We start from the raw sequence: 72,089 nt of genomic DNA on the forward strand, positions 1-72,089 counted from the left end.
TATATGCTACAAAATATTTACTCCCACTAGGGTGTCAAGTTTCTTAGTGTCAACTCAAATTTACAAGTATTGGTATAAAAACAGAATTTATTTTCTTTATTGATTTAAGGTTATCTTGTTTGCAGTGTACAATTATATCAATTGCTTATAGAATCAACTGCAAAGACATATCTCTCTACTGTATCCATCTTCAAAGGTTGGAAGATTGAACCCAATGCTTCCAAATTTTTCAGTGAATAGCCAAATGGCATTATGAATCTTCCAGCCTTCAAATCCCAGAGCAAGGGCCAAACTTAACAGGAGACACTGACACTGAAAAAACTTTTTAGAATCCAACTTAGCACATAAGCCCTTTTTGTCTCTTGGACTCCGTTTTTCAATTACTACTTGGTAAGTTAATAACTCTCTTAAAGTTTTAGCATCAATAAAGCTGGTGTGTAAATCATGGCGTGGTGTCTTGTGAGCCTGCCGTTAAAGTTGATCTGTATTCTTTTCGATCATGAAAAAAACGGAAACCAATCAAATGGGCCTAATTGTGAGAAAGTTAGAAACTTAAATAAACATACTTTATATTGAAATGATAATAAATTGGATAGAAGTAGTTCCCATTGCTGTGGAATGTTCCATCCCACCTCTTGCATGACATAAATTGATGGAGGTTTCACCATTCAAACTGGATTAGATTCATTGCATCGGTTAATCAAAGCAAAAAATTCCCAAAATCTCTAATATCTAGTAAAATAAGATCAAGTTGGGAAAGTTATATGTTCAATAGATAATATTTCAGCCATAACTGCAAAGTCTGTGCCTGTTCAAAAATCTCAAAATACAAAAGAAGGCGTTTCGCCGTTAATTTTTCAAAAAACTCGAAATCAACGCAACAAGACCCTCCGATCTTTCGTAGCAGGCAACATTTAGAAAAACTATCGGCCTTATCCATTTGATTTTTCTCTTTGAATTTTCTTCAAATGTTAAAATCCAGGCAACATAAGACATAAATGAAAACTCTGAAACATATACAAATCAAACACCTAAATTTTAGTATCTACCAATGCCTGTCATGTCATGAAGACAATAACAACCCGAAAACATAACAAAATATGATGGAAACTAATCGAGAGTGTTATGTGGGTACCTGCGATTCCGGCTGCAAAATGCCAAGTCCCTTCAGAAGCCATCAAAAGAAAGAAAAAATTCCTCTCTTCACCCTACCCAAAAGCAGAGCAATCAACGCTTATATATTCAGCATAGAATACTGCCTCGTTTTGCTCATGTAAAATTGGCATACTACTCTGATCTCTACCGATCGAGAAATGTTGCATTTAACTATATCATCATGTGCATTCCGACAATTTGATAAAGGTATGGTCGTGGGCCGCATTGCATACCCAAACCCTCCTTTGTTTTTGTCGACTGGTTTATCGTGAGCGCTACCGACATGGATAGATGTGCGCAGTTAGATTCGGATCGCCAGTTGTAGTTTATGCAACGAACTTTGACTTCAACTGATGGTAAAAGGAAACGTATCAATATAGGTATTTAACAAAATTGCAGTCGAAATTCTTCCCTACTTAAATGATGGGTATATGGCGCAAGTTGTTAATTATATCATTAAAAAATTCGGAATGTTTCATGAAGTCTTCTCTGACAGAGCATAAGCTTAGAAAATGGTTAGATGTTAAGATGAGGAAATTAAAAAAAAAATTAAGCAAACTTAATATTAAATCGATTATTATGGAATCAGATGGAGGGATGACGATCTAACATTTCAAATTTAAAATGTAATTCATTAGGTGATTGATTTGGTTTTTAGTTGATCATAATGCAAAGAAAAGATTCTTAGAAGATCAAGAAAAATCATAACAACATAATTTTAGATCTTATAATCATATTTAAAATTACTAAAGATATATTAATAAAATCAATCAAAATGCAAAGAAAAGATTCTTAGAAAATCAAGAAAAATCATAACAATAGAATTTTAGATCTTATAATCATATTTAAAATTATTTAAGATATATTAATAAAATCATTAAAGTCATTAAATACACAATTTAAAATAAGATATTGCAACTAACTCAAGCTCTAAAACAAGAAGTAGTGAAAAGAAAGTGTGAGTTAAAAAGAGAAACGAATTACAAAGATTTCTAGACATGCATGACAATTTCTATAAAGAAGAAGAAGAAATTGTGAAAATTTTGATAAGATTTTATTTTCCTTCTTACTGCTATCAATCTTTATGCTTGTTGTGAGTTCTTACTCTTGTTACATTTATTTGTTCAAATTATTACAAAGGTTTTCACCCTTTAATCAAAAACAAAAATGCAATTTACAGAATATATATATATAACATATTTTTTTTTAAGTAACATATGAATAAATAAAATAATTCTAAAAGTTATTTAAATAAAATAAAATAATTATAATAGCTTTTCAAATAAAATGAAATAATTTTTCAACAAGTTTAAAGTAGAATAAAATAAGTCTTGATAAAATAATTCAAGGTTCATATATCTGGACATGTTTATTAAAAAATAAATAACAAAAAATTAAAAAATAATTATAGTTTTTCAAAAATAAAATAATGTAACTCTTAAAGAATATAAATAAAGTAAGCAATTTTCATTCATGGGAAGAAATGGGATAATCCGATTAAAAAAGGTAGGGCAATGGCAATTCGAAAACCATGGGATAATGGTTGGGAAAAAGTAAATTTTGATGGGGCTTTTAGGGGGAACCCGTGCCTTTTTGGTGTTAAGTGCATATTTAAAAATCATGTCGATTTTGTGATTGTGCTACATTGAAAAAGGAATTAGTTGGCACTAACAATGAGGTAGAATTTCAAACAATTTTACTGAGCTTAAAAACGGGTTTCAGAGTAGAAGTGAAGAAATTAATAATTGAAGGGGATTGTTGGCCAACAATCAATGCCTTGCATAGAGGAAGTTGCCCAAATTGGAAACTCAATAACATTATCTATTGATGTCTGATTTGTTGTTAAAGTTTGAATCCTTCCAAATAAAATATGTGTATAGGGAAGTGAATGTTGTGGCTAACAAACTTGCCAATTTGGCAGTTGATGAAGAAACCATGTTACAAGTTGGTGCGGAGGAGAACATGTGGAAGTTATGCCAAGTGATATTTGTGGTCGTGAAATTATGAAGCACTTGAAATTCATTTTATGAGTTTGTTACAATTCTCTTATTTCGTCTAGATTCGATTGTGTATGCAATTTTTTTATCATCCTACAATTCATTTTATGAGTTTGTTAAATCCTAAACTCTCTTCAAACTGCCACATCATTTTATGAATGTGTACATCGTTTAGTTGAAATAATGTTTTGGACAATGATATTTCTTATTGTCTTTGAAGTTATGGATTCTATAGTGTGCCCATCAACTAAGGTGAGACAAATTATATTTAGAGGTGAGATCATGGAGTTGTTTATGAAGAAAGTCTTCAAAAACAAAACATGGTATGGTATTGCATGTAGTGAGAATGGTACTAGGGGACACATTCAAACTATAGCTCACAAAATCCACGTAAACTCGAATATCACTTCAATGTTCATAATAGTATTGTTGGATCATGGTGAAGAGAAGGAATGTATTAGGCAAGTTATAGAAGTGTTAATTAAGCCAAAATGACGTGGTGGTTTGAAGAAAATTAGGATGATCTGTTGTGTTGGGTTTGGGATTCCATCCAAGCCTAGGCCCTTAGTTGGTCATTCTCTCTAATTGCAATGGGCCATGGGTTGTACATTTATCATCAAATCAATTGATGATAAAGACAAAGACACAAGCAAAAGGTGAAATGGGGGTTGGAGTTCTTGGAAGCTCTTGTTAAAATTATTGATGGAATGGATTGGTCCTTTGCCATGGGTTTAGAGGACTCTATTCTAGTGGAGGAAGATGAGGTAATGGTTGAAGAAAATGGTAAATAGTTATTATTGAAACTCCATACAATTAGATAATAAGATAACTTATCAAAACATGTAAAATATTATATGTTTCAAAGAAATTTCAAGCACTCCTATGGAGTCATCATCTTTATCTCTCTACTTTTCTCCTTTTTAGTTAATATATGGGATACAGCTCCCTAATGTTGATTTCACCAATAAAAAATAAAGTAAATCATCTAAAAAATATTATATTTTTAAAAAATTAAATAAAATAATAAGAATATATTTATAAAAATTATTAATTTAAAATGGTGAAACTGTCGAATACTTGTGACACTAGGGTTTTGGAGAGCATAGCTCTAGGCTTGGTTAATGTTGATTCTAGCCTTATGAATATTCAAAATGGTGTTCCTTGTTAATGTTATTGAAAATCCTAATTTAGGGCATATATAGGAGGTATAGGCTAGTTATTAGGATCCTGTTGAGTATTGTTGAGTATTGAGGCCTTCTTGAAGACTATTGGAGGTATCCCCCTCAAAGTGGATTAGGAGGTTGCCCCGTCAAATTGGCATATTATTATTAAGTATTTTTAGCATAATTCCTATTATATCCATATTGTGCAAATTATTTAATTACACGCAACATGGTGGTAAGGGCCTTGTTATTGACATCCTTCAATAAGGCTTTTGAGAACTCATTAAATAAAATGGAGAATATTAGTTTGACTAGGCTATAGTTAAAAATAGTGTCATAAAGAAAATATTAAATTGGGATTGTCCAATTTTATGTCAATGTGTCCTCCCCAAGCTTATTAAATAGTTAGAGGTAGTTTATTCCCCTTTATCTCAATAAGATAAGTTACTATTTCCAAATGAATACAAAAGAATTCTTCTTCCAATAATAGCATGCATCAAGTGTTGAGACCAAACATTATAAGAAGTTTGTGGAGATTCTCACAATATGAATTGCCTACAAAATTATTTAATGAAGAGGAATGAGGTGTATAAACAAATCTTCAAAATCCTTATTAATAGTTATTAATCAATTGTATTATAAAATGTCTTTCAACATCAATTAAGAAGCTTACTCATCCTAATGATGGATCATATATTATGATCTGAAATGCTCGTCGATTAAGAAGTTTTATTTTCGCATATAATTACTATTTAAATATATCATATATAGTAATAGATATAATCAATGTTTATTTTTCGTATATAATTACTATTTAAATATATCATATATAGCAATAGATATAATTTCCGCAACAAATAAACAAATAGTTTATTTTAGAAAGGACATCCTCTCATTATTTAATTTCAACTTCAACTATCCATCATTACCTATGGAACCCCAATAACATACATTTGACCATATTTATTAATTAATTTGAACATCAAAATCTATTTTCAATTAATGCTACATAGACTCGACTATCCTGCCAAATTCTAAATATAAACGTGTTGAAAGCGATTTAAGTATTCATGCAAGGTCATGTGCTCAAATAGCCGCTGAACGGGATAATAACGGCGTAATCAAAACACGTTCCATAAAGTTGTAAAGTATCTCCCACCAAATATCAAAATTCCTTTTCCCGTTATCAGGATAGTTATCCCGTTTAGTTAACCCACCCCTCACGTGTTTAACGTGTCTCTTTCATGTGGTTACAAGGCACTTGCTCAAACTTATCCACTGACTTATTAAAAAAAATAATCCATAAAATGACGTGTCTTATGGGCAATCATATCAATCTTCATGTGTTAAAAATGATAAAAGTCGTGTAGGTATCTAGTCATTAGTTTTTGTTTTTATTATATATTTAAAAGTATAATATAGATAATAATTTGAGTGATTGATTTTTCTTTTTCTTTTTTAAAGTATATATTTTACTATAATATTTGTATTATTGAAAAGAATAAATGTTTGTATGTTTAATATTACTTCTGCGAAACAATTAACTTTTTAGATTCAAAAGAATTTGTATTTTCTATTGATAATTAAAAAAAATTAAAAATCGATTAATTAATTATTATATGATAAAAGTTTTTCTAATTAAATATCAATAATTAATTTTAGAAAGTACAATTATTAGTTGTTATTATTGATTAATACATTATCTTAGTAAAACAAGATCTAATAAAAATATAATATTAAAAATCTAAGATAAATGAATTATTCTGTATAGATATTTTAAAGACAATTATCTACAAGATGATAAGAGATGAAAAATATAAGATAATACATTAACTAATATAATTATTTTAAAATACATTTATCTTAAAATCATTAAGAGAAAAAGAATGGTTTGAGGACAAATTGTGAATGAATGAATGAATATGAACATTCCAAAAAATCTAACAACTAAAATAAGATAGAATATGTATTTGCTACAAGGGTTAATTAAATGTGGTTGAGAAGAACAACTAGGTAGAATGATGGTGATAATAGAGTTGAAGTAGCTTTGAATGAAGCCTACAAGTTTGTTAATAAGTCAATCATAATGAACTCGTACTAGATTTGGATGACAAGGAAAGGAACCTAGGGAAAAAAGAAAGGATGAGTATGTACACTAAAAAGTTGTAATATCTAAAGATGTTGATCATGGCATGGGATATATTTAGCAAAGAGCAAGAAAGTCACTAAGGGGCCTCCAATGAATAAACAAGTAAAACCCTATAATTTTACCTCCTTGATAATGTTATCAAAGTCATTGTAGGATGCCAAACTCGAGCTACTATTCTATTTTTTAAAGAGGAAATGAAATTTTATAAATGAGCCAAACTGAATTAGGAAAAAGGTTTTGGAATTGAAACCATAAGGGGATTAGAGAAAGGCTATGTCTATTGTATGCTTAAGAACATTAATCATGCTCAAGTAGTTCTATAATATGGAACATGGGTTATTTGAGGACATATATGTCATCTTCAAGCTTGGAACTTTCATTTTCACCTTGAAGTCTCTTCTCACTCATACTACCCTATGTTATAGATTGCCCTAATTAATTCTAGTCTTTCAACCATCTTTGAGAGGTATCATTGCTTAGCTTGGTACGCTAATTTGGTAGACTAGCTTGGCATCATGGCTACCATGAAATGGAAACCTTATGCTTCATTCCTTTAAGAAGCTAAACTCAACCATAGTTGCCTTCATTGGTCTCTTTACAATATATGGAAAGATTACTTTTCTCTTCATACATCTCATAGGGATGGCAAGAGAGGAGTTATAAGAATGTATCCATGGATTGATACTTATTATATTATGATACATCTACACACTTAGTAATACCACATAACATATTTTTGGGGGATTGGATGTCCATACATCTTCCCAATGTGATTGGATTTAAGGTGGATCTTTTAATATGGTAGAGCACCATAAGGATCAAAACTTGTTCAATCACTTTAAACTTAGTAACAAGGAATTCACAATTGGCTATACTGTCACAATTCCTCAAGTGTTGTTGATCCCATTTATGACAACTATAAACAATAAAAATCAAAGACTAAGAAAACCACTAAAGAACGTCAACACATATTTATATAGTATTGTCTTATTAAATAGAATTATACTAATATATAATAATTTTATTATATTATAAAGATTTTCAATACCTATAATAGTATTAATATAATATAAATATATAATACTAAATTATAAAATTCACAATCCTGGTCTTATAAAATTCATTATGAACCTCAATCAAAGACCGATGTTTCTAGAATGAAGAAGAAGAGTAATTTATGGATAGAGAAAAATTATAGTTAGGGCTCATATAGGGTTCAATTATGGTTATGGTTATGGTTATGATTATGGTTATGGTTATGGTAATGATTTGGCATATTTTATATATATTATTTTATTGGGCTATGGTTAAGTTTAAATTATGCTAAGATTGGGTTTGGGGTTAAAGTTAGGCTACAATTAGGGTTATTATTCTAGGATAATGTTTGGGGGTAAGGGTTGAGGTTCAATTTGAATTAGTATTAGGATTAGGGATAGGATTCAATTAGGATTAGGGTTAGTGTAACAATTAAATTATAATTTAATTAGAGAGTTAGTGTTAGGATTCAAAATGGATTAGGGTTTAATAATAAAGCATGGTGTTAAGGTCCTATAACAAATCTTGGTTTCAAGGTTTGGTTTAAGGTTTAATTAGGGTTATAGGTTACATTGGCATAAATATTCAATTATGTTTGGGTTCAATTAGGTTTGTGTTAGGGATAGGGTTAAGGTTAGGTTGGATTCAGGTTTAACATTACTTTAGGGTTAGGGTTCAAGTTCAAGGGTTTAATTATTATAAGGGATAATTTTACATTTAGGTTAGATTCGTAAGGGTTCAATTATAGTTAAGGATAGAGTTCAATTAGGGTTAGAATTAAGGTTATGATTAAATTACACTAGGGTTAGAGTTAAATTGATTTCAATTAGGATTAGGGTTTGGGTTAAATTAGGGTTAGGACTAGACAAGGCTTAGAGTTCAATTAAAATTAGATTTCAATTAGGGTTAGAATTAAGTTTAGGCATAGGGTTCAATTATTGCTAGATTAGGATTTAATTTCTAGGATTAGAGTTAAATTTAAGGTTAGGTTATGGTTTTAAGTTTAGGTTTAAGGTTACGCTACAATTAGGGTTACCATTCTAGAATAATGCTTGGGGTAAGGGTTGGGATTCAATTAGAATCAATGATAGGGTTAGGGCTAGTGTTTAATGAGGAACAAGGCTAGTATTACAATTCATTTAGGGTTTAATTAGTGCTAGAGTTAGTGTTAGGATTCTTTTAGCATTAGGGTTTAAGGATAAAGAAAGTTGTGAGGGTTAAGTTTATACAATAAAGCTTGATTTTAAGGTTAGGGTTAAGATTTAAGTAGGGTTATGATTCAATTACTTTAGGGTTAGGGTTGAATTGTGATTGAAATTTAGTTAGAGTTACAATTCATATTAGGGTTAGGGTTCAATTAGGGTTAGATTAAGGTTCATGTTCTAGAGTTAAGTTTATGGTTCATTAAGGATGGAATTCAATTAGAGGTATTAGGGTTAAGGGTTAAGGTTATAGTTAATTAGATCTAGGGTCTTATTATGATTAGGGTTTGATTATGGTAACACGTTAATTTGTAATTAAAGACCCAAAATTTTAGTGGAGAATAAAGCTGAATCATTCAACATCAACTTCAAACCCATCCAGGTAAGCAAGACTAAATATTAGATTGTAATTATATAAACAATGTATTCATCTTCTTTCTATTGCAGTGTAAGAAATCTTCAAGGGCTAATTGCAGATGATTATGAGCATGATTTCTTTGGATTAAAATAGATTTTGCATGCAATGAATCCAATTCTTCTATTCTTTAAGTGATAGTTGTTGGTAATGTGTTTATCACTCCTTGCAAGGGAAAAAGATATACACTATAGAAATAAAAAATATCGACTAGTTTTACTATCAAAATTTGGTTTCATTGTTGGGGTGAGCTTCATTTAAAATAAAGTAGAAACTTACTCTTCTTTTCTAGGATAACATGAACCTTATATGAGCCCTAACTATAATTTTAATGTATCCAAAGATTACTTTAGGGGCGAATATTCATCGATGGTGAATTTTTCACGTCGGCAACTTGGGAAATGGCGAATATTTTATACCGACTGGGGATGGCCATGTCGCCAGAACATTATCAATTTCCGTCAAATTCACGGCCCGATCGCCATATGTTTTGTGTAATTAAATGTTTCTATGTGAGGATTTTGCCAATACAATATACGGTGGACACATGGTAAATTTAATTTTTTCACCTACACTCTCTGAGGTTGCCTTAATAGATGACCATAATTCACCTATAGGTATGTGAATATTTGTTAGCTAGGAGGACCCAATTCGCCCGACATTTTGTCGACGTGTGTCTCCATTCACCCCAACTTTCACCAACTATATTATATTTGCCAATTATTTGGACGACCCATAATCGCCTCAAAAATTACATAAGTCGTGTTATAGTTACGCGGGATTCACGAAATATTTGTATATCATATAAAATTCCTGTGGAATTCGCCATATAAGGATTGGTATAAATACATGCAAATATCAGATCTATCTCTACACAATCTGGTGGATTCTAGGTTATGAATTCTGATCAATAGCGAAGTTATAGACTAAGGAAAATCATTGCTATTGATTGCATTGGCGACTACTAGTGACCTAAAGGTGAGCAATCATATATTTGAATTATTATAATGTTATTTTGAATTTATCTATATTTGTTTGCACTTTTGAGTTCATTTTTATTCAGTGGTGACCCGTTAGTGCCAAGTGGTCAGCCAAGACATTCAGACCTCAGACATCTAGATTGTAGGTCATAGGGCCAATGAAACATATATTATACTTTATAGTCTATTATTGCTTCTTCAACAAATTGATATTTTTTTGGCAGCCTTTATTTTGTTGGAGATGTCGAATAGGAAGAAGGGTAGGAAACCTGAATGTGGGGAAGGCCATGAGAGGCCAACAAAAAGAAGAACGTTGTCTTCGTACTTTGGCTTTGGAAAAGAGTGTGGTGAAAATCAGGAAGGTACATCATCACAAGTACAAGTACAAAATTCGCAACCTACACCATATGTTGAAGACGACGGCGAACCTGATATCTCAGATCAGGATGATCTTGAAAAAGATTATCTGGTAGATGCCCAAGTTAGTCGGAATCATATAATCGACTTGGGTGATAATGCCATTGATGATAATGCATTGAAGGGGAAAAGAAAAGCCAGATCAAAAAAGGATGAACCACAATCAAAAAAGGATCGGGAGTGGGATATGTCAATGAGGAATTTTCAAATTAATTGGGCATCAAAGTATCCATTCATTGAAATAATGGAGAATCCAATTGAAGGCGAGCCTCCAATAGAGTGCAGGTGTAAGATTTGCACTTGGAAACATAACAAGGAAATTAGGTTGCAGCTAAAACTTAACACCATAGAAAAGCATATGGGTAAAGTTTATGAAAAACAAATGATAGACGAGGTTGAAAAATCAGTGATAAGATGGAAAACAAAGGAGGAATGTAAGCATGTGAGGAATGCTGAAGAGTATTATTTTCATGAGAAAATACAGACGAAGCCTGTTGAAGTTAAAGGTTCTATTGAAGCTAGTTTTGGAAAAGCAATGCAAATAGAACAACTGGGAAAAGTTGTTCAATTAAGAGTTGTTTTTTATATTTTGAGCAGAGGGCGTGCTATGACAGATTTCCCATCAATTAGTGGTTTATTGCACTTTTTGAAAGTTCCTAACTATCCTAATAGATACTGGTCAGTAAACAGTGGATGGGAATGGGCAAGTTGTCTTGCTGAGGTTGAAAAAGAAGATGTAAAGGAAAAAAGAAGAGAGTAAAACTTTATTGCATTTTCTTTAGACGAAGTTATGGCAGTACATAATACTTTATGGGTATGCATGTATGTTTATACTGTAGAGAATCATACCCACCAACCTCATCTACTATCTGTTGCTAAAATGAAGGAGAGTGCAACAGCGGAAAATTTATTTCAAGAATATGGAGGTATGGATGACATGACGGTAGCCAAAAAATTGGTTTGTGTTGGATTAGATGGAGCTTCAGTAATGCAAGGTCACAGGAACTGTCTTTGTACAAAGATTGAAACTTCATTTGCACCATACATTACTGCAATTCACTGCATGGCTCACAGAATGAATCTAGCTTTTGGAATTGTGAGCAAGTTTGCTTCGGTAAAAAAAATTGAAATTTTAATCAGAGAGCTCTACTCACACTTCTGTCGAAGTCCCAAGCGATTTATGGAATTTCAACACTTTGCTGATGGAATAATTGATGGGAACAAGCTTCTCAAGGATAATGATACCAGATGGATCTCTTTGGATGGTCCAGCGCATCGAGTTTTTTCAGAATATCCATCCTTGATTGGACTATTTCACACAACTCGCGATGGATCAGATCAACCAAAATTTCCTAACCTTCTTCGGAGGTTAAGTAATCTAGAGACACTCTTAACTTTGGCAGCTCTTCTGCCCATGCTAGAGGAAATGAGGAATATTATGAAGGCTACCCAAAAAAGAGCTTTGTATATTGCAGAATATGCTACGCTGTGTAAGATGACATGCATGACCCTCAACAATCTCTATCGAAATCAACCAACACTATCTGATGAAAAATTTGTTAAGTGGTCGACACTCGCATATTTGAACAATCCTGATAGCTTTTTACAAATCAGTGCAAATGGGTAGGTATGTGCCAATTTATGGGGAGTTGAGATACCAATGCACTTCTATGCCATGGTCGACCCCGAGGAACCAGGAAAGCGCCCCAGGAAGCAACTAGCAAGAGTTACAAGGGAATATTTTGACAAGATTATTGAGACTGCAACTACTTCTGTGAAGAAAATTGCGTATGATCTTTCCTCACAAATTAGAAGTAGATTCCCTCCTAACAACCTACTTGAAGCCATGTCTATTGTGTTTCCTCATTATTGAAGCCTCAACAGTGTAGCTAATTTTCGAAGTAAGCTACTGACTTTGATAAAACAATTTTGCATATCCAAAGAATTGAATGGAGTAACTATAAATGGAATATTAGATGAAACTCGTCTTCGAGAGAAATCATCTCGTTTTGCATACACTATGAGAGAACAATATGGCAAAATGGAGAACCCCCGTGAAGAGGGATCAGTAACAAGGCTTTGGAAATATATAGTTGAGAACGCAGCATTGCATGATTCAATGCAAGAATATTTGAAGCTTGCTGATTTATGTCTTACCATGATATTGGGTTCGGTGGAAGATGAGAGAGTTTTCAGTGCTTTGGGGTTCCTGAAATCAAAGCTAAGAAACAAACTAGACAAAAATTTGGAAACTTGTTTGAGGCTCTATACATCTAGGTATGATGTCCACACTTTTCCTTACGATAGGGCACTGCAAATCTGGAGGTCCAAATGTGAAAGAAGAGGTTTGGGCAACACTTCAAACCAAAGTGCCAATGGGACTATTGACTCTTGTACTGGACCTACTGGTAGCATTGAGATGCAGTTCAACGAAGGTATGTAGACTCAGAGTGAAGAAACCACAGACAAGAATCAAGAAAGCTCTGAATTTAATGAGGATGAATGGCAACTATAAGAGATTGGTATTTATTAATCTTATTACTGTATCTCATCATTCATATTACAAAAGCATATTACTTTTTTCAATTAGAATTTAATATTGATTTGTAATTGTATTTTTCAACTTTCTATTTCCAGATTTAAAATAGCATAATAAAAAACCATAATGTGTATATTGATACAGAGATGTTTATTGTTTATTTTAACATGTTTGAATTTCAAATCTATGTGATACATTTCAGAACCATATGATACAATTCATTCAATAGTAATACACACATCGAGAACTTAGATTTTCATTAATTATTTCAAAATATAGCCATATGACACAATTCATTCAATAGTAATACATTTCAGAACCATGTCTGGTAATAAAATATAGCCATATGATACAATTCATTCAATAGTAATACATTTCAGAACCATGTCTGGTAATGTAACATGTCAAGAACTTAGATTTTCATTAATTCTTTCAAAATATAGCCATATGATACAATTCATTCAATAGTAATACACCAATCTGTGTGATTCTCCATGCAAAAGTCAATACAAAGTTTCAGAACCCTTTGCAAATGACCCTGAATTCCCTTTTATAGAAACAAGGGAGCAACAACAGCTTCAGGTCGAATTGCAACATGTGAAGACTCAACATCAAAATCACAAACTCAGCACAAATTTACATGGCCATCACAGGCTGGATTAGCAATTTAACAACTGCTACATGTCTGATGTCTCATGTTCAAAAAACAAAGTTCAAAATTAAATATTAATTCACGCCATGAGAAATTAAATATAGATAATAGCAGTGCCCAAAACCTAGTAATCGGAAATAGAGAAATGTAGAAATGTTAAAGCTTAGGAGAATTTGAGAATACAAATTTACAGGCTGAAGTTTTGCATTGTGCATCATAGATTCATAGGCTGGATTAGCAATTTAGCAATAGCAAGTGCTGGTTTTTTCCTATTCATAAAATAGAGTTATTTCAAGTGATGCCAAATTCCAAACAGAAAAAACATAAAACCTTGAAATTAAGAGTAAAAGAAGAAAATTGTGCAATACATACTATGATTCTTAAGATTTATGTGCCAGTTTTTGTAGTGTGCTCCACTCTTCGTTTGATGGAAGGTCAACATTCTGTAAACTTTGGAAAGTCAACTGCAACTTCGTCAACAATCCATATTAGAAGATTGACTTGACATCACTGTTTCATCCAATACCGAATTTAGAGTTGTAAATGGTTGGATGAATTCTATGAAGCAAGTCTAAATCAGACTTTATTTTTATCTCCATGCTTTTTTTGTAAGCTTCTTTTCCAATGAATTTATTTGATGGGTCAACGGTCTTAGGCAAACCAAGTTTAATCATATTAGTTTTATTTTCTTGCAACTTCAATATCTTTTTGCCACATTTTTCCATAACTTCTGATGTTTTCCTTAGTTTCTGGCATTTTTGAATGATAGATGATGTCTTAACTGTGGCATCAATGTGGCTCTTAATTCCCTTGGATGCCAAGTAGTTTTCACTAGTACTGTAGACTACATGCAGAATCTATTTTGTCATATCCTCTTTTGAATAAACATGTATGCTCTTCTCAAAGTGCCCTTTGATTTTCATATAAATTACTCTCAGACTTTCATTCAGTTCAAACCATTCACACAACTTGTCACTCCTCTGCATTATTTGCCGCCAAATGTTTTCTTGTATATACTTTATTGTATTTTTCATATTACCTTTCAATCTATCCTCCAAAGTTTTAATTTTATCATTTGCATTGTGCAGGTCTTCTTTCATTTGTGTACATTTTTTTCTCTCTTCCTCTACTTCCTCTTGCAAATGTTTTTATTTTTCCTTCTCACGATCCAATAGGTCCTGTGTTTTTCTTATTTTGGCAGCAATAGACTCATAACTTTTGTATAATTTTTGAAAACTGGCCCTTTCCTCATCAATTTTTTTACTGCTTTTAGCCAATTTTTCTCTCAAGTCCTTCAATTCTGCATCCATCTTATCCCGCTCTGCAATTTCTACTGTAGACCCCGAATTTTTTATCCTTTTCTGTAATTCATTGCACTTGTTATCTACTGCTTTCCTCTTTGATTTTTTCGTTTGTCAGGTCTGCCTGTAACTTTTCTATTTGTTTCTCCACTTTATTTTTTTCGCTCTCTACCTTTAGCAGTGAAGTGTAGACCACTTCATTAGTCCTTTTTGACACACTAATTTTGTCCACATTATGTACTTTGGAAAAATCCATTTGGAGGGTACTAACTTGAAATTCAAAGGGATCTATTTGACTATGTGGTGGATTTTTATCTTTAGTTGGGGGCATAACAACCATGAACTCCATCATATCTTTGTGTGGGTCATATGTTGGAAATACCCTGTTCCTTGTAGGTTGTTCATCTAAAACTTCAGTCAGGGCAACCCTATGAAATGCTCTCTTTTTTTCTTTATTTGCATTTGTTGTGCGTTCAAATTTTTCATAGTAATCATGAAATTGAAAATATGGGCTTGCTGAAGCAATTGAATGTTTGAAAGGTGACATAGGAATAACAGAGCCTCCAGTTCCACTTATGCATGTGGTTTTAACTAATGCATTACTAGGATTACCAACAACCTTTCCTGATCCTGTCCCACTGACACTTTCATGTGTAGTTTTCATAATCTTTTGAGGTGTGTGATCTGAAGCTGCAAATGATTGATTTGTAGTGTCAGGGGCACTTGATATAGGATTCTAAATAGTATGAGATTGAGTATCTACCACTAGTGGCCTCTTGCGAGAGATATTTTGTTGTAGCCCTTGTCCAACACCAAGACAACTAGTATCAGTAGTAGTACCCATGCCAACCCCACCAATCACAATGACACTTGACTGAACAATAATAGGAATACTATTCCCAGATTCCCCACCAGTGGCAGTGACACTTGATTCACCACCAATGGGAATACCATGATGTGGTGGTGGTTGTGGATTTGAACCTGAAACAAATGTAGGTGGACCCTGAGGGTAATGAGTAGTACCTTTCCGTGATGAATCTGAAGAATCAAGTCCAATGACTGGTTTAACAGAAGCTTTTGGTTTTGAATTTGATGGAAGTTGTACCTCAAGTGGATACCAAATGCCTTCTCCTTTGGGACCTAGACCACCACCTTCAAAACCCATTTTTTCCACAATGTTTGCCCCTTTTCTATATTTTTCTCTCATGGACTCATTGACTCCACCTAATATTTTAGGGATTGTAGTAGTTGTTGGAGTGGGTTCAACCTCATACTCATCATCATCTTCACTCCCGTCATATGTTGTTGTGGGATGCTCCATATTTCACAATTTGCTAAACTCTTCATCCTCGTCGATGGTCTCAAATTCTACACTGGTCTTTGGTTCACCAAGATTCTTCCTCATAGTCCAAAAATCATTTATTTTGGTTTGAGTCCAATAACTCTCTTTACATTCTTGCAGAATTGATTTGGGAATAGATTTGTCAGATGGACTAGTAGATTTTTGGTAGAAATTATAGGACCTCCTATTTTGGATGCCCTGGCCATCCTTTGGTGTCCTTTGTGTGTGCAATGCCATAATTTGTGATGACATTTCTACTGTTGAAATGTTATCGTCAGCGACAATTTTCTCCATCTCTTTTTTTACCTCATCCCAGGAGTCCATGTTTCTAAGTTTTTCTAGCAATAGTTTACTTTCATGTTGACATAACGCTGAAGAGTTCCCATTTTTCTTAAGCCTTGCTTGAACTACACCGATTGGATCATACTACCAGAGACCCTCATCACCAAAGCTAAAAACTGTCAAAAAATCATGTGTCACATTGAATGCTTTTCTCTCAAATGTGAACCCTCTACATGAGAAAGGCAAGGAAGGAAATATGCTCTTCTTTTGCTGACCATGGAAGTGCCTATCTGTGCTCTCCAACTGTCGTACATATTACAATGCAAATACCCTCTCTGTCACATGTATTGGAAGTCTGTATGGTTTTACTGTTGATCCGTAAAACCTTAACACGGTGTATTCTTCCATGAAGAACCAGTCAGCCAATTGTATTTGACTTCCGAGTTGAATGGAATCTCTACAAGACACAGACAATCTAGGCATTGGAGTGCTGGTAACTTCATATACATTGGTGCCAAAAAGAAGTCTACAAAATGGTTGCAGTTCTTTCTGTTATCATGCATCCTTATCTTTGGTGTCCATTCATATGTTGGACACTCTGTTTTGTTTCGAGTTTTCTCATCAATCTTATAGTTCACAATTTGAAGATTGTTGGTCTCGAATATTGCACGATACTTGGATAGAAGGAGATAACACAAGTAGGATGAGAACCTAAATGTCTTACAGGAACCTTTTTTTATCATTAGTAATTGTTTTTGCATGGATTGAACAATGTGCTCAATAAAATTATATCTTACTGGCTAACCTACACAATGGATCCTAAAAATCATTTCAAGAAGGCTTGCACCCACTTCCCTATCATTTTCCAATCCCAAGCAAAACGACAGCAAGAAAATAGTATCCCCAACCCATGGAACAAAAATATTAGAATCATAAGGAGGCTTATGATTCTAATCCAACTGAGTACCACGCTTTATTAGAGCTTTGATAAATGAATCTCTACAACTTGAATCGAGACTCTCATAATTCTCTGCCAGCTTTCCTAGGTCAATTTGGACGTTTGAGTTTTGTGCTTCAAACCCTAGGTTCAACAAACGAGCAAATTCTCCCACGTTTATGGATATACTTTCCTCTTTTGTATTTTTATTGACAATTTCTTTTTTATCTTCATCATAATTTTTGGCGTAGAGCATGACAAAATCAGGGCAAGGGAATACTTTAGGTAACTCCATGCTTCCCAATCCAGCATCCCACAATGCAATTTTATTTGTTCTTAGTTTTAACATTGCATTGAAAACAGTAAATTTTGTCCTGGATGGATCTACCGCCTTATTAGACAATGCATATCTAATATCTATGATACACTTTTCACCATGGATAGCAGGGTCATAAATATCATGGTATTCATCAGTGAAACTTGGTGTTTTAACTAGTTCGGTTAGGTACATTTTTTTTTCACTTGGCTTCCTGTTGAACTACTGCTTCTCGTTTTCCCCATCGCTGTTATTGTTAATAATTCAAAGTAATGCTAGATACAAACCTGAAAATGCTAACCCTCAAATTGGACCACGAGATTAAAAAAAAATTAAAAAGGCGAGATGTGTTCTAGATTTTACCCGAAATTTCTATTTCACTAGATTGGCGCAGACAATCTCTGTTGCAACTTGTATTCCTCAATCTAGTAGTTGTTTCAGAATCTCCCTCGATTTACTAGTTTGTCCATGAAATGAAATACGATTATGATTTATGAGTCACTTATTTTGAAAACTCTGAAAAGTACAAAAGTAATACTTAGGGCAAAATATCTAGAATCATGTTGTAATTTTATTAATTATTATTAATATCTATTCGCCGCCAAAGGAAAAAACATTTATTACTTCACTTTCAGTCTAAATTCTGAGGACATTAAATGTAAAACGTTCAATTCCGGGCAAAGTTCTCACAAATGTGTTCACTTCCCACATTTGGGCCGAAATCCACCCTAAGTCGTTGATCTTTACTCATCCAACGGACGATGGTACATGTTGTCAGATGTCGTGGGTCCCACGACATCTATCATTTTTCGGGCATGTCACCACACTCGAGTCACTTTTTGGGACTATTTTTTAAGTCTGTTTAATCATTTTAAACTTTCGCTCGAAAAAGAGCTTTATAGACTAAATTGTATTTCATTAAATTTAAAACGTTCATGGTGCAGGGGTACAAGCCTCAATTTCATAATTTATTGTTTGAACACTTCATTTTTTTGATAGAAAGGTGTTGGGAAGGATCAAAGAATCCTTTGTTTATGTTTTGTTTTATAATAAGGTCCAAATTGTCCATTTTGTAAGGCCTAGTGGCCTAGGGTGCATTATAAACCCTATGGTCAACTGTGGCCAAAGGGACTTAGGATAAGTAGAATTCAAGATTCAAGGTTTTTTTGGTCTATTTAGATCCATTTCAATGTGTTTAGGTCCCTAGGTTGATAATAAAATTAGTTTGAATGGCAAAATGCAAAAATTGTCAAAAAATGACAAAAGTTGTCAATTTGTAAAGCAACTTTTCAAAAAGTTGTTGTAATTGGTTGCCCAATGTTCATAACCAACTCCAATTGGTTTGAACATGTTGGGAAAACTATAAAATTCCTCAACAAACTCGTGTGGGGGTTGTTGTGGGTGGAATTTGTAAACTTGATATTTGAAATCAATAAAATTCTGCATTTTTTCCAGAAAATTTGTTGTTCTTTTGTTTGGTACGGAATTTAATGACCTCCAAAATGAAAAATTATTTCATGTGGAGTTAGAGGGGTGAAATACCTTTCTTTTGAATCCAACCTGAGGTCTGGAGGTGGAGTATTGAGGGATAAAAGTTGTAACATATCCAAACAGCTCGTGAAAGTGCCCTTTCCTAGGGTTTCAATTTCAGTTTCCCATTTCTTCCAAATTCACCATGGGAAAATTCTAAAACTTGGTGAAATGGATGATTTGGGAGTTTATTTTAATATCCAAAAGGTTTCAGACCAAAAGGATGCAGTTTGGGTGAGATTTTGTTAAATTTGGCCAGACATCTCTATGTGACTGGTTGTGGGAATTGAATAAAATTCATGAACAGTCCCCATAACTTTAGTTTTAATGCAAACCAGAAGCTATAACTTTGTATTTGGTGATGATTTGGATACCCAAAGTTGATCCAATAGTTAATTTGGTTTATTTTCAGGTTTGGAGGGTAGTTCCTTTGTTAAGTGCCTAAATTAGCCCTTATTAGCCTAGATGAGGGTTTAATAGAAATGGTACTTGCAAGAGGTTTCATAACTTTTCCTTTGGTTGAAAGTGCTGCCCCAGGTTGGTGTTCAATAAAATCAAACAATATTTTCCTGTCCTTTGGATTTTTTGGGTGGGAAGCCAAAAAGTGAGTTTTGAAGGCTAATAGGTCCAAGGAGCCAATTTGCACTTTGTGACTTTTGGGACTTGAACAACAAAATCAGAGGGTTGTTTGGAATCATTTGAGTTTGTAGGAACCTATCAAACATGTCTTGAGCCTTTTTTGGCCTATTAAACCATTTGGAGGGGTTGTGAGCAATTTGAGTCATTTTGAGCACTTTTGCTTGTGGGGTTTGAAACCAAATATTGATAACCTTGCACACTGTCCCATTGTGGGGTTATGGGGATGGAAATAGGTGATATTGGATGTTGAATTGATACTCTTAAAGGTGTGAGGCTTGGTTGGAGTGAATCCTTAAAAGGAGGGTTTGTTGTCTGATTGAGCAAGTGAGTAACTTGGAGCATTTTCAAGTTGTTTGAACCATACCTTTACATCAATTGGTATCAGAGCAAGTGTGATCCTTAGGAGAAGGATTGTTTCAATTTATCCATGTCAGGGAAAGAAGAAGAGGGTGAGTTGTCCTCAAGGATGACTAATGCACAAATAGTGAAGTTTTTGAAGGATCAAAACTTGGTTCACAAGATCGATTCCTTGCAGAAGGAGGTTGATAGACTTAATGGGGAACTTCATAAGAAAAGTGGTGGAAACTCTGATGTTGTTGAAGAGGGGAGTGATGAGGAACCCCTTGAGCAGAGTGATGAAGAAGAAGTGTCTGCTGATCAGAGACTACTTGTGAAGACCCTGAAGGCCATGGAGAGAAGGACCATGGATGTTAGGTTGGACCTACCTTCCTATGATGGAAACTTGAATCCAGATATTGCTATGGATTGGATTGATGCCCTCAAAAGCTTCTTTGAATGTGAAGACATACCTAAAAATTAGAGAGTTAAGATTGCTAAGTCCAAGTTGAAAGGACCAGCCCTTACGTGGTGGAATTTCACTCAAGATGATAGGGTGAAGGAGAAGAAGAATCCAATGACCACTTGGAAGAAGATGGTTGCATTGATTAGGGTTGCATATGTTCCTGAGGATAATGAAGTCCAACTTCATAAGAGGAGAATGAGTTTGAGACAAAAGGAGATTAGTTTCTCAGATTATACTCAAGAGTTCCACAAATTGGTGATGAAGTCCAAGGTAGTGGAGCCTGGATGTGTGAAGCTTGCAAGATACTTGCAAGGGTTGAGAGTTACCATTCAAGATGAACTTAGTCTAAGCAGCCCTCCCATAGTCCAAAAATGTTTTCAACTTGCTTTGAAGGTTGAAGAAAAACTCAAGAGGAAGAGTGATCAAGGTGGAAGAGGGAGAGGGCAAAAAGACTTTGGAAATAGGGGCAAAAATATGTCTCAAGGAAGAGGACAAGGTTCCAAAAACCTTGGTGAATCAAGTCAAGGGAATGAACAAGGGGAAGGCAGTTCTAGAGGATCTTTCAGAGGAAAGAGAGGAAACTTTAGTGGAAGAGGTGGAGGAAGAGGCCTAGAAGGCATAAAGTGCTATAGATGTCATCAAATGGGGCATGCTCCATCCAAATGTCCAGAGAAGGCAAACATACAAGGTGAAAGGAGAGAAAATTTGGTGAGAGATGAGGACACACATAGTGTTCATTCTCATGGATCCTTTGTGCAACCTAAATAAGGAGAGATCATGGTGATGAGAAGGACATTGATCAAAGCACCTAGTCCACCGGAGCCACCCCAAAGGAAGGAACTTTTTAGAACTACTTGTAGAAATGGTGACAAAGTATGTAGTGTGGTGATTGATTCAGGTTCTACTGATAATTTTTTGTCCATTGAGGCAGTAGAGAAACTGAAATTGAAGAGGATTAAGCATCCAAGACCCTACAAGGTATCATGGCTTACAAAGGGGCAACAAACAGTCATTGAAGAGCAAGCATGGGTGGAGTTTTTTATTGGCAAGTACAAGGACAAGGTACTTTGTGAAATTGTACCCATGGATGCATGCCATTTTCTGCTTGGAAGGCCATGGTAATATGACATGAAGTCAAAACATGATGGTGAGAAGAACACATACACCATCCGGTACAAAGGTGAGAAGGTAACATTACTACCCCTACCTGATAATGGTGAGGAACCAAAAGACTCTAAGTTTTTGTTTGTAGGAGAGAAAGAGTTTTTTAGAATGTTTGAAGGAGGAGGATACTCCTTGTTATGCTTTGGTTGTATTGCCAAAACAGGAAGAAAGAAAGGTGCACAAGAAAAAGGAAGAACCTAGGAGGATAGGACCAAAAGAGGTGGCAGATTTGCTTGAGACCTATAAGGACATTGTAACCAAAGAGCTGCTTGATACCCTACCTCCAATCAAAGAGATTAGCCATAATATTTATCTAATCCTAGGGGCTACACTCCCAAATAAGGCTGCCTATAAGTTAACACCCCAACAGAATGAAGAGATGGCAAGACAAATCCAAGAACTCTTAGATAAGGGTTTGATTTCTAAAAGTTTGAGTCCATGTGTTGTTCTAGTTGTGCTAGCACCTATGAAAGAAGGTACATGGAGGTTATGTATAGACTCAAGGGCCATTAACAAGATCAATATCAGGTATAGGTTCCCGATGCCTAGGATTGAGGACTTGTTGGATCATCTAGGGGGTGCAAGGTGGTATTCAAAGATGGATTTGAAGAGTGGGTACCATCAAATTAGAATAAGGGCTAGAGATGAATGGAAGACAACCTTTAAGACCAATGAAGGCCTTTATGAGTGGAGAGTGATGCCATTTGGCTTGTCCAATGCACCTAGTACATTCATGAGACTCATGAATGAAGTTCTCAAACCTTTCCTTGGTAAATTTATTATTGTTTACTTGGATGATATTCTTATTTTCAGTAAGAATAGAGATGAACATATGCATCATTTGAATTTGGTTCTTAAGAGATTGCAGGAAGAAAAGCTCCTAATCAATGTGGACAAGTGTCTTTTTATGTAGGAAGAATTGGTGTATCTTGGTTTCATAGTTTTAGGTGGAAGCATAAAAATGGATCCTGAGAAGGTGGAGAGCACCTTGAATTGGCCTTCTCCAAGATCAATGACTAAAGTTAGAAGCTTCCATGGCTTGGCTTCCTTTTACAAGAAGTTTATAAGAGGTTTTAGCCAAGTTTGTGCACCTATCCTGGAAACAATCAAAGGGGGGCAGAGAAGTTCAAGTTTGTGTGGACCAAGGAGGCTAAGGAGGCTTTTCAAAGTCTCAAACAAAAGGTAGAAAAGCAACCTGTACTTGCTTTTCCATATTTCCAAAAGGTTTTTACAATTGAGTGTGATACATCTAATGTTGCTATAGGGGTTGTTTTGAGCCAAGAGGGTAGGCCCATTGCATTTTTTAGTGAGAAAATCAATAAGGAAAAGAGTAAGTATTCCTCATATGATTTGGAAATGTATGCCTTAGTTCAAGCCTTGAAAAAGTGGAGGCATTATCTCCTTCCAAAAGAATTTGTTGTTTTTACTGACAATTAGGCACTTAGCTTCTTGAATAGCCAGCAGAAGTTGAGTCACAAGCATATGAAATGGGTAGAATCTATCCAAGCATATACCTTTACAATTAAACACAAAAAGGGAGTTGCAAACAAGGTGGCAAATTCCTTGAGTAGAAGATCCTTGACAGTGCAAGAGGTGAAGTTGCAAAGTGTGGGGATTGACTCCTTGAAAGGTATGTATGAAGGTGATGAAGACTTTCATGAAATTTATAAAGTTTGTTATGATTTTTCTGAAGCATACCATGTTGAATATGCTGATTACTTGATCCAAGATGGTTTATTGTTCAAATAACATCAACTATGCATTCCTACCTGTGTTCAATGAGGGAGAATATTGTGAAATAAAAGCATTGTGGAAGCATGAGTGGACATTTTGGGTTGGATAAAACCCTTGAGCAGGTAAGAAGACACTACTATTGGCCTAAGATGCAAAGTGATGTGAGAAGATTTGTTGAAACATGCTCTATTTGTCAAAAGGCCAAAGGTGCTTCCACCAATGCAAGTTTGTATCAACCATTACCCATACCTACAAGGCCTTGGGAAAGTTGTAGTATGGATTTTGTAATGGGATTGCCTAGGACTCAAAAAGGCTTTGATAGAATCTTTGTTGTTGTAGATAGGTTCAGTAAGATGGCACATTTCTTGCCATGTAAGAGTACAAGTGACGCAACCTATGTAGCAAATTTATTTTTCAAAGAGATTGTAAGGATACATGGACTTCCTCTAACAATTGTCTGATAGGGATGTGAAATTCATTGGCCATTCTTGGAGAACCTTATGGAAGAGGTTGGGAACAAACTTGAACTTTAGTTCAGCCTACCATCCACAAACAGATGGGAAAACTGAAGTTGTGAATAGGTCTTTGGGAAACCTATTGAGATGCTTGACAAAACAATATGGAGAGAAGTGGGATGTTGTACTTCCACAAGTTGAATTTGCATTCAATGATTATGTGAATAGGAGTACAAGAAGGAGTCCATTTCAGATTGTGTATGGGCAAAATCCAAGAGGCATCTTGGAGTTGAGAGACCTTCCACATGATGGGTAAACAAGTGCTCATGGTGAACAATTTGCTAATAGCATGAAAGAAGTGTATGATCAAGTAAGGCTAGCCCTCCAAAGGAGTTCACAAAAGTAAAAAGAACTTGCTGATAAGAAAAGGAGGGATGTACAATTTCAGATTGGTGATATGGTGTGGGTTTACTTGAGAAAAGAAAGATTGCCAAAGGGGAAGCATACAAAGTTACTCATGAAGAAAGTGGGTCCTTGCAAGGTTTTGAAGAAACATGGGTTGAATGCCTATGAGATATCCCTTCCCTCTAACCTTGGTATTTCTCCTATCTTTAATGTTTGTGATCTAACACCCTATAAAGGGCATATTGCTGCAGGTACAGACTTTCATGTAGAGGAGATTCAAGAGGACATTGCTGATATACCTCCTCATGTACCAAAGAAGCCTGCAAAGATCATTGATGAAAGGGTCATTAAGAAGACCATAAATAAAGAGTACAAAAAACACCTTGTGAAATGGGTAGGACAACCTTATGAAGAAATAAAATGGATGGATGAGGCAAAATTTCTGAAGCATGGCACTTCATTGGACCAACTTATCTCATGTGGAAATGAGATCAACCCACCCCGGGAGTATGGCGCAGGGGAACAAGTCTCAATTTCATAATTTATTGTTTGAAAACTTCATGTTTTTGATATAAAGGTGTTGGGAAGGATCAAAGAATCCTTTGTTTATGTTTTTTTTTGTAATAAGGTCCAAATTGTCCATTTTGTAAGGCCTAGTGGCCTAGGGTGCATTATAAACCCTATGGTCAACTGTGGTCAAAGGGACTTAGGATGAGTAGAATTAGGGAGTAAAGGTTGTTTTGGTCTATTTAGATCCATTTCAATGTGTTTAGGTCCCTAGGTTGATAATAAAATTAGTTTGAATGACAAAATGCAAAAATTGTCAAAAATTGACAAAAGTTGTCAATTTGTAAAGCAACTTTTCAAAAAGTTGTTGTAATTGGTTTCCCAATGTTCATAACCACCTCCAATTGGTTTTAACATGTTGGTAAAACTATAAAATGACTCAAAAAACTCATGTGGGGGTTGTTGTGGGTGGAATTTGTAAACTTGATATTTGAAATCAATAAAATTCTGCATTTTTTCCAGAAAATTTGTTGTTCTTTCGGTTGGTACGAAATTTCATGACTTTCAAACTGAAAAATTATTTCATGGGGAGTTAGAGGGGTGAAATAAATTTCTTTTGAATCCAACCAAAGGTCTAGAGGTGGATTATTGAGGGAGAAAAGTTGTAACAAACCCAAACAGCCCGTGAAAGTGCCCTTTCCTAGGGTTTCAACTTCAATTTCCCATTTCTTCCAAATTCACCATGGGAAAATTATAAAACTTAGTGAAATGGAGGATTTGGGAGTGTATTTTAATATCCAAAAATTTTCAGATAAAAGGATGCAGTTTGGATGAGATTTTGTTAAATTTGGCCAGACATCTCTATGTGACTGGTTGTGGGAATTGAATAAAATTCATGAATAGTCCCCATAACTTTAGTTTTAATGCAAACCAGAAGATATAACTTGGTATTTGGTGATTATCTGGATACCCCAAGGTGCTCCAATAGTTAATTTGGTAGAGTTATAGGTTTGGAGGGTAGTTCCTTTGTTAAGTGCCTAAATTAGCCCTTATTAACCTAGATGAGGGTTTAATAGAAATGGTACTTGCAAGAGGTTCCAGAACTTGTCCTTTGGTAGAAAGTGCTGCCCCAAGTTGGTGTTTAATAAAATCAAACAATATTGGTCTATCCTTTGGAGTTTTGGGGTGGGAAGCCAAAAAGTGAGTTTTGAAGGCTAATAGGTCTAAGGAGCCAATTTGTACTTTATGACTTTTGGGAGTTGAACAACCAAATAAGAGGGTTGTTTGGAATCATTTGAGTTTGTAGGAACCTATCAAACCTGTCTTGAGACTTTGTTGGCCTATAAAACCATTTGGAGGGGTTGTGAGCAATTTGAACCATTTTGAGCACTTTTGCTTGTGGGGTTTGAAACCAAATATTGATAACCTTGCACATTGTCCCATTGTGGAGTTATGGGGATGGAAATAGATGATACAGGATGTTGAATTGATACTCTTAAAGGTGTGAGGCTTGGTTGGAGTGAATCCTTAAAAGGAGGATTTGTTGTCTGATTGAGCAAGTGAGTAACTTGGAGCATTTTCAAGTTGTTTGAACCATACCTCTACATTAGTTCAATTCCAAGCGAAGTTCTCATAAATATGCTCACTTCCCACATTCGGGCCGAAATCCACCCTAAGTCATTGATCTTTTCTCACCCAATGTACAATGGTACATGTTGTCAGATGTCATGGGCCCCATGACTTCTGCCTTTTTTCAGGCACGTCACCACACTTGAGTCACTTTTCGGGAGTCAGGACTATTTTTTAAGTCTGTTTAATCATTTTAAACTTCTGCCCGAAAAAGAGCTTTATAATTATAGACTTAATTATATTTAATTAAATTTAAAACGTTCAATTCCGGGTGAAGTTCTCACAAATGTGTTCACTTCCCACATTCGGGCCGAAATCCACCCTAAGCCATTGATCTTTGCTCATCCAACAGACGATGGTACCTATTGTCAGATGTCGTGGGTCCCATAATAAGAGACATTTAAAGATGTGCAATAGTTTGAGATAACTATTAAATATAATGTTAATATTATTTATAAAAATATGAAATTCAAAAATAGTATAGAACATGAAACTTAGTTTCTAGAATTAAAAAAATAACTAAATAAAAATAAAAATTTTGATATACAATTTGAAAGGTAAAAGTTTAATATAAAAAAGAAAACATTCAATATTAAATCTAAAATATTAATTTAAAGTTTAACAAAATTCTTTAAAAATATGTTTATGATATATAATTTTAAAAAATAGTTTAAAAATATATATAAAAGTTCAACATAAATTTAGTGTAATATAAATTTTAATTTAATTTAATTTAATAAATAAACAAAGACTAAAAATATATATAAAAGTTCAACATAAATTTAGTTTAATATAAATTTTAATTTAATATAATTTTATTGATAAATAATGTGGTGAATCTTATTGATAAACCTGCACCTCCTAAGGACCTATACAATATGCATTACCTTTGATCCTAGATTCCTAGTGAGACTATTGAAATTTGAAACACTTGATGGCCCACTATAAGTCTATATATCACCTGCAAAGATCAAAGACATACTCTCACGAGGGGTTCTCATTGATGATTGATCCAACATGTATGGTGAATGTAATAAGTTAAGAATATCTTTATGCTTTACAATTGCATGAAGTAACATATTGATATGATAAATTTGATTTAGTGGTTAAGATATTAGATGGTTTCTCTTTTCCTACTATAGGTTCTATTACTCTTCCCGTTAAGGTTGGTACTAAGTGCTTAGATGTCATTTTTGCTATCATTCCTAAAACCTACTTCAGATCAATTTTGTGTGAAGTTGGGACATCCTTGCCCTTGGTTCTCTTCCATGAAAGCGATCCCATCTACCCTTCATAAATGTCTCAAATTTCTTCATTATGACAAAATCTTAACTATAAATCATAGCATGTACCCAGTACCAACCCACGCATACACTAGTTCAAAACTTCAACAACAAGTAAGTTGGTCTTTTAGTTTTAATTGACTTGTTTTTCACGAGATAAACTTCTTTTTTATATATATTTATAAAATTATAATCAGCCATAATCAATGTACAAATAATTAATGGAACGAACTAAATGAAGAAGCATTACATAAAAAAGATCACAGTATTAAATTTATTTCCATTGTTTAACAAAATATTGAAATAACGTAGCTCATAGACAAAAAACATTTGAAAAACTTTCATTAATAAAAATGAAATAGAATTATAGAAAGCATTTTTATATCCATAAGACTCTAAGAGGCAAACTGGAACAAACTGGAATTTGAAAAATTATCATTAATATTTATGCTTTGGAAATTTACAATTTTTACGTCTGAGACTTGAGTCCCTCAAAAACTTAAAAGCCAAAATGAGTGAGCCACTGAGCTTGTGAGGTTTCGAGGACATAGGCAAAAAAAAACTACTAGGGGGTCGGGGCTAGGGCACAGGTAGTGGATAATTTACAACTTTGCCCTAAGAATCTGGCCCTCCTTCCATGTAGAATTCTTCAGACATAATAAGTTGAGAGAATTCTTCAAGCCACATGTAGTTTGGAAAGTCGTCTAGGAGAAACCATTTCGGAGGAAGTCCCTGCCAATCTGCACCCATTTCCTATGACGCGTCAAGTGCTGCGCATTCAGGTTTAGGAGAAACGGTTGCCTGGCCACTGGCATTTGGTCAGGGAGGAGAAGCTTAGATAATTCACTTGCCCAAGGGATCCCCACCCCTACTTCTACAAGGATGAAAACAGTAATGTCATCTCCAAGGAAGTCTTCCTTCAAAACCTTCCTCAATAGCATCAACATATCCACCTTGTCTCCTTCGAGGTCCAGAAGAGACGCCAAGAATCGAGATGTAATGTCCGTGTTAACATGGTATCTATTTTCGTTTCGCAGAAACTCTCTGCCCAACACCATCCGCATAGCCTCATTAGTGAACGACCCAACCTCCTTCCGGACTGATTAGAGGGTTGGGTCTCTAACGGAGCCCAGAAAGGCCCTCTGGTCCTCTACAGAAATGCTTCTCAAGTGAATGGGAGTGTCCATCTTGAGAAATTAGATTAACAAATTAAACAACCTGAGCCTATAAACCTAAACTAGAGGAAGAATTTAAATACCATGAGCTCCGACGATTTATCTACCAAATGGCAAAGGCTAATTGAAGATGAAAGAAGCAGAGATCAATATAAAGAATTGAAGCTCTTGATTGTAATAATTACTTCTCTAATCGTATTAATTGCTTTAAATTTTTTTAAATCTTTCGTATCTCTGCAAATCTTTCCCATAAATGCACGAGTGTGCGAAATTGGAAACAATTATAAATTGGTACCAAGTTGGCAAGTACCACATTGAAAGTTGTGGGGACAGAGTGGATTGCAGTAAGTGAATAGATATATATTAAATGACTGAAATTATCGATTGTGATTCATGACATTTGATACGTGTCTATTGAATCCAATTCCATTCTGGGCACTTTTTGGTGAGCTATGTTCTCTTCAAAAAATTGGGCTGAAATAAAACTTCAGCCATTGATCTACGATCATCGAACGATTTAAAATCATTGATGGATTTTAGGTATGTGTCACCCTTCACGTGTCAAAGAGGCCACACTTATTGATACATCGTGTAGATTTAGGACTCAATGTGATGTAATGATGTGATGTGATGTGATGTGCCTTGTCTATTAATGACAATGAATTCATGAAATCGCCAATAAATTATATATTTTTCCATAAATAAAAAAATATTCGCCAGAACAAATTCAATAATTTTCAAGCTGTGGATAAAAATTGCCAATACATTTAAATAATTTTTCCTTTGGAGTAAAATTTTTCGCTCATACAATTATATATTTGTTCCTTTTAACAAAAATTATTCACCTCCTACAATATATATTTTCCCCATAGAACGAGGTATAATTCGCCAGAAATTTATGGAATTTTCGTACCCTAGAAAAAAATCGCCAATACAAAATAATTTTTTGCCCTATTTTGAAAACAAATTTTGCCAACAATATGAAAATTTCTCCCCGAAAATAATGTCTGATCCGCCAGGATTTTACACAGTTGCCCGGGGGGTGGTTTCTTAAAGTTATCCTTGAATGTATCCATAAATTAATCAATTAAGGTTGAGATAGAGTCATGATTATAATATTACTATACCATTCTTTAATATAAAATAATATCGTTATCATAATTTAATGTTAGAGTTATCATGTATTAGCTAATAATTATTTATTTAATTATTAGTCTATTACCCTCTACACTTAAGCTAAACTTAGGCATTTAATAATATTGTAGGTATTTAATAATTATTCTAATTATTAAATACACATTATCCCTTTAGGGTTTCTTTAGGGTTGCATAATATCCTTTTATAAGGATTGTATTGTATATCTTTATTCATTCCCTCTTTGAATGATAATCTTTTTCTTCAGAGCCATTATTTCTTTTTTGCCTCCATTCTTCTCTTGTGATAGGTATTTTGCTTGCAGGTGTTCTTGGGATCTTTGAAGTTGTATTTCTCAACTTCTTCATGGTATTAGAGCCTACATCTGTTGCTACTTGTTCCTGATTTTTCAGAAGATTTTTTGGAGGCTAGGTTTTCAGGATTTTCAAAGTTTTTATTTTGAATATGGGGTGCTTCTTTGTTTCTGGGCATTTTGGGCTCAAACGGACCTCATTGTTGACCTCAGAACACCCCAAAACCCCCATTTTCATATAAAATTTGTCCAATTTGGACAACTTTGGCCTTTGAATTGTTTTTGGGGTTTTTGCCCTTTTTTGGGCACGAATTTTGAGAAAAATTCATATATATATATATATATATGGCAGTTTAATAGCATGACCAGGCTGTTGCAATCACCACAATTGCTAATTGTTGCTGGTAGTTTAATCACCGCCGCAACCAATAGCTAGCAGGCGGTCTGCTAATCGCTATCGATAGCGATAACCGCCACTACCGTAGTGGTCACCATACTATCGCCTGACCACCACACTACCGCCTGGCTGCCATCGCCGCCCCCGCCACCGCCTCCCGACCGACACCACTGCCTGGCCCACCTCTGCCCAGTTACCCCCCCTTGCTCTTCTTTGGATGCTTTTTAATAGGGGGTCATTTTTTGCCATATCTTGGGCAAACTAAGTCGGATTTTGGAAAACGAATTGGCGTCGAAAATCTCTCTTCGAGCTCTTTTCAAATCTAGAGGCAAGGTTTGCAGATTTTTCCATTTTGTACCTATTTTTTGCCGTCAAAGTCGGAGCTCTTTTCTGCACTCTAGGAGCCATACTTGGGCAAACAGAGTCCTTTTTCGGCAAACGAATAAGCATCGAAAAGGTCTTGGAGAGCCCTATTTAGATTTGGGGTTCATTGTTCTAGAATTTTTACTAGGTATACAAGATATTGTCTAAAGCCATTTTTCTGCTCTTGCTTTTCTTTCAAGCTCTTAGATTGTACTAGGGTTTGGTTTTTCATCTTGTGGGGGGTGTTATTTTCTACTTTTTGTAATTTACTTCAAAAAATCAGAACACCTAATATAAAATAATATCGATATCATAATTTAATATAGTTAATACAATTAAAATATTATTAAATGAAAACTATAATGTACATTAAAATTATATTAATAATGTAGTATTATATATTTATATTATATTAATACTATTATAAGTACATTGGAAATAATTATAATATAATAATATTATTATATATTAGTATAATTCTTTTTAATAAGACAATACTATATGAATATATGTTGATTTTTTTAATGTCTTCCATGTTGCACCGCAACTGCTACTAGCTTATATATTTTTTATTTAATAAACTCAATCTTCTTCATTCTAGAAACTTGCTCTTCTCTTCCAGTTTAACTCTTCTTGAAAGTAGAAACATTTTCCTCTTTCACAAAATACACCACTAATTCTCCAATTAATGCAATTTTTCACTTTTATTGTCATCTCTTAAGTCTATAAATACATCATTTTCCTCATCATTTCGATAATATAGTCAGTCTTATGGAAATACATCACGCCAAATTTAGTAATCAATCAATCATCATCAAGTCTAGTGTTATGCTATTGAGTCTAACATACATGTACCTTCACGGTAATCAACATCAATCTTTTATTGAGGTTTACAGTGAATTTTATAAGACTAGGATGTCTCACAATTTTTCAAATAGTTAGGTTTATAAAGTTGTTTTGTTGCATTATTAGTTATTTTGATGCCAAGACACTAATGGTGGGCTCATTTTATAATATAACTCCACTATTTTTTAGAACAAGTAAAAACCATTGATTACCATCCACACAATTTATGAGGGCCATTAGTCTAACAACCTTATAATATTGTGCCATTGATTGACATCTTTTACATCAACAATCCAATGGGACCTATAGAGAGATCATGACTAATATAGCTCTAATGCCATGTGATATCTTGATGCTACTCTTGCAAGATGAAAACGTTGATATTATTTCTTGTTGTGCTATTGGTGTATATTAAAGAAAATAACACAATTGAATGTCACCAAATCCACTGGATGTTTTCAATCTAACAGTTTTGATCTCTCCATTTTCAAAAGGATTGCATGTTGAACTCCATTATAAAAATTAATACTCCACGATTCCTAATTACATGATTTCTTAGCACCATTGAAAGATTGAAATGTTCTTAGTAACATGAATCTTTTTGAAAAAAGAGAGAACTATTAGAGAAAAGGTTATTTCAATAGAATCATTCCATAGAGGTAATGTTTGTAATTGTTCAATATTAGATAATTATTCCAATAACCCTTTACTAATTTTTTCTATGAATATATGAATGAAATATTCTATTCTATGCCTTGTACATGTGTCTTTACAATATACTCTTCCCACTTCCTTTGTTTTGATAATAAAATTTCATTAGTAGTTTAATGATTGATGGTTTATTTGTTAATAGATGATTGTGTAAGCATGTATATCTTTTATTATAGAAATAAATCATAGGGATTTGAATATTAGTAATTCTTGTGCTATAAAAGATCATCTATTATGACCCATGACTTTAAAATAGATTTAAATTCTAGTATCTTCTCATTTTTCCATCTTTTGTGATTGAAAAGATATGTACAAATCACAAGAAGAAGTGACTTCTAAATTTTTGGAAGCTATTTCATAGGCCATCAAGTCACACGTCTATGAAATTTCCCATGTTGGTGCATATTTGTATGAAAGTGTAAATTTGAATATGAATAGTTTTGGCATGTTCGATGGGACCCAAAATAAAGTCCTTATACTTTTAATAGATCTATGACACAATAATGACCAATATTATGAGAAAAAGACTTGTGAATGGATCATTTACAACAACTCATCTTGGTATCTTGGTTTCAACATCAATTTTAAGTCCTATAAGGAGGAACATGCAATCACCCTCGCTACTAGATTTTTGAATGGTAGGACTAGGAGATCTTAGGATTTCCCCCTTTGAATAATGATAGCCCCTTGGTGGGATTGGAAATTGTAGCTACATGCGATACTATTCCTACTAGTATTTTAAAAGCATTGCCCAAGTTCAGTAGAGAACATTTCAAGACTCTTGAAGAGAACCTCAAGGATTTCAAAGACACATAAACTTCTTTCAATGACTAAACAAAATGCAGCTTTGAGGTTACACATAGATTCCTTTAGAGGGAAGGCAATTGACTGGTACTCATGGGATTAGCTGGGATATGCTTTTTTTGAAATATTCAAAGAGAATGGGGACCATTCTTCCTTATTACAATAATTAATCACTATAAAGAGATCTTCATAGAAAGCTATTATTAATTTTAATTCAAGTTTCTAGAAGATGGGATAAAATACTTGTGATTACATCATATTGATAGAAATGGAATTTGTTTTCTATTTAAAGGCTTTCAATTTGGATACAAAAGCAATGATTCAACCTCTAGTTGGTCAGATTCTTCTTATAGGATATGATCTAGTAGTAAGAGCAAAAAAAAATCTTATTAATGCTAGAAGGCTACTTCCTAGATCCTCTATGCCCATGTTCCCAAAATTTTCATTTCTAACACTTGAAGAACAACCAAAAACCAATCCATATAGCATCAGGTGCATAATTAGTTCCACCATCCATGCATTTCCATCATCATAATCCACTTCCTATTCCCAAAGTGAATTTGAAAATACCTGTTGGTCAATTTATTGCACGAGACTATAAATATAAAAAGGCAATAGGTAATGTATCCTCAACCCACTTTATAAAGGAACCAAAGCCAATTTCCTCCATTCTAGCCTAATAGGTTCTAGAATCCACAAAACTAGGGGCATAGTTCTACACAACTTACTAATCTATTTTACCCTCTCCATTATACAAAATCCCTCCCAATCCCATAAGTGATTCAATCTCAATATAAAATAACTATGTAGAAGAACCAAATATATGACGTTTTCCTTGCATTGAGGAATATTCCTCTATGTATTTTTTGAGGGGAAATACATAGTAGAGTAGTTAAACAAAGGCAAACTACTACACTTGGTCAACTTAGGCATTCTTGAATATTTCTAAAATTCATTCTAATCTTTTAAACCTTTTTATGGGGCTTGATCATAATTAAGGATGTTAACTAGACTCAACTTCATTAGGGCTAGCAATCAAGGGTGCCTATGCCACCACTTGTTCTAGATATCAAAATTTTATAGGTGATTAAAATTACAATATAGGGGTGCAATCACAATCATATAGAATGGCTTTGTGGCTAAAGGACAATATCATGGTTGTGTAGACACCAACATAATGGTACAAACACCACCTCACTAAAAGGATCAAAACACAATGTATCTAGTCTTGCTTAGTTTCTTATATAGATCAATGAAAAAGGATCAGAGAGCATAAAGAACCAATTTTACATTGGACACATTTTACAACAACTAAACATTTATTTTTATTTTTTTCAGGGGTAAACGCTTTTAACCCGGAGCTATGAATCAATGGGATTTGAACCTTGATAGCAAGAACAACAACACAACAACTTAACCATCACAACATGCCACTATTGGCAACAACTAAACATTCTTAACAAACACATCAAACATTTCTAGATCTTGTGTTTATTTATTTTCTATGAATGATCTCAACTCAATCAATGATTTAAAATATTTTAAGTTTTTTATTTTTTCATTATTATTCTAAATTGAATGATAAAGATTAAATTCTATCACTTAAATTTATTTCAAGTGCAAACCCTCACATGATACAAAGTAGTGGGACTATGCAACTATCCTTTACTCATGACTTTAACATTGCATGATGAGACCCATAACCACGAGATATATTTTTGTTCCTGAAGAGTGACTTGAGGATCCTCTTCTACAATCACAATAAGGGATAAAGTGTAATGGTATGAGTGAGTTTACAAACTCTCTTATCTTTTATCTTAAATTTGACAACTATTAAATGCCAAAATATTAATTAATGCCAAGAGACATTCTACAATTTTATTCATGATACAAGTAGTGGGACTATGTAACTATCCTTTACTCATGACTTTAACATTGCATGTTAAGACCCATAACCATGAGATTTATTTTTGTTCCTAAAATGCAAGCCCTCACATGATACAATTATTGGGACTACCTAATTATCCTTCATTCGTAAATTCATCACTTATTTATTTCAAGTGCAAGCTCTCACATGATACAATTAGTGTGACTACGTAACTATCCTTTATTCATGACTTTAACATTGCATGTTGAGACCCACAACCATGAGATACATTTGTTCCTAAAGAGCAACTTGAGGATCCTCTTCTACAATCACAACGAGGGATGAAGTGTAATGGTTTGAGTGTGTTTACAAAAACTCTTATCTTTTATCTTAAATTTGACAACTATTAAATGCCAAAATATTAATTAATGCCAAGAGACATTCTATAATTTTACACATGCTAAAAGTAGTGAGACTATGTAACTATCCTCTACTCATGACTTATGACTTTAACATTGCATGTTGAGACCCATATCTATGAGATTTATTTTTGTTCCTAAAGAGTGACTTGGGATGAAGTGTAATGGTGTGAGTCCATTTAAGAAACTCTTATCTTTTATCTTAAATTGACAACTATTAAATGCCAAAATATCAATTAATGTCAAGAGACATTCTACAATTTTACACATGATAAAAGTAGTGAGACTATGTAACTATCCTTTACTCATGACTTTAACATTGCATGTTGAGACCTATAACCATGAGATTTATTTTTGTTCCAAAAGAGCAACTTGGGATGAATTGTAATGGTGTAAGTGAGTTTACAAAACTCTTATCTTTTATCTTAAATTGACAACTATTAAATACCAAAATATCAATTAATCTCAAGAAACATTCTACAATTATACTAAGAGGTGGAATGTAATGACACAAACATAATAACAAAAAATCTTACATTAGAGATAGTTTTAATTCATTAATTAAAACATATATATATATATGTGTGTGTGTGTGTGTGTGTGTATGTGTGTATATATGTATGTATATATGTATAATATATGTACATATACACACATATATATGTATGTATATATGTATGTATGTATATATGTATGTATATATTAATTAGAGATAGTTTTAATTCATTAATTATAATAAAAAAAAATCATAAAATGAAAATATAAAATTTAAATAATAAGTTAAATTAAAATTATAAAAATAATACATATTAGCTCTTCTCGAGCGAGTCAGCTAATACGTAATCAAAGAATGTGATTCATAAACGAGAGGGCGGTATAGAAAATAAACCCATTTTATTTATTCACGCACGTGGAAAACGCGCTCAAATATAACTCCACTTTACCACTTCGGCCACCCTGACAAAGACAATCACACTGTTCTGGACGCTTTCGCTCAAAAAATTTACACAGCAGGGAATCGAACCCGCGACCATCCACGCCCACAATTACAGTCGTTCTTCATGAATCTCAATTCATTACGTTCTGCAGTCTATCAGGGTTCTGCGGAAGGGGATTCCCATACTGGTCATAAAGAATGAGGCCGCTATAATCAGGAAGCCTGCAACGCTCTCCCATTAAGATTCTCCTCTGCCATACAGGAATTCCAGTCTGATTAACCCCCTGCCTTTTAGCACCAGCCACGTCGCCGGTTCGAACCCGCTCCGAGAAACTGCCATTATTACGAATCAGAGCGTACAGCCGCTGAGGCCCTCTCAAAATTTCCCCTCCGCCGCCTTCCGCTGCGCCGCCATTTTTAACCGCGCTCCACCCCGGCCAATGGAGCCACGCGCTTGCCGTACCCTCGTCTTCTTCCTTCCTGACGCCATGTCTGAGCGCATTTCTTGCACAGAGCGCCAGCGCAAAAACCACCGCCGAAAACCCAGCTAAAACCCCAAATATAAGCCAAAACCCTCGGTTACGACGATTCGAACTGACGACCTCTGTCCACTTGAAAATCTCCATTTTTTAACACAAATTTCCGCTTTCTTCACTCCTTCTAGACGGCCATTTCGTATTATAGGCGATTCGCCTTGAGTGTAGGTAGGTACACGATCTGTACGAAGCTCCTGGGGGCGAGATATGCGAGAACTTTTGTGTTACAGGTACGGTAGAAGGATGGATATACAATGTATATATAGCAAGGACGTTGAACACGTCAGGTGCATCGGTGGAATTGAATGGGGCAAGTGCTGCTTCACGCTAACGCCATTTAAGGCCACCGCCACCGTCAGATTAAGGATTCGTGATCTTCACGTAGCGCAACGCCTACCACCCTCGGGCTTTACGTCTGCTTCTTATTATTCTTCTCTGTGTTTTTCAAAGGAGGTTTACTGCCATTATAATTCAAGATTCCGAAGCTATGCATCACAAGTCAAGAAACAAGATGTCAAAAATCGTCATAAATTTTATCATGGAATTGTAACCAGCAATCGCACCTCGATGTGGGATGGGTATACTGAACAAAAATTTTAGTTTATTTTTTATATATTTATGCAGTACATATTGGTAAGTCATTTAAAAAATGTTGTTTGTGTAATAGAGATTTCAATGGAAAAGTGATAGATTCAAAACAACTATACATCAACTTACATGTATCCAAACATGATTGAAACAAAAATCATGAAGACAACCACGATCGATTACCAATAGGCTCATATTTTATTTGCAATATAGTGAGGAGAGGGAAAGGGAGAAGGAGATATAGGAATAGAGAGAGGAAGAGATAGATAGAGGAGAGCAAGAGAGGGAGTGGAGTAACGAGTTAGAGATGGAGATAGAGTTGGAGAAGGAGAGGTGTATGGAGAGAGAGAGAGGACAAATATATGGAATGGCTTAAATCACACACACTAAGCTTACACTTCTAGGCTTAAAAGTGTTAAACACTTATAGTTGACTAACGTTTTCTAGGTTTAATATGTTGTTTAAGGTGTGTGGTCATACTAAGAATTCACTTCGAGACTTAAAAGTGTTAAACACTCAAAGTTGACTAACATTCTCTTGGCTTAATATGCTGCTTAGTGTGTGTGGTTTAAGGCTGGCCCAAATATATAGAGATGGAGAGAAGAAGGGAGAGAGGAAGAGGGATGGGGAGAAATGGAGATTTAAAAAGAAGGAGATAACAAGATTTAGGAAGTGATGAATAGTGAAATATATAGAGAGAGATAAAAACTAATCAAAATTTAGTTTCTCTTTCTCTCCCTTTATAAATTTTACTTTAGATTTGAAGTTGATATTTATTTTATTATATAAATTAAAATAAAATATTCAAAATATAATTATTCTAAAATAATAATTTTTTAATAAGATAAATAATTTTAAATTAAACTAGCAATCACACCTTGGTGTGCAATGGGTATGTCGAAAAGGTGTGGAAGGTCAATTCTATTTTTTGCCTATTTTTTTGCATACATTTGTGTAGTACACGAGGTCAATTTGTAGGACCTTTGGAAAATGATATTGTTTGAGCAACAATAATCTCAATGGAGAAGTGATGGCTTCAAATCAGCTATGTATCCACTTAGAGGGATCAAAACATGATTTAAATAAAACCTTTGAATCAGAGTGATAATCAAGCTTCATTGCCAAAAAACTCATGTTATGTTTGCAAGAGGGAGAGAGGGAGATAGAATAGAAAGAGGGGGAGATAGAGGGGGAAGAATGAGTGAGAGAGACCTGAGTAAGGAGATAGACATAGAGAGGAAGATAGAAATGGAGATGCATATATAGAGATGCAAGGGATACATATATAGAGAGTGAGAGATTTCAAAAGATAGAGATAGGAAGTGATATATAGAGAGATGAAGGGCGAGGGATAGATAAAGGGAGATATGGAAGAAGAAATATGAAGACATGGGGATAGAGATGCAAAGAGATATAGATATAGAGGTCTAGAAAGATGGAAAGTGTGTGAGAGAGGGAGAGATATGGATTGATAGAGAGGGGGAATAAGATTACGGTCCATTGTTTGCATACATTTATGTAGTTCATCATGTGAATTGGTAGGCCATTTACCAAATGATATTGTTTATGTAAAATATGTCTCAATGAATAAGCGATAGCTTCAAATCAACTATGCGACCACATGGAAGGATCCAAACATGAATGAAGAAAACCTCTAAATTAGGAAGGTAATAAGGTTCTATTACCAACAATTTCATGTTATGTTTGCAATAAGGAGAGGGTAGATATATGGATATAAATACATAGACATAGATGGGGGAAGAGTGTGAGAGACATGAGTAAGGAGATATAGATATAGATCAATGGGTGATCCCACAATACTGGGTTACACTTTTTGATACATCCTAATTTTTGTTGAAATCATACATTTTTTAGAAATATAATGATTTAAGCCTTAAGAGGTTTGATTTGAAGTAATTAATTGAAGAGAGTTAGATCAAAGCCTCTTAGATCAAAATCCCTTGGATAGAACCTCTCTACTCTTACATATGGAGAGATATAGAAAGAAAACTGTAAATAAATACGAAGAGATATAGAAAGAGGGGGGGTAGATAAATATGGAGAGATATAGAGGGGGAGATACAAAGGAAACTGTAAAGATATATAAAGGATGAGGGGGAGGGAGAGATAGAGATAGATATAGATGGTTAGATAGAGATATATGGAGATATAGAGGGTGAAATAAATAGACAAAAAAAACAAAGAGAAGTAGAGGAGAGAGAGAAATATGGGAGATAAAGAGAGAGGGAGAGAGAGGAAAAAATAGAGATATATGGGATGAGAAATAGAGAGAGATAAAGATATATGGGAAGAGATAGGGAGAGAGGTAGAGATAGAGAGAGTATAGCCCTAAGGAGCAAGGGAAAGAAATATGGGGGGAGATAAAGAGATGTGAGAGATAGAGGAAGGGGAAGGGAGCAAGATATGTAGAAGAGGGAGATAAGAGGAGAGAGGGAGATAGAGAAAAGAGGGGGGAGAAAGGAAGAAATAGCTCAAAATATATAAGGGGAGAGGTACAAATAGAGGACTGTGATATAGGGAGGTAAATTAGAATAGGGAAATAGATAGATAGATAGTGAAATAGAGGTACATAAATATATTGATAGAAAGAGATAGAGAGAGGAGGGAGATGCAGATAGATAGAGAGGTAAATAGAGATAAAGATATAGAGTAGGATAGATGTAGTGAATAAGAGATATAGAGAAATAAATGCAAAGAGATAGTGATATAGATAGAGGGAGGCACATAAAGAAAGGTGAAAGAAAGGGATAGGTAGAGAGATAGAGAGATAGAAGTAGAAAGGTATGGATAGAAGGATCTGGAGAGAAGGAGTGAGAGAAAGATGGAGAGAAATAGGAAGCTAGAGATATAAAATAGCAGAGATGGAGTGAATATTGTAAAGTTCTGATGCCAATAGGTAACAAGATGAGGGGGGTGGGGGGGGGGGGGGTGAATCATAAAAACTTAATCTTCCATAAAATCAACAGATTCAACCTCGGTAACTTATACTTCAGCATAACCAAAAACTGCTAAACATGCTAACTCATAAACACATAATCATCATAACACATATAACACTAGATTTAACGTGGAAAACCAAATAGGGAAAAACCATTGTGGGATTTCGGACCCACTAAGAAATATACTCTTCTAGAGTATGCTCGGTTAAAAGCAAATCCTGTTAAAGATTACAAACACATTGCTAGATGTGACCCGGTTAAGGGATTTCCCTCAGATCTGTTAGGATCTTCACTTTGTTAGAAGTGACCTTGTCAAAGGATTTCAAACACTCATTTAGAATGTTACCTTGCTTGAGGGTTTACAAATAAGACTGTTAAGTCCACTCGGTTAAGAGATTTTCTGTCACTTACAAAATAAACAACAATAATGAATATATCAGCAACTTCACATCTGAAATGCTAAAGCAGATTCTTATTTGCTCAAAACAATCTTGTCATAGGACTTATCTTGTCCCTCTGCTAGGCTCCCTACTCTGTTATTCAAATAGGTCTTCAAGCTTCTGTGCTCGGTAATCACTATTTAGCATCCCTGTGCTTACACTTGCCCACATACATTGTTTATCAACAATTCCTTATTTATAAACAATTGCTAACTACTTAATCTCCTTGATCACATTTCCCATGATCAATCTTAGCTGTCAGATCTTCAATCTTGACTAGGTTCAATGTATCCTTCGATCTGAAAACATTTTACCTTGCCTAGGGACTTGCATTCCTTTCTTGGAACTTGCACAAGGTTATTGCGGTTCAATCTGCACTGTAGATCTTTCTCTTGATTTTCCATTGTCGTAGATCCTTAACAAACTTCATGCACGACATACCAATCATTTATACATCTCCAGTTCATCATTGTCCTTCATTAAATAATGCTTGTATTCATCCAATGGACCAATACGATCTGTCATAACTCGGTTGCAACTCGGTAAATACTAAACTTTGCTCGGTAGACATTCCACCTTCATTGACCGATATCGATAACCTTAGGGTTTACCGACTAGGTTCTTTGCTCGGTGACATAGTATAGTATTAACCTTACAATCAACAACATATGCAGGACATCAAAAACAATCTAAACATCATGATCTCATCATTGTCTAAATCGGTAATAGTTGCCCATTGAATTACTTATTTCTCCCCTTATTCATCACATTCTTTCTGTGTCTTTTATAGACATCTTAATTCTCTTCAAATCAATCCTCTCAAGATATGGCAACATCATACTGAATCAGAAAATCAATTTCTTGACATCAATGACAAAATAATGTTATAAAGATAGTTATCATCCTTTTTCAGTTATATCAAATAATCTTCAACAACCTTCTCAATATCCTTAAATGAATATCAACAATCTCCTTCTATTGAAATGCCAACAAATATAAGAGAGAGGTAGAGATATAATGAGATATAGATAGAGAGGGGGAGGGAGAGATAGAGAGTTAGAGAGGGTACAAGTCAGAGAGAAAGATGACAAAGACAAGTGTAGACACCTAAAATTGTCCTATCTAATTAAGTAAATATTTTTATTTATTTAATTATTTAAGCCTAAGTCTTCTATTAATTAAATAAATCTTTATTTATTTAATTAATTCATTAATCCTTTTCTAGCCTTAGTTCTCATTTAAATAAATACATTTATTTATTTAAATTGTCCTTTCCTAAATTAAATAAATATTTATTTAATTGATCCTACTTCCTCTATTAATTAAATGAATATTTTTTTATTTAATTAATTCATTAACCTTTTTCTACCAATGATACATGTCATTCATCTCTTAATTCTCACACTACCTACCCTCTCATTATTTTCTTATTTCTTTTACCTACCCTCTAATCCCAGACGACCATTTATCTTTTACACCTCTCAATCTTATCCCTCCATTTCTTAGTGTCTTCTATATAAGGAGATGCTTCCTTCATTATCAATCCTCCTAATCATTCTAATCAATCTTTTCCTTCTAAGCCTTCAACTACGCTTTTAAAACTTTCATATGCGATCAAGCCTACTTGCAACCACATTTCCGTTCTTTGTTGAGCTCTTGTGCACACATAAAATCTGAGAGCAAATATATCAAGCAAGATCAATGGAGATAGGAAGAATGGAGATCCAAACCCTATTAGACATGTGATGGTATAATCTTTGTGATTTCGTTGATTTGCATTGTCTTAGGTAATCTTCATATGTTATGGTGGATCTTTATTGTTGTTAGACTAGGGTTTTTGTGGTTGAATCTATTTTAGTCTTTCAATATTGTTGTTTCCATTTTTACCATAAACAACAAGTAATAGAGAGACAAACACAAATATGGAGAGGGGAAAGAAAGATAGAGATAGAGAAGGGGAAATATAAACAAATATATAGAGTGAAGAGAGAGATAGTAAGAGATATCAAGGGAGAAAAAAGGTGTGTGTGTGTGTGTCTGAGTGAGAGAGATATATATTGGAGTTGAGAAATACAACCCCACAATAGCCTGAAGATCTTCTGCAAGCTGAATAACCTGTTACAAGGAGAAGCAATGAAGCAATAATTTGAAGAACACACCAAACATAGGAAAAATATTCTCAAAAGATGAGAGCTCCAATTCACCAAAAAATGTATTGTGAAAAGATAATACAATAAAAAGAAAAATAACCTCTAATAGGTCAAGAAACCCTAAAAAGGGAAAACCCTAGGCTTGCACATAATAATTAATAAAATAATTAATTAATATGCACCTAATGTTAGCTTAAGTGTAAAAAGATAATTGGGAACTTAAAGAATTAAACAAATATTGTTTAATTAATCAAGTAATGACCCAATTACTCTAACACCCCCCCTTAAGCTAGACTTAGGGAGAAGCTAAAACCTAGAACAACTACTGAAAGCATGAAAGATGGGTCCCGGCAACAAGGCCTGATTAGGTACCCAAATACAATGAAATCTCTATGAAACAGAGACAAAAGAGAAAACTCAGTGGGAAAAAACTCCTCCCCAAAAAGAGATAAAAACATGCTGAAAGAAGAAGAAAAAGGAAGGAAGGCCTCATAAAGACCCCCCAAGGACAACTTCCCTCACCCCAAGCATAGAATGCAACTGAAGATAGCGCGGTGATGCAAAAGGTTTTGTGAAGATGTCTGCAACCTGCTCGAAAGTGGGAATGTACTCCAGAATGAGAACACCATCTTGAATCAACTGGCGGATGAAATGCATGTGAAGCTCAATGTGCTTCATCCGCTGATGCTCTACCAGGTTGCGGGAAATATGAATAACACTCTGATAGTCACACCAAAGAATAGTGGGACTATCAGGAGGAAAACCAAACTCAGTCATCAATTGTCGAAGCCATAAGATCTCCTGACTAGCGAGCACATCAACTCGGTACTCACCCTCTGTAGATGATAATGCATGAGCAGTCTAATTTTTGCAAGACCATGTGATAGGACCAGAGCCAAGACAAAAACAAAGCCAGAAGTAGACTTCTGATCAGTAACATCACCAACCCAATCTGAGCCAGTGTAGCCAACAATGTGAGGTTCCTGATGTGTAGTGAATGCCATGAGAACTAGTGCCCTGAATGTACCTCAAAATACGTTTGGCAGCTTGCCAATGACTCTCATGAGGATCATGGGAGAATTGAGAGACAAGACCAACAACAAAATAAATATCAGGACGGGTGTGAGTCAGGTACAACAAACTGCCAACCAACTGCCTGTAAAGTATAGAATCTACCAAAGGAGTGGGGCAAGCGGTGGTCAAAACAACCCCTGACTAAAATGGAGTGGGAGCAGGCTTGCAATCAAGCATGCCGAAGTGCTAAAGCATGTCAAGAGCATACTTTTGCTGGTAGAGGTGGATCCCATCAGAAGACTGAATCACTTGAAGACCAAGGAAATAGTGCAAAAGACCGAGATCTGTCATCTCAAATTGGTCCATCAAGGCACACTGAATATGCTAAATCATAGAGGATGAGCTACCTGTGATGAGAAGATCATCAACATATAGCACAAGAATCAGGATGTCACCCTCAAGAAGATGAATGTACATCGTGTGATCAGAATGACTGCGGGAGAACCCAATGAAGAGCAAGAAAGAGTCCATCTTCTCATACCAAGCTCGAGGGGCCTGTTTGAGACCATACAATAAACACCAAAGTCTGCAAACCAAAGAACTATCCTGCACAAATCACTGAGGCTGTTCCATGTAGATTTCCTCCTATAGATCCCCATGCAAGAAGGCACTCTTCACATCCATCTGAAAAATAGGCCAACACCAAGAAGCTGCAAGAGATAGTACAAAGCGAATGGAATTCATCTTGGCAACAGGGGCAAATGTCTCGGAGTAATCAATACCCTCACCCTGTGAAAACCCCTTTGCAACAAGACGTGCTTTGTACTTATCAATGGAACCGTTAGCAACATACTTAGTACAAAACAACCAGTGGCACCTAACCATCTTTCTTCCCTTAGGAAGAGGACAAGGATCCCAAGTATGATTCCTCATCAAAGAAGAATACTCTTCCTCCATAGCACAATCCCACTCAGGGTGACCAATCACCTTTGAAAACTTCCGAGGATCATCTGAAATAGCATGACTCAAAAGACTAGAACCCACAGTATGAGATTGAGTGCGATGAGTATCTGAAGGATCACCAGCCAAAGGACCTGCCGCCTCAACAGTAAGGCGAGCCCACTTGGGCATTTGAGGTGGAGTAGGTGGAGGTGGGGATGGTGGATCATCAACACCATCATCAGAATTATCCTTCAAAAGATCCCGAAGGGGTGCAGTGGTCGAAGGAGGCAGAGGAGGAGACACTGGAGTCGGGGTATCCACTGTGGGAAGGCGCTCATCAAACTGAACATCCCGTCGAAACAAGACCTCTCTAGAATCAGGATCAAACAACCTGTACGCCTTAACATCCTCATAGTAGCCAACAAAAATGAGTGGTTGGCTCTTTCGCTCCATGGCGTGCCTCTGAGCATCAGGAATAAAAGCCCATGCCTCACTGCCAAACACTCTGAAAAAGGAAACATCAGGCTTGTCATGAGACCAAGCCTCCTCAGGAGTCATATGTCGAATAGCCTTGTGAGGCATCCGATTCTAAATATAGTTGGCACAATTGACTGCCTCAGCCCAAAAAGATGAATCCATGGACCTGGACTGAATCATACAATTTTCCATCTCTAGTAAAGTTCTATTCTTGCATTCAATGACACCATTCTGTTGAGGGGTGTAGGGAACAGTAAAATGATGCTGCAAACCATGCTCAGTGCAAAAATATCTGAAATCCTGATTCACATGCTCCCCCCCATTATCTGTACGTATCCACTGAATAGAACAACCAAACTACTTCTCTATAAATATCTTGAAGACTCGAAAGGAATCAAAGACATCAGACTTGTACTTAAGAAAGTACACCCATGTGCGTCTAGAGAAGTCATCAATGAAAGTGAGTACATACTTGGCCCCTAAAAAAGGAGTAGGAAATGACATGAGGTCACTGTGAATCAACTCCAAGGGTGTCAAAGCATGAGAGGCTCTTCCCTTCAGAAAGGGATCTCTGTGATGCTTGCCAAGAACACAACCATGACAAAAACCATCAGTGTAGGAAATCTATGGGAGCCCAAGAACAAGTGCCTGTGTACTCATCTGCTGAAGATATCTGTAATTGACATGGCCCAATCGCTCATGCCAAAGCTTACTCACTAAATCTGCATGTGCTATGAGAGATGAACCTGTACCTGAAGAGGGCTCAAATTCATCAAATCTATAGAGACGAGATGTAGAATCCACACTACCAATAGCCACAACCAAATCAAGGTCATGGAGGTCCCGAATAACCACATCATGTGGTGAGAACTCAATTGTCTTACCAGAGCCAGAGTGGCAAATATGATAAATGGACAGGAGGTTCATTGAGATGTCAAAGACAACCAAAACATCCTGTAGAGTACCCCCATCCAAAGAGACAGAACCTGAACCCAAGACGGAAAGCTAGACTGAGTCACCCACTGCAATCTATGAAATACCACAAGAGGTAAGAGAAGTAACCAATTGCTGAGTGTGTGTCATATGGTGAGAAGCACCAGAATCTAGAATCCATGTGGACCCATAGGTCAAAGCTCTAGCAATGAGAGCATGACCTTTCCCCATAGAAGGAGAAGACGCCTGAGGTGAGGAAATGTGATGCTGCTGCATGGCTTCCTTTAAAGCCTCTATTCGTTTCCAACACCTGGAAACTGGATGTCCTTCCTTACCACAAAAACTGCAAGTGTCTCCTGATTTCTTCTTAGTCTTGGAGGAAGACTCACCAGACTGTGAAGATTTCCCTTGTTTGGGAGGAAAAGGTTTTGAATTAGACTTAGGAGCAGGCTTGGAGGAATTATCACTACATGCAGAAGGCTTCTTTGGCTTCGGTTTATGCTTCTGTGAGACTGCTCATGAGACAATCGCTCACAAAAGACATCAAAGGTAGGCATGCTGAAACGAGCACCCAAGCCATCCATGGTGGAGTAGAAAGTAGAGGCAAAAAATTGAAAGTGATCCCAAAGCTTCGAAAGAATCAAAGGAATGCACTCTGTATCTATCTTGTTCTTTCCACATCCCTGAAGAACAGATCTAGTAGTCTTGAATTTGTTCAAAAAATCCTCAATAGTGGGAAAGGAATCAGGTGACAAAGAAACCAACTCTACCTCAATCTGTAATGCCCGAATCTCATTGACCCTCCCGAAGAGAGAATCAAACTTCAACCACATATCCCGAGGAGTAAGCAACTCATCAAGGTGAAACAGAAGATTGTCAGAGACATGCAAAGAGAGCAAACCCATGGCCTCATCCAGCTTGTTCCTATGCATAAGAATCTCATAAGGACGTTGCAGTACTGGCTGAACCTCATCCAAAGAAGCCCACAACCCTCGTGCCCTGAGAAGCCTCGTGATTCAGGGCTTCTAGGTGTGATAGTTGTGTGAAGTCAACAACTCAACTGAAGGATCTGCAATGAGAACAAAAAAAACTCAGCACCTGCACCTGCTTGGTGGTTTTTTTTATTATGTGATCTTTCAGAATAGACAGAAGATGCAGAAGGGTTTGTTTGTTTTGAGAGTTTAGGTGTTCTTGATTTTTGATATAAATGATAGAAAGCAAGAAAAAAAACACCCCCCCACAATAGAGAAACCCAAACCCTAGTACATAGTAATGAGAAGGAAGTAGTGCATAAGCAAAAAAACTTCAAATTGATATCTCATATACTTGGTGGAAATTCTGAGAAAAAATAGCACAAATCTGAATAGAGCATGCTGAGAGCTTTCCAACGCCTATTCATTTTCAAAAAATGGAGTCCATTTACCCATTCTACCACCCCGAAAGTGCAAAAAAGAAGCCCAACTTTGACTAGTAAAAAATACAGTCAAACAGAAGATTCGGGAAAACAATCCACCACCACAAGGTCCGACTTGGAATCAAATTTTCGACGCCTATTTGTTCACCAAAATTTGACTCTGGATGTACAATCTAGGCCCAAAAAACTAACCTGTCCTCAAAAAGGGTAAAGTGTGGGGCTCCGATGAAGAAGCCAAGCTCCGGTGGCGCAACAGTCGGGAGGAGCAGTGGGCGGGTGGAGCAACCGGGCAGAGCTGAGCTGTTGGATGGGGAGCAGAGGTGGCAGCGGTGCTGGGCCAGAGAGGCAGCAGGGTTGCTAGAGAGGATAGCTGGGCGGAGTGGGGGCCAGGTGGAGCTGCTGGCCGGGGAGTGGCAGTGGCAACGATGTGGGGCCCGGTTGGGGCCGACGGGAGCTGTCGTTGTTGGCGGGGGCTACCGGAGTTTGTAGCCAGTGGGGGCTGGGGTGGCTGGAGGGCCGGTGGGGCCAACCTGACTGGTCTGCAGGCGTCGTACGGCGCCGGACAGTTAGGTCCGGTGCCCAAAAACCTAAAAAAAATTATTTTCGCCTTTGTGAATTGCTTTGTGATTTTTTTGATTTTTTTTGTGAATATTGACTTTTGAAAGATTTTTTTTAATAAAGTCAAGATCCAGCGTTCATGCCGTAAAAAGGCAAATTTTTTTCTTGATTTGCGTGCCAGAGCCGTACGACCTGGTTGGGAGAAAAAAAATTACCTAGATGCTCAGGGGTAAAAAAGGGACAAATTTTATATGACTATAGGGGTTTTTGGGCCTTCTGAGCACGATGGTGAGGGCCGTTTAGGCCCAAAGTGATCAGAAAAAAACCATAACCCTAAGCACACAAAAAAATGTCTGAAACCCCATATCTGCTTCCAATGCAAAATTCTCAAAAATAGGAACAGATAGTTGCAGATCTGAGCTCTGATACCATATTGGAGTTGAGAAATACAACCCCACAGTAGCCTGAAGATCTTCTGCAAGTTGAATAACCTGTTACAAGGAGAAGCAATGAAGCAATAATCTGAAAAACACACCAAACACAGGAAAAATATTCTCAAAAGATGAGAGCTCCAATTCACCAAAAAATGTATTGTGAAAAGATAATACAATGAAAAGAAAAATAACCTCTAATAGGTCAAGAAACCCTACAAAGGGAAAACCCTAGGCTTGCACATAATAATTAATAAAATAATTAATTAATATGCACCTAATGTTAGCTTAAGTGTAAAAAGATAATTGGGAACTAAAGAATTAAACAAATATTGTTTAATTAATCAAGTAAAGACCCAATTACTCTAACAATATATAAATATACCTAAGTCGGAAAAAACATATTGTGTGTGTGTGTGTGTGTGTGAGAGAGAGAGAGAGAGAGAGAGAGAGAGAGAGAGAGAGAGGGACATAACTTGGGAAAGATAGAGGGGTGAGAGAGAGAAATATAAAAGAGTAGGAGATGGAAGGAGAAATGAAGAGGTAGAGGGAGTTGAATGGAGATTGAAAGGGGGAGACAATGAGAGGGGGAGATAGAAAGGTAAATACTTAGGAAGTGATAAATAAAGGAAGAGATAGAGAAAGGAATATAAAGAGAGTGAAAAAAATGGATGAATAGTTGGAGAGAGAGAAAGAGAGACGAGTCTATGTATGTGAGTCAGAAAGAGATATAAAAGTAGAATTGTGGATGGAGAAACGTGGCATGTGTGTGAGTGATAGATTAGGTGATAGCAATAAAAAGGGAGAGAGATATATAAATAGATAGAGGAGGAGGGAGAGAGAGGAAGATAAATAGAGAGATGATAGCATAAAAGTAGAGGGATATAGAAAGTTGGAGTGATAAGGAGAGCAAGAGAGGTAGGATAGAAAGAGGGAGAGATTAAGAGATATGTAGTGGGGGAGAAAGAGATAGTGACTAATCAAAAGTTAGTCTCTTTCACTTTGTAACTTTCAATTTAGATTTTGAAGTTTTAAATTTACTTTATTATATAAATAAAATTCAAAATATAATTATTCTACAATATTTAATATTCAATAAGACAAATAATTATAAATTAAATTAATTGTAAGAATTTTAATTATTATTTGTAATCTCATGAAAAGATATAAATCATTAAAAAAATCAAACTTAAATTTAAATTAAAAATTAAAATAAATTAAGTTAAATGGAAAGTCAAAATATATTAAATTCCAAATGCTAACAAAAATAATAAATATTAAATTTATTAGAAGCCTTTTAGTCTACCGGTTACAAGAGCCTTGGCTTCTAAAAGGAGTCTTCAGAAGGATTTTCTGAGGGAAAGGTGTCTCAGACTTCTTATTGTGAAAAGAGGGGAGTCGTTGCCTCCCCTCTGGGCCAATGAAGATCGTATCTTGGAATGTTAGGGGCTTAAAATGCCCCCAACGAAAGATGCTTGATTAAGTCCCAATTGGACTTAATAAAGTGTGATATTGTGATGGTGCAAGAAACCAAGCTAAATTTGTCTTCTGCAGAGTTGTTGTTTTCCTCTTGGAAGCTCTAAAAATTTTGCATTTCTTCCTCTTTGGGGGCTTCGGGAGGGCTTGCTTTTCTTTGGAAGGATTCTAGTGTGGATCTCTCTTTGGTTGCCTCTTCACCCAATTGGATGCTTGGACCAGTAAATAGTAGGATTTTTAGTACTAAATTCTGGCTTTTTAATATTTATGGTCCTATTAGTGTGGTGGAAAAAAGGAAACTTTGGGAGAATTTAGCTTTGATTGCTTCTCCTTTGCTGGGTGCTTTTTTGATTCTTGGGGGTGACTTTAATGCAATTTCTTGTCTTGAAGAGAAAGTTGGGGGGATCATTCCAAATAAGCATATCATTGATGATTTTTGTCACTTTATCAGAAATTTGAATTTAGTTGATTGTAAAACTCAAAATGGCCCTTTCACTTGGACTAATATGAAAAAGGATTTATGTCAAATTGCTGAAAGGTTGGACCCATTTTTGGTGTTTGAAAATTGGTATAATTCTGGTCAGGATTTTTTTTCCTCAGTCCTGCCTTTTACTGGTTCGGATCATTTCCCTATCTTATTTTCTATTCTTGAGGATAGGGCTCCTAGGAAGCTTCCTTTCAAATTCGAGTCGATGAGGTTTAGGGACCAATCCTTTTTGCCTCTGTTAAAACGGTGGTGGTTGTCTGCTCCACATGTTGATGGATCGAGGATGTTTCAGATAGTTAAGAAGTTGGATTTTCTTAAAGGTAAGATTAGAGTCTGGAATTCTTTACATTTTAAGAATATTTTTGGGGAAAAGGCTAGGATTCAGGAGGAAATAGAACATATTAATGAGGTTACTTTGGTTTCAGGTATGACTCTTTTGTCCTTTGATAGGCTTAAATGCTTGAAAGCCCAATTGGAGGAAGTTTTGGCTAGGGAAGAATCTTATTGGAGACAGAAATCTAGGGATATTTGGTTATCAGAGGGTGATAGGAATACCAATTTTTTTCACTCTTCAATTAAACTTAGGAGGAAACAAAATAGAATATATTATATTCATGATTCTAATGGGAGGTGTCTATCAGATGAGGATGGAATTTCTTCCGAAGCTGTGAAATTTTGTAAGTCTCTACTATTGGCTGAGTCTGTCTCTTTAGATAATAACTTTGTTAATTCGGTCCCTCCACTTGTTCTAGTAAGGATGATAATATGATGCTTATGGCTCCTTTTACTATTGATGAATTAAGGGAAGTGGTCTTTTCCATCCAGAAAAGGCTCCGGGTCCGGATGGGTTTACGACTTTATTTTTTCAGAAGTGTTGGGAATTTGTGGGGAATGATGTCTTATTAGCCCTGGAAGAGTCTAGGCAGAATATAACTATTTTGAAATAACTAAACACTACTCTTATTGCCATTATTCCTAAGGTGGATAATCCTAGCTCCTTTTCTGATTTTCATCCTATTGCTCTTTGCAATACTTTATATAAAATCATTACTAAGGCAATTTCGGTTAGGTTGGCTAAGCTCCTTCCTAGAATTGTATCTATTGATCAGGGTGGCTTTGTTCCTGGTAGGGAAACTTCAGAGGGTGCGATTGTATCTCATGAGATTCTGCATTCCATTTCACATCAGAAGATTCCAGCTATAATTTATAAACTTGACATGCTTAAAGCAGATGATCGGGTTGACTGACATTCTTTAGTCTTTGTTCTGAATCGCTTTGAGTTTTCTCATAGTTGGATTAAATTGTTAGGCCCAATATAGAAAGCTAATGTACTGAGAGGGGAGGGGTGAATCAGTACTCCAAAACTTTTCTCTGATAATAACCTTACTGTCATGCATAAACAAAATAGTGCAGTAACATAAAATAAAACTATAATCAACTGATAACAATCATACATGATTCACTCCATAACACATATATTTTGGTCACACAAAAACTCTTGGTTAGAGAGAAAAACTATGGTGGGGATGGCACCCACAACTTCGCTACTGCAATAATAAAGAATGCTCAGTTAGAGCTACATTTAGCTATTTCTGATAGCTTACCCTATTAGGAGTATCAAGATCAGTTAGATCTACCTTACTAAAGGATTTTTACAACACTATATAAGTGTAGCACCTAGTTAAAGGATTTACAATTTATAGACTTGGTTAGAGTCTTTTACCCTGTTAAAGGTTTCTCTTACAACTTTAAAATATTACAATAAAATCATTACAAATATTTGCAACTTTACATCTGAAATGCTAAAGTAGATTCTATGTGCTCTGAATAAGATTACCTAGCTTGTAGCATACCTTGGTAACCCATAATGAAACTCGGTAAACCCTTCTGTTTACTCTGTTCTTCAACTATTCACTGATAACCTTCTCGGTGACCTCTCTGTGTCTCTTTAACAATCTTCCTTCATGCATACACTCTGTTATCTCTTATTGCATCTCATATATCTAACCCTAGAATCATGCTGTATAAATAGATCTCTTACAGCGGTGATCTGATTCATTGCTTCAATCTTACAAAAGATTCTTCGAATGAATAACTAAACAAAATATCTCATTGGTTAGATTGACCTTGTAATCATACACAATCTCATAGTGCAATTCCCAATGCAAAAATGGTTAGATGTGCCTCGATGTTGTAACACGTTTTCATGTGCATGTCCAGGTTCAATGTATCTGGTAAAATGTTTCACTTGGTGAATATCAACTCGGTGAGTTAACTTTACCACTCGGTAGCCATGAAACTTTACTCGGTAAACAGCTCGGTGAATACTGCGTTCTGTGACTACTTTCTTCTGTAACCGACTAGACTGTTCATACCAACTTCTCTGAGTGTACCGACTGCATGATTCGGTAATCCTAATCAACTAGAATATATAGTATGACTTTGGATATGAAACTAATGGCAATTTGATAAGTAGTAACAGTCTCCCCTTTTGACATTAGTTGAGATGTTTGACAAAAACTACTTACAAAGTCATAACTCAAAAACTATATACTTGTCAAAATGACTATATTTGACAATATGTACAATAGTCAATAAAATAGTATATGCAGATATACTCCCCTTATCATTATCCTGTACATAACTCTGAATTTTGCATGTTCGGTTCTGTTCTGTACTTGTGTGCTCTGTATATTCTGCTCGGTATACTCCCCTTGTATACAATACTCAAAATTGTGTTATCAAAATTGTACTACTCTCCAAGTGTAGAATTACTCCCCCTTTGCTGGGCTTTCCTCTTTGTAGTATCATAATATTACTCCCTCTTTTTGACAAACATTAAAAACTTAATTTCCATGGAGAGGCGGTTACTGATAAAAAACAGTCTTCTACTTGGTCCGGGCATTGGTGAGGGCGACTGAGAGTGAGGCCTTGAGACTTTCCATAAGGGAGTTTTGTGCTTGAATATCGGATAAGAGTGATATCAAGCCATCAAGAGTGCTTCCCTCTTGTGTAGTTGATAAGCTTGTAGCTCGGTTGAGCTGCTCTTGTACTGATGAGAGATGAGGAAGGAATAATGTTTGAAGGGTCATTATATCCATCCTAATTTTATGCTCTTCATTCCTCAATTCTAACTGTTGAGCCATGAGCTATTGTAGCTTTTTGTAAAAATTCTGAATTGAATTAGGCTCAGTGGTCAACTTGGATGAGAGATTGGTGATCTCTTTCTCAATTGCATCAGTTTTATTTTTGATATCTTTAATAAATAAAGAAAATGTACATAATTTCTGGAATAAATAAAGAATGTGCTTGAGTTGAGGGGACAACTTAGCAATGAATTTGACAAGTTTTACCTTGCCAACAGCAATTGATTTTTTGTACTTCCTCTATCATTTTTGCTGTAAGCTCTTTATCCTTGAGCTTGCTTAAGTACTCAGATGCATCAACTCCAGATGTTTCAATCTGATTAAGGAGTTCATCCAACTGAATATGGATGGCTGCATCGGTTGACACTGTTGCTGATGGTAGTATTTTTGTGAGTAGTGTCCTAACCTTCTGAAGTACTTTGTTCTTTTTCTGTATGGCCAATTGCTTCTCCTGTTCGGCCTTTGCTTTGCATAGTTCACTCAATTCAGTGAGTGCTTGCCCTTTCAATTTGGAAATGTCTACATTGGGCAACATGATCGGTTTAGATAAGTCAAATTTAAAACCATGCTTTCTCACCTTCTTCTCTTTTCCTTTGGTCTGTGGCACTAAGACAAGTGCTTGTGAGGCTTGCTGACCCTCGGTAGGTTGCTTGGTAGATGCAACACTTTGGTCTGTACCTATAGCAGTTGCAGTGTCTTTGGGTGGTTCGGTGCTAGGGGTCTCAGCTGTAATATTTGTAGTGCTTGTCTGTGCTTGGAACTTGTGTTAGGGTAATGCAGTTCAATCTGAGCTATAGATCTTCTTGCCGACTTTCCATTGCCTTAGATTTGTTAACAAACTTCTTCCATGGCTTGCCAATCATTGATCCGCTCCAGCTCATCAGCTTCTTTCATTAAATATCACATGTAAACATTTAATGCATTCTGTTATAGCTCAGTTACAACTCGGTGAATACTAAACTTTACTCGGTAGACATTCTGTCTTCATTAACCGACTGCGATAACCTTAGGGTTTACCGACTAGGTTCCTTAGGGTTTACCGACTAGGTTCTTTGCTTGATAACATAGTGTAGTATTAACCTTTACATTTTACAATATATGTATGATGTTAAAACAATCTAAAACATCAAGATCTCATCATTGTCTGACTCGGTAGAGTTGCCCATTGAATAACTTATCCCTTTATTCATCATATTCTTTCCTGTGTCTTTACCAACTCTTTATAATCTTCATATCATATTTCTTAAGATATGACAACATCATACTGAATTAGAAAATCAATTTCTTGACATCAATGATAAAATAATAATATCAAGACAGTAAAACATCTTTAATCAGTTATGTCCATAATCATCAACAACCTTCTCAATATCCTTGTTATATTGCCAACAATCTCCCCCTTTGGCATTGATGGAAAAACCAATTGATTTGACCGTTAAGAATTCAGATTGCTGTGATTTTGAAATGCTGAAATGCTCTCCCCCATACATCAGACTTCTCTTCTGGTTTTCTCTCAATCTTCTAAGGTCTTCTCCTCCTTGGGTAGGTCTTCTCCCCCTGGTAGTCTTCTCCCCCTTTGACAAGAATGCCAAAAAGAACTAAAACATAAGTTGTTTCTGTAAGAAGTTATTTCCTGCTGATGTATATCAACTGAGTCTCGGTCAGAGCATTTGTTTACAATTCCTATTCCCTGTATCATTGTTTGTATTATCCCAATATTGTTCCAGTACACTTTCAGAAAATCATTCTTAAAGTGTATCACTCCAGCATCAGCTCCCTAAAAGCTATTCAATAGATTCATCAAAGTGATGCTTTCACCAAACTCGGTTAGTGAGTAAGAGATAGGGGTAGGACCCCTAACTTACTTCTAAGATATTCAAAAGTGTCCTTTGGTAGTGGCTTGGTGAAGATATCAACTATTTGTTTCCTTTGTGTTAACATATTCCAACACCACTTTCTTTTCATGAGCTTCTTCTCTAAGATAATGATATTTGATAGATATTTGCTTTGTCTTAGAGTGCATAACAGGGTTCTTTGAAATATTAATGGCACTAGTATTGTCACAGAATATAGTTACTGGCTTGGTAACTTTCTCATTTATACCTTCCAACAATTGTTTGATCCATGCAATGTTGGTACAATTCAGTGCTGCAACAACATATTGAGCTTCGGCTGTTGACTGAGAAACACATCCTTGTTTCTTGCTATGCCAACTCACTAGTCTTTCTCCTAGGAAGAAAGCTCCTCCACTTGTGCTTTTCCTGTCATCAATGTTGCCTGCCCAATCAACATTAGTATAGACTTTCAAATCAAAATCATTTCCTTTTTGATATACTAAGCCATAATCTTCAGTGCCTTTCAAGTATCTGAAAATTCTTTTGATTGTTGTCATGTGTATTTCCTTAGGATCTGCAGAGAATCTTGCAACAATACCTACTGCATGTGCTATATCAGGCCTGCTGTGAACAACATATTGTAGTTTTCCAATCATGGATCGGTAGAGTGTCTCGTCAACAGATGCAGATTCATCATTCTTTGATAGTTTGCAATTTGTAGTCATAGGAGTACTTACTGGCTTTGAATCTTCCATTCCAAATTTCTTCAAGATTTCCTTTATGTATTTGGATTGAGTAATGAAAATTTCATTTTTCATTTGTAGTATCTGTAAGCCTATAAAATACTTTATCTCACCGATTAATGACATCTCAAATTCTTTGCTCATTTCATTACCAAAGTTCTTGCATAAAGAGTCATTTCCACAAAATATAATATCATCAACAAATATGGCTGAGATTAGTATTCCATTTTCATCATTCTTCATGTACATGTTGCTGTTCTCACTTGTCCTTATAAAACCAATCTTAATCAAATAAGAGTGCAATCTTTCATACCATGCTCTAGGTGCTTGTTTCAGACCATATAAAGCTTTGTTCAATTTACATACCTGATCTTTATTATTGTCTTCAACAAATCCTTCAGGTTGTTCAATGAAAACTTCTTCTTCTAATATTCCATTCAGAAATGCAGATTTGACATCCATTTGATATACCTTGAAGTTTTTGAAAGCAACATATGCCAGCAATGTTCTAACTCCTTCAAGTTTGGCAACAGGTGCAAAAGTCTCACCATAATCAATTCCTTCTTCTTGGGCATAACCTTTGCAAACCAATCTTGCTTTGTTCCAAATGACCTCTCCTTTCTCATTCAGCTTGTTTCTGAAGATCCACTTTGTACCGATTACATTTTTGTCCTTAGGTCTTGGGACTAGTGTCCATGTGTCATTCTTCTTGATTTGATCAATCTCTTCAATCTTATCCAATCTTCACTGTTGAATGCCTCTTTTACTATTCTTGGTTCAAATTCAGATATCAAACATGTGTTCTATCTCAGTTTGTTCCTTGTCATCACTGGATCATCCTTATTTCCTATAATCTGACTTGGTGCATGATGTCTTCTGACATATTTGGCTAATACAGGCTCGGTAGGCTCTGTATGATCCTCTTCATCACTTGGTAACTGGATATCTTCCTCATTTTCTTCAACAGTTATCTCGGTAGGAATTTTTGGTTGCACATAGACAAATTCATCATAGTCTTCTGGTTCTTTGGAATTCCTGTCATCAATTCTTTCTGCAAATTCATCAATTTTCACATTTGCACTTTCTACTATTTTGTTAAATGATTTGATCAGACATTTAAATGCTTTGCTTCTAGAAGAATATCCTAGAACTGCTCCTTCTTCACTTTTGTGATCAAACTTGCCATTTCTATCATCTTTATGAACATAGCATTTGCTTCCAAAGATCTTAAAATAACTTACGTTAGGTTTCTTGCCATACCAGATTTCATAAGGTGTCTTCAAAGTACCTTTCTTTAATTGAACTCGGTTCAAGGTGTAAACAGCTGTGCTTATTGCTTCTCTCCAAAATTTTTGTGGAACCTTCTTCTCAATCATCAGTGTTCTAGCACAATCCAGAATAGATTTGTTTCTTCTTTCAACTATTCCATTCTGCTGTGGAGTCCTCGGTGCAGAGACTTGTCTTTTAATACCATGATCATTGCAAAATAGTTGAACTCATCAGATGTGAACTCTCCTCCTTTATCTGATCTAAGACATTTCAGTTGTCATCCTATTTCATTTTCAACTCTAGCCTTGTACCACTTAAACATTTGAAAAGCTTCTGATTTTTCTTTTAAAAACATTACTGACATCTTCCTTGAATAATCATCCACAAATAATATGAAATACTTATCACCATAATAACTTTGAACTTTCATAGGACCACAAAGATCAGTGTGTACAAGATCTAAAATTCCCTTAGAAGTGTAGGACTTACTTGTAAAGTTGGATCTTGTCATCTTACCCATTTGGCATCCTCGACACATAGCATTCTCAGGTTTTTCAAGACTCGGTAGACCTCTTACTCTGTGCTTCTTACTTATCTTGATCATATTATCAAAATTAACATGACAAAACCTTTTATGCCATAACCAGGTGTTATCAATCTTTGCATGCAAGCACTTGTTGTGAGTAGAGTCAAGGTGAAATGTATTACCTTTTGTTTGTGTCCCGGTAGTAGCTAACTTTCCATTTTTGTCATGAACTTTGACAATTCCTTTATGAAATTCTATTCAGTAACCTGTGTTGTTTAGTTGTGCTACACTCAACAAATTATATTTCAAAGCTTCAACCCAATAAACATCATTGCATCTTGCTTTATCAAGAAGTGTTATGGATCCTTTACATCTTACCGGACATGGTGCATCATTACCAAATCTAACATAGCCTCCATCATAATCTTCTAACATAACAAACTTGTGTTTATCTCCTGTCATATGATGTGAGCATCCACTATCTATAATCCAAGAATCATTAGTGTTTATGTGAGATATTAGGGCTTTTTCTTCAAACCTTTCTTCATCTGATCCATCCTTGATAGCCACATAAACAACTTCCTCTATATCAGTCTCATCTGATTTATCATCTTCAGGTTCCTCATCAGCAATTAAGCAGGTCTTTCTATCTCTTCTTCTGAAGTCTCGGTGACCTCTGTAATGATTATCTTTCTATCTGTCATCTCGGTAATCTCTCTTTTCAGTGAAATCTTTGTTAGGACAGTTAGAAGCCATATGTCCAATCTTATCACAATTGAAACATTTCAAAGGTAGTTTTCCTTTATACTTACCTTTGCCTCTCAGTAACCTTTTGGCCAATAGTGCTTCGAACTCTTTTTGCTTTCTGATTTCTTCATACAATTTGTGTACCTCCTCCATGTTCTTTCGAAATCTTTCACTTGCTCCACTATGATCTCCTCCAGAGTACTTATACTTTCTTTCATTGTAATCATTAGATTCATTTAGATGAAAAGAACTAAATGCAGAATCAACTTTATTTACCGATGACCCACTGTTATCAAAATTACCTAACTCAAATGCATGTAGCTTACCAATAGTAGCATCCAAGGAAACTAGCATATTAGGTATAGACCTCAGTTCATTGATTGTAGAGACTTGGATTGCATAGGTAGGTAGAAGGGTTCTTAACAACTTACTTGTCACATCCTTTTCTTCAATAGTTCCTCCTGCTCCCTTGATTTGATTTACAATCTCCTTTAGTCTTGTACTGTACTGGGTTATGTTCTCACCTTCATTCATCCTAATAGATTCAAGTTGTCCTCTTAGACTATCATCTTTTGCTCTTTGAACATGTTCATCTCCTCCATATACAGATATGAGCTTAGTCCACATAGCCTTCACATCATTGCAACCTTCTAGATCATTAAACTCAGAATCGGTCAATGCAGATGTTATTTCAATCATTGCTTGAATGTGTTCTTGCTTTGCCTTTATCTCTTCCATAGTCAATGGATAGGTGCTCGGTGTAACAAAATCATTCTCCAAATAGTATATAGCATATTCTCCAACTCCTGATAGATGTAGCTTCATCCTTTTCTGCCATGTAGAGAAACTTGACTTATTCAGCTTAGGTGCATCCCTCTTATACATCTTTGGATCTTTAACTCAAGTGCCTTTAAACTTTCCTTTCAGAGTCCAAGGCTCTTATACCAATTGATAGTTCTGATACTTAATATAAGTACAGATCTGATAGCCAACAAGATGAGAGGGGGGGGTGAATCATACAAACTTAATCATTAATGAAAACATCAGATTCAACCTCGGTAACATATATAAGTCATAGAATAAAAATTGTCAAACATGTAAACTCAAAAGCATATGAACAATATAAACCTCATAACACCAGATTTAACGTGGAAACCCAAATAGGGAAAAACTACTGTGGGATTTCGGACCCACTAAGAAATATACTCTTCTAGAGTATGCTCGGTTAAAAGCCAACCCTATTAAAGATTACAAAACATATTGCTAGATGTGACCCGGTTAAGGGATTTCCCTCATATCTGTTAGGATATTCACTTTGTTAGAAGTGACCTTGTTAAGGATTTCAAACACTCATTTAGAATGTCACCTTGTTAGAGGATTTACTTATAAGACTATTAAGTCCACTCGATTAAGAGATTTCCTATTACTTTCACAAGCTAACAGTAATACAATCTATCTGCAACTTTACATCTAAAATGCTAACGTAGATTCTTATTTGTTCAACACAATCTAGACATAGAACTATTCTTGTCTATCTGCTGGGCATCAATACTTTGTTATTCCAACAGGTCTTCAAGCTTCTGTGCTCGGTGATCACTATGTAGCATCTTTGTGCATACACTTGCCCGCATCCATTGTTTATCAACAATTCCTTATTTACAAACAATCATCTAACTGCTTAATCTCCTTGATCACATTTCCCATGATCAATCATAGCCATCAGATCTTCAATCTTGTCCAGGTTCATTGTATCTTACGATCTGAAAAACATTTTACCCTGCCTCGAAACTTGTACAATCATCTTGGAACTTGTGTTAGGGTAATGCGGTTCAATTTGAGTTGTAGATCTTTTTGCCGACTTTCCATTGCCTTAGATTTGTTAACAAACTTCTTCCATGGCTTGCCAATCATTGATCCGCTCCAGCTCATCAGCTTCTTTCATTAAATATCACATGTAAACATTTAATGCATTCTGTTATAGCTTGGTTACAACTCGATGAATACTAAACTTTACTCGGTAGACATTCTGTCTTCATTAACTGACTGCGATAACCTTAGGGTTTACCGACTAGGTTCCTTAGGGTTTACTGACTAGGTTCTTTGCTTGATAACATAGTGTAGTATTAACCTTTACATTTTACAACATATGTATGATGTTAAAACAATCTAAAACATCAAGATCTCATCATTGTTTGACTCGGTAGAGTTGCCCATTGAATAACTTATCCCTTTATTCATCATATTCTTTCCTGTGTCTTTACCGACTTTTTTATAATCTTCATATCATATTTCTTAAGATATGGCAACATCATACTGAATTAGAAAATCAATTTCTTGACATCAATGACAAAATAATAATATCAAGACAATAAAACATCTTTAATCAGTTATGTCCATAATCATCAACAACCTTCTCAATATCCTTGTTATATTGTTAACAATTGTATATTTCCATCTGTTGTCAATATGTGAGTAGAGTTCACTCGGAAGTGACTTTGCTAGTTCTAATGGTGCTAACCGAAACTTCAGAAGTGTACATATGACAGCTTCTTCAATCTATCATTTCTCATCATTATTCCTAGACTCATACTTAACATATTTGAATCCTGCAAATCCACCGTATTCTTTGAGATTGGCACAAAAGTTTTCAACACTGTGAATGTTTGCCTTTTTGCTTTTCACAACCTAGAATTTGTTAGCATCATCAGACTCTGTATCACTTGACTCTTTTGCCAAAATGAGTCTCTGAGTAGATTTCTTGTAAGTCTTAGTTACCTTAGGAATGACAACAATCTTTTGTTTCTTGCTCAGTGATGCAGCTGATGCTCTGGTGTTGGGTCGCTTTGTTGGTGGAGTCGGTAGGGCCTTTGTGATGACCCGTTTCTTTCTTTTTAGAACTTTTCCCTTTGGCAACTCTGTGCTCAATGTTATTGCAACCTCTTGTGCTTCTGATCCTTCCTTGGTAATGGCAAGATTGCCTTTTGATAGGTGTAGAGGAGGATTCTTCTCCGAATTTCTTAGATAAAGCCTTTATCATCTTTGTAGCTTTTCTTGTAGCCTTAGGAACTACAATGCTCATTTTTACTTTCTCCTTCACCTCTTCATAGGTTCCATACCTTAGTTCAGTTGCATGCCTTGACAATGATAAATAGGCATCAATTTGTTGCTGTGTGATATCATAATCAATTTCATAACCCATTGGTTGCAACGATTGAATCCTCGGTTCAACAACATTTACATAGCAATAATCAGTGTCGACTTCAAAACATATATTGTCTTTGTATTTTTCGACTAGCTGTGGTGGGATCCTGTACCTGTTGTGCATTTTCTCTTGGAATTTGCTAAAGTAATCATCCATGATATCATTAAAGTTATCTCCTAACTTCTTGATGTAGTCATTGATCTGATGGGTGATAGGTCGGTGTAGCTCCCATACTACTTTACTGAATGAGGGAAAGAACTTCTCAAAATAGAAAAACATACATACAAGTAGTGAACCGAACTTTAGTGTGTTTGTCGAGTTGTTCTTCTTCGACTTCCTTATTATGTTCAGGTTCTCAAATAAGTTCTTTAGTAGCACTTCACATAAGTCTACTTGCATTCCCTTCTTTACTATTTTGTAGGCCAGGTCCATTGCAGCACATGGTACACTATTTTCCCTTGCAGATTGGAAGAAATAGTAACCAATAACTCTGATTGCAAATTTTAGTTCAACATCAATGACATTATTCAATTTTAGTCATCGGTAATCGGATTCTACTCCAGTTAGATTGATTAGCTCCTTTTGTGATATCATTTTCTGTGCACGTGCATGATCGTAAATGGGATATCCGGTGATCAGGTGAATGACTTCCTTCGTGATCTTGAATGGTTGCTCTTGTAGCCACATGAAATCATCATGTACTCTGCTCAATACAAACTTAACCCATTGGGGTTTGAACACACTGGGATAGACTAGGGCTTCAGTTAATCCCTTGATTCTGATATGCTTGAATTTGCTATCCAGTTTGCCATCAATGCACAGTTCATCATATGTGTCACTAATCTCTACATGATTGAGTTCCTCAACACGATATTTGGTAAAGAATCTGACATCTTCTACCAACAAGACTCGATCTGGGATGAGTGAAAATGTAGTTTTATCATCCGGTTCTAAGGCAACTTTAGGAGTTAGGGAATATTTCAGCGAGGGCTTCTCCACATTTTGGACAACTACAGGGTCTTGGATCTTGGGCACCATGGTAGATTTCGGGTAAGATTCGACAAGTTACCCTTAGGGTTTACAAGTGACTGACTCTTCACACTTGGTAGACAATAGCAATTTGACTAGATCGGAAACCAGCTAAACAGTGTGAATAGATTGATGTAAATACCTTGAAATTCGCTCTGAATGAAGTTTGATCGCTTTGATTCACTCTGCTCTGCTTCTCAAAAACTTGGGTGAATGAAAATGACCGCGAAAACATTTTTAAGTACTCAAAAATACCTTATCGGGCTCCGTGCAAGTTAGGTCAAGATATTAAATGCACTTGGTTCACCTTTTACCAATTTACTCCATTTTTTGTTTTCACCGAGTACCCAACTTAGCTTCATTAACCGACTTGACAAGTTTCCTATATACACTGACTTGACAGGTTTCCTGTATAGTATATAAACTGACTAATTGCATCTTAACTATGCAGATTTTGAATTTTGTACATAATAGAATAGGAACTGTTATGATTCAACTTTTAAAGTATGCAGTCCCTTCATAACTTTTCTTGACTAATTTGAAATAGGTGCACCTAACTCGGTAGGTAAGGTGCTTTCTTCATCAGACATAATTTCTTTCTTTTTCCAAATCATCTTGAATTTTTCTTTTATCTCTTCAGTGTCTCTTCTCGGTTGATCTCTGCAATCTCCAGCTAAATGTCCAGCTTTGTGACAATGAAAACATGCCATACCGGGATTTCTCCATGATCTCCGGTTGTTCATTCCAAATCTTATAAAATAGTTGGCACTTATATGTCCATATCTTCCACAACATTCGCACCATATCCTTGTATTGTAATCCCATGGTACTGCTGCATATTGTCAGTAAGGATCTGTGTGAGTTCGGTAACCTCTAGTGTTTGCTCGGTGTGGATACTTCATGTAGTTCTTTTGCTTAAACCAACACTTCTTGGTAATATGTCCATATCTATTGCAGTTTTTACAAAACCCTTTTAATTTTGCCTTCTGATAGTTGTTAATAGACTTTGTCCTACATTGATTAGGTGTGTGACCATATTTATTGCAATTATAACAATATCCATTGGACTTAGAGATATTCAGTTGCTTACCTTTTCTGATTTGGCATATGTTAGCAGTATGACCTTGATTTCCACAGTAGTAGCAAATAGGCTTCTTCCTTTTGATGTTATTCATTTTTCCAACTTGTTTTGATGATTCTCCTCTCTTGGTAGTATGAATTCCTTTCTCGGTAGAGTCTTTTCCTTTGTAATCGATTCCTCCATCTTTGTAGAGTCTTCTTGTATTCAGTTGCTCATCCAACATCTTTGATGCTTCATAACTTTTCTCCAATGATTCTTTGGATTTCTTTTCTGTTTCAAGTTCACCAGTCAACCTTGATACTTCAAGTTTCAATGATTGATTTTCATCATTCTTCAGAATTGCTTCATGATGTGCATAACCTAGTTGATCTGCCATATTTTGTTGAAAACCAGTTAACCTTATGATTTCATCATCCTTTTCAGATACTAGAGCTTCAAGTTGTTGTTTCTCTCTTTGTAGATTTCTTGCTTTATCCTCAGCTATCCTTAATGCATCTAGATTTTCAGTCATTTGTGTACTGAAATGTTCATGTTCTCTTTTCATTGCTTTTAGTTGATCAGCCAATGCTTTGTTCTTTTCTTTCAACATTCCAACCATTTCTTCAGTCTCTTCAGATATACTATTCTCAGATGATGTCTCGATTTGTTCTACTAGCTCTTGAGAATCCTGCAAGTCATCAGATAATCTTCTCCTTACTTTCAGAGATTTTTGCATTTGCCTTTGCATGTCTGCAATCACTTGATTTGCATTATCCAGCTCTTCTTGAAGATGCACAATCCTCCGAGATTGTTTGTAGCCTTCCATTGCTAAGATATTTCTCTTTAGGTAGTTAAACCCTTTTCCAAGATTCAAGCTTTGATACCAATTGTTAGGACCAATATAGAAAGCTAATGTACTAAGAGGGGAGGGGTGAATCAGTACTCCAAAACTTTTCTCTGATAATAACCTTACTGTTATGCATAAACAGAATAGTGCAGTAACATAAAATAAAACTATAATCAACAGATAACAATCATACATGATTCACTCCATAACACATATATTTTGGTCACATAGAAACTCTTGGTTAGAGAGAAAAACTGTGGTGGGGATGGCACCCACAACTTCACTACTGCAATAATAAAGAATGCTCGGTTAGAGCTACATTTAGCTATTTCTGATAGCTTACCCTGTTAGGAGTATCAAGATCAGTTAGATCTACCTTACTAAAGAATTCTTACAACACTATTTAAGTGTAGCACCTGGTTAAATGATTTACAATTTATAGACTTGGTTAGAGTCTTTTAACCTATTAAAGGTTTCTCTTACAACTTCAAAATATTACAATAAAATCATTACAAATATCTGCAACTTTACATCTGAAATGCTAAAGTAGATTCTATGTGCTCTGAATAAGATTACCTAGCTTGTAGCATACCTCGGTAACCCATAATGAAACTCGGTAAACCCTTCTGTTTACTCTGTTCTTCAACTATTCACTGATAACCTTCTCGGTGACCTCTTTGTGTCTCTATAACAATCTTCCTTCATGCATACACTCTGTTATCTCTTATTGCATCTCATATATCTAACCCTAGAATCATGCTGTATAAATAGATCTCTTACAGCGGTGATCTGATTCATTGCTTCAATCTTACAAAAGATTCTTCGAATGAATAACTAAACAAAATATCTCATTGGTTAGATTGACCTTGTAATCATACACAATCTCATAGTGCAATTCCCAATGCAAAAATGGTTAGATGTGCCTCGATGTTGTAACACGTTTTCATGTGCATGTCCAGGTTCAATGTATCTGATAAAACGTTTCACTCGGTGAATATCAACTCGGTGAGCTAACTTTACCACTCGGTAGCTATGAAACTTTACTCGGTAAACAGCTCGATGAATACTGCGTTCTGTGACTGCTTTCTTCTATAACTGACTAGACTGTTCATACCGACTTCTCTGAGTGTACCAACTGCATGATTCGGTAATACTAACCGACTAGAATATATAGTATGACTTTGGATATGAAACTAATGGCAATTTGATAAGTAGTAACATAATGGGTCTTTTCATGCATTTATTCTACTAGTTTTTCAGTTTTGATAAATGGTTCTCCTACTGGGTTTTTTTCTTCCTCTCGTGGGGTTAGGCAAGGGGATCCTCTTTCCTCTTTTTTGTTTATACTTCTGGCTGAGGGTTTAAGCAGGGCCATTTATGATGCTAGATCTTCAGGTTTGTGGAATGGTATTAAACTCGATGGATATCCTTCTTCACAATCCCATTGTCTTTTTGCAGATGATACTCTTCTTTTTGGTTCAGCCTCTTTTGCAGAGGCTAGAGTTATCAAAAAGATCATTGATGACTACTCTTCCTTTTCTGGGTAGAAAGTTAATAGTCTGAAATCAAAGGTGTTCTTTCTAAAAGTTTCCCCTCTAGTTAAGAAAAGGTTGACTCAATTTTGGGGTTTTCAAGTGGGTTCCTTCCCTTGTAAGTACTTAGGCATTCCTTTTTTTGTTGGTTTGGATAAGGCTATTTTTTGGGATAAAGTGGTCCATGCGAGATCTTCCAGAATCTCTTCCTGGAATCATAAATGGCTCACTTTAGTTGGTAAGATTCTTTTGATTAAGTCAGTACTTAATGCCATTCCTACTTATTTGATGTTTATTTTGAAAAGTCCCCCCAAGGTTGTTCAGGATCTCAAGAAGATCCTTTCTTTGGAATGATAACATTGGGGGTAAAAGAAGCTTCCTCTCTTAGCTTGGGATAAAGTTTGTCTTCCTAAGGAGTTGGGGGGTTCGGATATCAAATATTTAGTTTCCTAGAATAAAGTCTTGGGGGCTAAACTTGCCTGGAAACTATATATGAATCCTTCTAGTAAATGGGCTTCCATTATGTTTGCTAAGTACTTGAGGGGGGCTCCTTGAGAAAGGATATTCACAGCCTCATCTCTCTCGAAAGGATCAGATTTTAAGAATCTTATTGTTAGTTGAAGATCGGTTATCCTTCCGTATCTCTCTTGGGTAGGCCACAATGAGAAGAAGGCTCAGTTTTGGGATGAAGTTTGGAATGGTCATGCTGCCTTATCTTCCATTCGGGATTGGTCTCCTTTGTCTAATATACTTTCTGGTCTTTGGGGCGTGTTTGTTGCTGACTATGTTGACATTGACACCTCAGGTCCTTATCCTGTGTCTCGATGGAAGTCTATTGATTTTCTGCCCATTAGTAAAGACCACAGAGTTTCTTTTGAAATGGAGCTTGAGAAAAGATTTCTTGTGTTTCAAGATTGGGATGATGTTTTGGTTTGGACTAAGAGTGCTTCAGGTTCTTATTCGATAAAGGAGGGATACAAGACCTTGTCTCGTTCCTCTTCTTCCTCCTCTTGGTCTTCTCAGCTCTTCTGGCACTCAGATTGTCTTCCTAACACTAGTTCTTTTGCTTGGCTTGCAGTGCAAGATAGAGTTCTCATTGGGATGAGATTAGATAGGCTTGGGATTACTGTGGTTTTTCCTTGTGTGTTTTGTGGTTACTGTATGGAATCCATGGATCATGTGTTTTTGCATTGTCTATTTGCTTTGGATTGTTGGTACTGGTTGTTTGGTATGCTTGGTTGGTCTTCTGCCATTGGTCCTAATTTATTATCTCATTTCTTGGCTTGGCCTTTGTTGTACTCATCTTCATTTTATTCCTCTCTTTGGGTTGTGGCTCCTTCTATTGTCATTTGGAACATCTGGCTGGAGAGGAACTCTAGGATTTTTAAGCATAAATTAGCTTCATTAGAGGATGTGCTTGACATGATCCAATCCTCCATTTCTGAGGTGGTGCTTTCTTACATTTACAAAAACTTGGATCATTTGTGTTCCTTTTTCTCATTGGGATAATTGGGTAACTTGGAAATGGATGTCACTTCGAGTCATTCCATCTCAAGGGGCTATAGTGTCTGGCTTATCCTCTCTTGCCAAACGTAGGCTAGCTAAATGGACTCCTCCCCCCAATTCTCATTTAAATTAAATTTTGATGGGGCTGCTAAGGGTAGTCCAGGTAAGTCAGGGATTGGGGTGGTCCTCTTTGATCATAATTCTATGATTGTTAAAGCTGTGGGTAAATTTATTGGTGTCGGCTCTAACAATTCTATTGAATTTCATGCGTTATCTTTTGGTCTTGATCTTGCCATCTCTTTGGGTATTAAGAGATTCAATGTTGGTCTTTCAATTGGTCTCTGCTAAGAAATGTGTTTCCTGGCATTTATAGTACCTATTAGATCGAATTCTTGCACAATTGAAGTGTTTTTCTACCTTTACTATATCTCACTGTTATAGGGAAATAAATGTTATTGCAGATTATCTGGCTAATAGGGTTGTTGTTGAATGTGCTAAGTATCTAGAAGTCTCCCCTCAGGATATTCCCGCTTCTTGCATTAGTACGGTTTATTAAGTTTGATTGATTGCAGTCTGTGGCCTTCATCACACTCCTTGCTAGGTGTGAATTTTCTTTCGTGTGTTACATTAGGGAGGGTGCTGTTTGGCCTTATGGCAACATTTTTGTTGGTGGCATACTCGGTAAGTATTTCCTCATTGAGCAAGGAGGGTTTTGGTGCTACATCTATTTGGTTTGTACCCTGTCTGTTGGGTTGGATTAGCAAATGTTATCAGTTGACCTTTTCTCGGCAGGTTGAGTCTTTGAGTTGGTTTTCGTGGGGTGAAGCTTCCTTAATCTCATTACATTTTGGTGGATAGTAATTTTCTTTGTTGTTGATATTCTTGAACGTACTGGGTGCTTGAACTCTATCTGTGTGATGATTTCTATCTGGTAGATTGAACTTTTTTGGCTAATCATAGTGTGGATACTCGAGCTCTAACTGGTCAATATTTGTTTCCTTGCTTGTTTGCTATTATGAGTTGACATATTTTTATCATTTGATCTGTAGGGTGGTTATTTCAATTTGGTAATCATGCTGAGGTGAGCTTGTGTAGGATGGTTTTGGTTTATCATTGTTTAGTAGCTTTCCCAGCTTATCATCTACTTACATGATTGTGTATTGATGACTGCTATGAGTTGACATAGTCTTATCATTTCATCTGTAGATTGGTTTCGATTTGATAATTATTCGGTGGTGAGATTCTATAGGGTGGTTTCTTAATCATTATTTGGTAGCTTTCATTATCCTAGCTTGCTTTCTACTTGCATGAATGTGTTATGATGTTCGATCGTGCTTTGTTAACTCCTCTAGCAAGTAGATTTGTTTATCATGTTTTGTTATGTTGGTTTCTGCTCATTTTGTGTGGTATCGTGCTTGGCCTTGGATGCATTCATGATGATATCTCATTTGGTTTGGCTTATAGATGGGCTATGCCTATTCTCTTCTCAAGTTTTTCTCTCTTTATTCTGGCGGCTCTTCTCATAAGATAAGATGTTCTGTTTCATTTGAAAGATATTGTTAAGGTTTGGAAGTTGGTGGTTGTCTTTGAGATCTTAGAACTTGTAGATGGTTTGGTATATGAGATGGTTTCTCATCTTTCTGCTATTATCTTGGCTTCTTCTATGGGCTATTCTTTGGCTTGGCCTCATTTTGGTTCCTCTGGGTCTACAACATCCCCTCCTTCTTATTTGGATTATTTTGTGTCTGCTTACAATGTTTGTCTTGGCAGGTTCTCTTGTAGTGTTTTCTCTTCTTGTTCTTGGTCTCATATTAATTAGTGGATTGGAGAAATGTGCTTTATAGGCAGGGGTGGCTCGTGATCGAATTTTTGGCTGATCCTTTAGTTTTTTGGATGGATGTTGTTCTTCTTGATGTTTCACAATGACAGTTTACTCTTGTATGCCTCTTATGGTAGCTTCCTTTATATCTAATGAATTTATTATGTAATTGGGGAGGGTTTTGGTGGAATGTGCCCAGGGGGCCCTTGTAATGGGTAGATAGGCTTGTGTATTTTGAGCAATATTGAAGGGTTTTCTTATTGGTTCTTTCCCTTTAGTGCTCTTTGAACCAGACACCTTGGTAAAAAAAAAAAAATTAACATAATTCAGTGGTTTACCCACTTTTAGAAAAAAAATAAAAAAATATTTAACTTATTAAATTAATAAATAATAAAAAAGGATAAAAGTAAATTTTAAAATATCAATAATACTGTATAAATTTGTGAGATTTTGCCAAGATCTAGAGGCAATAGAAAACACTAATAAGAGAGAACAAAATAGATGATAGAAATAAACTGTATTCTATCAAGAAAATATTGATCAACTGGATAATTACATCGTTACATGCAATGAATATGAGCCTGCTTATATAGGAAAGGCTATATGGATATGTGAGCACACAAACATGACATGTGGCTCAATAAGAAACAAGGGTAGGTAGGAGAAACAATAAAATATTTCACATGAGGTGAATCACCCACCGAAGGTGGAATTATCACTCCACAATAAGTGGATATGATAGAGTAGTAACAAGATCAACACAATAAAAGGTGGAAATTCTCCTACACACACTATCCCAATGTGGCACAAACACCCAAGTGTCTCATACCCAAACTACTATGAAATGAATTATCCTAAGTAAACTTAAGTATAGTGTAATAATATCCATGATGAATAATTATTTACACCAATAGGGAATGCACTTAAGTCTACAATGCAACTAAGCAATGAAAGATGGGTCCCAGCTACTAGGCCATGATAGGCACCCATGTACAAATGCAATGCAATCTCCCATAAAGTGAGGAAAGAGAGAAAAACCCAATGGGAAAAAACTCCCCCCCAAAAGAGAAATGAAGAAAGCACACAATACTCTCAATGATGAATGATAAGAACAAAATATGTCCGCTCCATAAGAGAGAAGAAGAGACCATGAAGCCCCCCCTCAATGTCAAATCTCCTGCAATGATGCTCCAATGATGTTGACCAAAATACCTTCCCATTAGGAAGAAAGAGAGCCAATGCTGCACCAATAATGTCAAAGAGTGACAAAACTAGGTACCAAGTCGATGACGATGAATCACTCGCTGCGACAAAATGAAGATCAGGCATGGAGACAACTTGCTTTGAGCATCATTTGGATACTCGTAAATAGCAGAAATACTAGTACAATCTAAGTCTCATGGGAGCCATGCACAAATGTGTACAA

General features: G+C 35.6%; 2 protein-coding genes across 3 annotated transcripts in view; both read right to left on the bottom strand.

Moving 5' to 3' along the window:
* The window catches only part of LOC131072496 (bidirectional sugar transporter SWEET2b), a 6,980-nt gene extending 5,447 nt beyond the window's left edge, over positions 1-1,533 (bottom strand). The window contains exon 1 of one of the 2 annotated variants that reach the window (XR_009112695.2): positions 1,136-1,533. Coding sequence is in view for 1 of the 2 variants with exons in the window: in XM_058008659.2 (XP_057864642.1) it covers positions 1,136-1,178 (43 nt within the window). In the remaining variant the exon portion in view is untranslated. The remainder of the gene's footprint in view (positions 1-1,135) is intronic. The other variant, XM_058008659.2, reaches the window with a different exon arrangement.
* A 35,403-nt stretch (positions 1,534-36,936) lies between these two features.
* LOC131072473 (uncharacterized) lies at positions 36,937-37,774 on the bottom strand. Its single transcript, XM_058008637.2, has one exon. The coding sequence runs from the start codon at positions 37,620-37,622 to the stop codon at positions 37,128-37,130; it is 495 nt and encodes a 164-aa protein (XP_057864620.1). The 5' UTR covers positions 37,623-37,774; the 3' UTR covers positions 36,937-37,127.
* Positions 37,775-72,089: the final 34,315 nt, after the last annotated feature.

Source organism: Cryptomeria japonica, chromosome 1 (genome assembly GCF_030272615.1).
Source record: "Cryptomeria japonica chromosome 1, Sugi_1.0, whole genome shotgun sequence".
Classification (NCBI taxonomy): Eukaryota; Viridiplantae; Streptophyta; class Pinopsida; order Cupressales; family Cupressaceae; genus Cryptomeria; species Cryptomeria japonica.

Coding starts and splice junctions, on each gene's coding strand:
- LOC131072473 (XM_058008637.2), bottom strand. CDS start 37,622: ATGGAGATTTTCAAGTGGACAGAGGTCGTCAGTTCGAATCGTCGTAAC.